A 72089-nucleotide genomic window follows, 5' to 3' on the forward strand; every position below is an offset into this window, starting at 1 on the left:
ATCACTATAGTGAGTATTGAAAGTATATGAGCAAGCTTCGGACCAACAGTTGAATCAGGCTAAGACATCCTTATTTTTTAGCAGCACCACCTCCAAAGAAGTTCAAGAAGAGATTAAATGGAGATTTGGCGCCCAAGTTATAAAGCAACATGAGAAGTACTCGGGTCTACCTTCACTAGTGGGAAGAAACAAAAGAAATACCTTTAATGACATCAAGGAGAAGCTTGGGAAGAAATTGGCAGGGTGGAAGGAGAAGATGTTCTTTAATGCTGGTAAAGAAGTGTTAATAAAAGTGGTAGCCAAAGTTATACCTATTTACACCATTAGTTGCTTCAAAATACCAGATTCTCTTTGTGAGGATTTGATGAGTATGATAAGGAATTTTTGGTGGGGGTAAAGAAAGGAAGAGAAGAAAATATCTTGGCTTAGTTGGGAGAAGATATGTGAGCCGAAGGCCTAAGGAGGAATGGGGTTTAAACAACTCAAATAGTTCAACTTGGCCTTGTTAGAAAAACAAGGATGACAGCTTGAAACAAGCCAAAATTCTTTGGTTTATCGTGTTCTCAAGGCTAAGTATCTTCCAAGATGCGAATTTGTTCAAGCATTTCTTGGCAATAACCCATCATTTACATGGCGTAGTATTATGACCACTCAAAATCTGGTTAAGGAGGGACTACGATGGAGGGTAGGCAATGGAGCCAATATTCGGGTGTGGGGTGACAAGTGGCTACCAACTTCATCCATGTACAAACTGGCTTCCCTTAGATAATTACTGCACCCAAATATTGTTGGGTATGTTTTAAAATTAAATTGGGTATGTTCAAAGTTTAAGCCCACAATATTTTGTTGGAAAGCCCAAGCCCATACTCTAGAATTTTCCTTGGCTAGCGTGGGAATTTTTGGCAGCAAGCAAAATCCTCAATCATCTCATATTTCCTTAGAAGAATAGTCAGTCGCACCTTCCCCTGTTTTGCAGAAAATACATAGCAACTTGTAGCATCAAATCCTTTATTTTTGCCTTTCCTTTTTCACTCTAATCATCTTTAGCTACTTCCTTTTTTTAGAGTTCTAAGACTATCAAAATTCTATATATATGGTATTAGTTAAAAAAGCAATAAAACACATATTACTTTGAAACTTTAGGCAGTGTTTGGATCCACTTTTTTAATCACTCAATTTTCGTTACTCAATTTTCGTCACTCATCACTTATCACTCAAAATACCCTACCTGTTTGACACCATCACTCACTTGTCATCACTCAATATTTTTCACGCTGTTTGTGGGCCCCAAACCTGTCATTTGATGTAGTTTTTTTTTTTAGTATCACCGAACCCAATTAAAAAAATAAAAACCCAAATCAGATCACCGAACCTAGTGAAAGAAGAAGAAGAAGAAGAAGAAACCCAGATCAGATCACCGAACACAGTGAAAAAAAAAAAAAAAAAAAAAGAAGAAGAAGAAACCTAGATCATAAGGAAGAAGAAGAAGCCACCTAGTGTGAAAGGAAAAAGAAAAAAAAGAAGATGAAGAAACGCACACACCAAACCCAGTGAAGAAAGAAAAAAAAAAAAGGTCAAAAGTTGCGGCTAAAGTTTGACAGTAGGTCCCTCCATATAGTGTTATTTACAGAAATGTCATTGAGTTATGAGTTATGGAAACTGAAAACATCTAAAATGTGTTTTCAGTTTTCATAACTCATAACTCAAAAATCAGAGAATTGAGTGATGGAAACAGAGTTATGGTGGTGCCAAACGGACTTCTAGTTATGGGTCCCACCATTTTTGAGTTATGAGTTATGAAAACAGAGATGAGTTATGGAAATTGATGAACCAAACACCCCCTTAGCTTCTCTGTTTTTCTTGAAAATTTTCTCTTAGGCATTTATAACGAGTTTGAAACTCTGTTTGTGAGTGCACATTAATAGAGTTGTCGTTGTATCCTTGAGAGTGACCGCCTGAGCCATTTGCACCAACGGATTCATTCCAGTGGGGGCGAAATCACTTCTTAAGATTGTTGGAAGTATAGTTTGGAAAATTGTCCAAATTGATTAACAAAGTTACAAAGCAATATCAATAATATATCAATAAAACAAGATATGCTCAAATTAACTTATAAGCAAAATAGATAAGTGTAAAAGTGTATAAAATTAAGGATTAAATAAAACTTATCACTTAGACATGGAACTAAATCCATTGTCTTAAGTTTTATGAACATGTTTTCAATTTCATCTTTACTACTTAAAAGGTATACTCTTGTATATCTAGAGTAGTGATCTATAAATGTCAAATAATATTTTTTACAAGGGTAAGTGAATTGATCGATCTTGAAACAGCAAGCTAGAGATCAGATATCCTTGACGCCTTGTTCCTTCCATATGATGTTTTTTTGAGAATCTTCCATATGAAGTTGATGTCATTAAAAGCATCCCAATCATTTCCCGATTACCTGCTAATAAGTTGATTTGGGCCGAGTCACCTAATGGGCATTATAGTGTGAGAAGTGCATATGCAGTAGCAGCAAGGCTATCTCGTCTTGGTAATTTTAGTGCCACCTCGGATAACAGTCAAAATCAGCATTTTTGGAAGCAGATTTGGAGCCTCCCCCTTCCACATAAAATACGGCATTTTGCATTGAGAGTGTGTCGAAACATCCTCCCCACAAAGGTCAACCTCATGAGAAGGAAGGTGGTTCAGGATGACATTTGTGATGAGTGCAGATTAGAGGCCGACTCTTCTGGGCATCTGTTTAGGACCTATCCAAAAGATCGGGAAGTATGGTCTTTTTCAAAACTGGTGGCATCCACGAGTTCAGTAATGTGCCAAAAGTTTCAGGATTTGTTATGGAACATGTTAATGGTGGATCGGATTCAGGTGGATAAGGTAACGAGGGTGGTCACCATAGCATGGGCTCCATGGCACAATAGGAATAAGATCAAACACGGGGATGTGAGAAAAACAGGGAATGCTCTTGTCAATTGAGCAACACATTTTACCTAGAGGAATATAAAGTTGCTGTTCAGGAGAATTGCACCACAATCCCAATGAGCAAAGGAAGGATCTCTTGGCATCCACCTTTGGTAAACCTGTTCAAAATAAATGTTGACGATGTTGTTTTCTCCACGCAAAAGGCAGTGGATGTGGGAGTGATCATCAGGGACAACAAGGGGAGAATTGAAGCCACAATGAGTAAGAAGATCCATGCTCTGCTGGGAGCAGTGGGGGCAGAGGCAAAAGCCTTTGAAGTTGGCATGCAATTTGCAGAGGACAATGGAATTCAAGATGTCCTCTTAGAGGGAGACTCTCTTATTATTCACTGTGCCCTGTGTGAGCTGTCCACCCTTCCTTCCTCAGTGGCTTCAATTGTTGTAGGCATCCAAGATCTATATAATGACTTTCGCCGTGTAGAGTTCTCCATCCTATGTTCGGAGATAGGGGAATAAGCCTGCCCCCACTTATTACCTAAACATGCGTCTAGCATTGTTGATTTCACTGCTTTGATTGAAGAAACTCCTTGCTTTATTGAGCAAACACTTATCTATGATGTAATTTCTTTTTCACATTATTAATAAAATTTCAGTCTTCCCATAAATTTAGAAAAGAAAAGAAAAAAGCTTCCACATATGGTGGGAAAGAGTCCTAAATCCATATAACATCATTAGTCAAAATCCTAGCAAATTTTGATAATGAATGGGCTAAAGAATCACTGGTTCACTCTTTTATTATATGTCTTTTTTTAATTTAATTGATTTTTTTATGGAAACTTTAATTAATTATTTGATTGTATTTTTTTAAGTAATATTTGATTATGGTTAAACATTAATCCTTTTAAAAAATTAAAAAAACCACGTGATACTTTAAATTTTTCATTTTCTTTATCAGAAATTATTTCATAAAAAATTTTCAAAGTCTTGAGAAAAATATTATTGCAATCAATCCAATAACTTTAATTGGAGAAATTATACAGTCCTTATGTTGAATCACATCACTAGTCCACTATTTCACTAAAAATATTCTCATCTATTTAAAATTAATGAGTCAGTTAATGATAAAAAATAAATAAATAAATAAACAGAAATTGACTTCATTGTTAAATTGACTCAGCAATTTTAAACTCCTTAAATTGAAATTAATTTATATTTTTATATAAAAATCAATGAAATTAAAAAATTTAAACCTATCTATAAAGGCAAAGACTCCAAATCATGTAATGGGCCTCGGGCTCCACCCGGGACGATTAGCAATGTCTGAGGAGAGGAAATGGTTGTTAAAGGGATTTCCAACTTAGCTCTCGTAGACAAGGGGGCATTTGGAGGACGGTCCAAGGAGGAATGCCTTATCGAACGTGATGAGTATGGCTCAAACATGCACTCTAACTACTAGAATGACCCCCCCAATAAGCATTAGCAGTAAGGATGCGCCCCACAGACCCACAGGAAAGAAGGAAACACAAAATATCCAAGGAGAGGCTGTTGCTACCGCATTAAATGCGTTGCAGCTACTTTTCTAGCCGCATTAATGTGGAGAGGACCTGTGAACAGTGCTGTCTTGGCCACCACAACTCACAAAAGGCTGAAAGGGGGTGTCCGATGAGACAAGCACTCAAGTAAGGATCCAGATGATCAACAAATGTAAGACTACGATGGTTTCAAGAAGACTATATAAGATGGGGAGTCCCCATGAGGAGGGGGACAAAGAAAAAAGAAGAGAGAATATTGTAGCAGTATAAACGACCATAATCTTCAAACAGTGATTGAAATATATTCATCTAACCTCCTTGGACTGAAGATCTATGGATGTTAACATGTTTTACTTGTGTTCAACTGTTGAATAACCCAATACTGACCGCTGTCCAACTCGCTAAAACCTAGTTCTACAACCTACACTCTACAAATTCATTATTTCTAGACTCCTTGGACCAAGACCCCATACCTCTTGGGCTTGAGCTCCAAATTGTAACCCTACAATTGGCGCTGTCTATGGGAAGAGCTTGTGCCTTAGCAAGTGCAACGATTAAATATAGTAGGATCAGGTCCGCATCGAAAGGAGCCTGCAGACTCCCAACGGCAGGACAACTTTCTTGACCTCAAACGGGAAAGAAATTAAGACAAGCGACGAAAGGGTAGTGTACATACCACCCATACAAACAGAAGCCGTTCAAGGGAGAAAGGTCATGTATCCCAAAAGCGGGACAATAATAGAGCTCTACAGCAAGAGATTGACGACTTGAAGAGGAAGTTGCGTTGAGCGTAGCGGAGGCGTCCCCCTTCCAACCCGAACACTAGCAATGAAAAGGACAACGAATACAAGCGAAGGTCCAGAACTCCACCAAGTGAAACTTCTCCTATGAGGAAGAGCAACATCACAAACGCAGTTACAGAAGTCCGTCCTACAATGGCCTAGTAAACGATGCCATGAGTAAAGCCCTGTATCGAATCTCCCAATCACCCTTCACACGCAAGATAGAGGGGGCTGAACTTCCTCAGTGATTCCATCAACCTACTTTCACCATATATAACGATCGAACGAACCCCGTAGAGCACGTAAGTCAGTTCAACCAGAGGATGTCCGTCCATTTCAAAGACGAAGCTTTGATGTGCAAAATATTTCCATCTAGTCTGGGACCGATGGCGATGAGATGGTTTGACGGTCTCAGGCCGAACTCCATAAATTCCTTTAAGCAGCTAACCCAGGCCTTCAGCTTTCACTTCATCATGAGCAGCAAGGTTCCTCGACCCTTGCATTCCTTTTTGTCTTTATCCATGCGAGAAAGGGAGACCCTAAAGGCCTACTCGGATAGGTACTGGGAGATGTACAATGAGATAGAGGGCAATTATGATGACGTCGCCATCAGTACCTTCAAGAAAGGCTTACCGATCAAGCACAGTTTAAGAAAATCTCTGACTGGGAAACCGATCACCAGCTTGCGCCAGCTCATAAACCGAATCGACAAGTACAAGAGGGTTGAAGAGGACCAACAGTTGGGTAAGAGTAAAGCGAAGGTTGTCCCTCAGGAGAGGAAGGACTTCAGGTCGGACCGATTTAGCAACAACAACCGACCGATGAGAGATTACACAGAGCAACCCGGATCAGCCAGTGCGCAGGCAGTCCACGCTGTGTTCCAAGATCCGATATATCAGGTTCTGGAGAAAATCAGGAATGAGTCGTTTTTCAAATGACCAAATAGGATGGCAAAAGACCCCATGAAACGCAACCAGAACCTATACTGTCAGTACTACCAAGAACCGGGGCACACCATTGAAGACTGCAGAAACCTGAAAAACCACTTGGACCAGCTGGTCCAAGAGGGAAAATTAAGTCATCTCCTATATCATTCCAGTGGCCGACAAGAACAAACGAATGTTAAGACATGGAGGGACACCTTGAGACTGCCTATAGGCACGATAAATGTCATTCTCGCCGTTCCAGGAAGGACTAGCTCTTATCCTTCCAGAGTAATGTCGGTAGCTCAACTTCCCACTAAGAGTGACGATCGGGAGTCTAAGAAGGCCAAGAGGATGGCCTCACCCATTCTAGGCTTCTCAGACGAGGATAAGGTCGGAACCATTGAGCCCCACGATGATGCTCTAGTCATCACGCTCAGGATTGGGGGATATGATGTGAAGAGAGTGTTAGTCGATCAGGGTAGCGCTATGGAAGTAATGTACCCCGACCTATACAAGGAGCTGAATCTGAAACCCGAAAATTTAATGGCATACGACTTCCCTCTGGTAAGCTTCGAAGGGAAGACCGTTACTCCAAGAGGCCAGATCAGACTGCCCATACAAATAGGCTCGGACATAGTGGAGGTGGACTTCATAGTGGTGGACGTATATTCACCTTACACAGCCATTGTAGCTAGGCCTTGGTTTCATGCCCTAGGGGTTGTTTCTTCTACCTTGCACCAAAAGGTGAAGTATCCGTCGGAGGGTCGGGTTAAAGAAGTTATAGGGGATCAGACCATGGCCCGACAGTGCATGGTGTCTGCCATCTCACGATGGCCAAGTGCCGAGCCCTCAACCTCTACCGAGAACGGCTTATAGCAATCAATAACCCCGGCAATGACCGGTGGGGGATCAGCCGAGGAGGCAAATTGCGAGGATCTGGAAAAGGTTCCTGTGGATATTGATCCAGAAAGGTTCTTCAAGTCGGCTCGGAACTACCTCCCCTAGAGAAAGAAAAGCTAATTGATTTTCTCAGGGAAAATGTGGACGTGTTTGTATGGGATGCTTACAAGGCCTCGGGGGTTGATCTGGACTTCATATGCCACCACCTTAACGTTAATTCATCCGTTACGCCTAAGAAGCAACCCCCTTGGCGTCCGTCGAAAGAGCATGTTAATGCAGTCAAGGAGGAGGTGATGAAACTCAAGAAAACAGGGACTATCAAAGAAGTTTTTTACCCTGAGTGGTTGGCCAATACTATAGTGGTGAAGAAGAAGAGCGAAAAATGGCGAGTCTATGTAGACTTCACGGACCTGAATAAGGCCTGCCCAAAAGATCCCTTCCTTATGCCTCGAATAGATCGATTGGTAGATGCAACCGCGGGACATTCTCGAATAAGCTTCTTAGATGCCTTTCAAGGATACCATCAAATACCCCTGGTTGTAGACGACCAAGAAAAGACAGCTTTTGTCACCCCCATTGGAAACTACCACTATAAGGTGATGCCTTTTGGTTTGAAGAACGCTGGTTCCACCTACCAGAAAATGATGACCAGGATGTTTGAGCTGCAGATGGATAAGAACATTGAAGTCTACATAGATGACATGGTGGTAAAAAGCAAATTGGTGTTCGAACATGTGAGAGACCTCGACGACATCTTTGAAATCCTGAGAAGACACAAATTGTGTCTCAATGCATCTAAGTGTTCATTCGGGGTGGGATCAGAAAAGTTCTTGGGCTATATAGTGACCCACAGAGGTATCGAAGTCAACCCAGACCAAATCAGAGCTATCCACAACATGTAGCCTCCTCGGAATCCCAAGGAGGTCCAAAAGCTTACCGACATGATTGCCGCTTTGAACCGCTTTATTTCTTGTTCGACGGATAGGTGTAGACATTTCTTTTTCTTATTGAATAAATGGAAAGGATTCGAATGGACCGAAGAATGCATCTCGGCCTTCCAACAGCTTAAAGAGTATCTGTCTCGGCCACCAATCATGTCTAGCCCCAAGGCCGATGAAGTTTTGTTCGCTTACATTGTTGTGGCCTATCATGCAGTAAGCTTAGTGTTGATACGAATGGACAACGGCGTACAACGACCGGTCTATTACGTGAGCAAGTCATTTCACGAGGCTGAGATTCACTAACTTTCGCTAGAAAATGCCATCCTGGCGGTTGTTCAAGCTACACGAAAGCTTCCCCATTATTTCCAGGCACACACAGTTATTGTTCTAACCCAACCCCCGTTTAGGTCCATACTCTGGAGCGCTAATTACACAGGGAAAATTGCTAAATGGGGCACAATTCTAGGCGCTTTTGACATTATGTACATGCCTCGCACCGCCATAAAAGGCCAAGTCCTCGCGGATTTGGTGGCTGAATTTGCTAAACCTTCACTAAAAGAAGAAGAAGTAATGCGAAGCATGGATGAAAAATCGATTGGCGCAATCTCTCTGCAAGGGCCCACCTGTTGGAAAGTATACGTCGATGGCACGGCAAATCAAAGGGGCTCTGGGGTGGGACTGGTCTTGATTTCCCCCGAAGGGATTACCATTGAAAAATCGCCAAGACTAGGCTTCTCAGCCACGAATAATGAAGCGAAATATGAAGCCTTACTGGAAGGAATGTCCATGGTCGAGAAATTGGGCGGGAAATCCGTAAACATGTTCTCGGACTCAAGACTTATTGTGGGTCAAATAAATGGGGAATTGGAGGCAAGAGATGAAAGAATACAAGAGTACTTAGACCAAGCTAAATGCATGTGGTCGCGTTTCGATTCTTTTAGCCTACTGCAATTATCTAAAAGTGGAAACACCTATGCCAATTCCCTGGCCACACTGGCCACCTCCTCAGCTCAACGTTTACCTCGAGTCATACTTGTGGAAGACTTACACAGGCCCTCGATGATGAAGATAGGAGTGATCCATGTCCATAACGTCAGAGTGAGGCCTAGCTGGATGGACCCTTTGGTACTGTTTCCAAAAGAGGACACCTTACCCGAAGAGAAGAGTGAAGCCAACAAGATTAGAAGAAAAGCCTCTTGGTTCTGGCTATCCGAGGACTTGAAACTGTATAAACGCTAATTTTCAGGACCGTACTTGCTCTGCGTGCACCCTGATGCCACGGAACTTATCCTGGAGGAATTGCATGAAGGAATTTGCGAAAGCCATACAGGAGGCAGGTCCTTATCCCATAGAGCCATAACCCAAGATTACTAGTGGCCAAATATGCAGAAAGAGGCGCACGAATACGTGAAGAAGTGTGACCAATACTAGAGGTTTGTGCCAAATATACATTAACCAGGGGGGATCCTCAATCCACTATCTAGCCCTTGGCTGTTTGCTTAGTGGGGCTTGGATATCATAAGGTCATTTCCTAAAGCAGCAGGGAACAAGAGATATCTGCTCGTCGGCATTGATTATTTCATTAAATGGGTCGAAACCGAACCTCTGGCAAATATCAGAGACGTGGATGCCAAGAAGTTCGTCTAGAGAAGCATTGTCACTAGGTTTGGAGTCCCTCATACCCTAATCTCAGACAATGGTCTTCAGTTCGATAGTAAGGTTTTTAGAAGGTACTGCGGCGAATTGGGAATTGCGAACAGATACTCCACACCAGCCTACCCCAGAGGAATGGGCAGGCCGAAGCCGTTAACAAGGTCATAGTAAACGGGCTGAAAAAAAGGTTAGACGACGCGAAGGGAAGATGGGTGGAAGAGCTGCCACATGTCCTGTGGACGTATCGAACCACACCCTGCAGATCAACAGGGGAGACCCCCTTTTCGATAACCTATGGGGCCGAGGCTGTCATTTCGCTAGAAACAAACTTTCCAACACTGAAAACTAGCTCATTCTGTCACAGTGGCAACAATGAGCTGTTGGAGAAGAGTTTAGACCTTACCGAGGAAAGAAGGGAAAGGGTAATGGTCTAACTCGCCTACTACCAACACAAACTTAAGCAAGGTTATGACGCCAAGGTAAAGCTAAGGCCATTAGCACCTAAGGACTTGGTATTAAGGAAGGTTCTGGGCACTGCAAAAAATCCCGCATGGGGAAAGCTCAGACCAAATCGGGAAGGGCCATATCGTATCACTTCAGTGGCCGGCATAAGGGCATACTTTTTAGAAGATTTTGATGAGCATGCAGTACCACGCCCTTGGAATGTAAACAACCTGAAAAGGTACTGTTATTAATGAAAATTTCCACTCTTGATATACCCTTCTATTGCGAAAAGCCTTTATGTTACTTATTTCTCATTTATCAATCCAAGTATTAAACAGAACTTAAGTCCTATGTGGCTCCTCGGACTACAGGCTTAGGGGAAATTAATCACTTCGTATTTTTACCCAAGTATTAAACAGAACCTAAGTCCTGCGTGGCTCCTCGGACTACAGGTTTAGGGGAAATTAATCACTTCATATTTTTACCCAAGTATTAAACAGAACCTAAGTCCTACGTGGCTCCTCGGACCACAAGCTTAGGGGAAATTAATCACTTCGTATTTTTACCCAAGTATTAAACAAAACCTAAGTCCTACGTGGCTCCTCGGACCACAGGCTCAGGGGAAATTAATTACTTCGTATTTTTATCCAAGTATTAAACAGAACCTAAGTTCTGCATGGCTCCTTGGACCACAGGCTTAGGGGAAATTAATTACTCAGAAAGAACACAAGACACCGGGGAAGAATCTTTTTCTCTTGTTCATATTTAGCTATATTACTTGAACTACAAATAATGAATTACCATTAGAAATCTAGCAACACAGTCCGAATTCATTCATGACGACAATAAAGTTAAAACAGTAAAAATAAAGACCAAAGAAGAAGAAATTATATCATTCATTCATTAAACTCAAAGAGAAGTTATCTTACAGGCATTGGCAAAAGCCAAGGAAATGAAAGATAGAACAAAACAATTACAAAAGAAAGCCCTACACCTAAAGTTCTAGGCTTTATCTTTGATTGGGCTTTTTGCGGGGCCATTAGTCTCGGGACGATCATCTCCTGCTTTGGATTTAGATTCGGCATCCTTGGCCCACGAGACAACATCTCTGATTGTGAAGGTGTCCTCAGATGACTTATCCTTGGCTGGTGGCTGAGCCTCCTTATCCACTCATTTCCCCTCGGGAACGATGGGATCAGGAACGGCGGCCGGGGTAGAAAGGAGCTTCTTAGGAGGATTCGAATCAGGAATCTCTCAAATATCCTTGGGGAAGAAGATATTCTCGATCCTCTTGAGCTCGGAGTCTGCAAGAACTCCCTCCCGATTCATTGCTACTCCTTAAAACTCGGTGCAGTAGTCCCTACAAACCACAACCACCTCCTTAGTCAGCCTGGCATCGGTGTCCTTCACCCCACGCTTGTAAGAGGCTGCCACCGTAGCCTCAACTACCTCCCTGGCCACCCGAGCCTCCTCCTTAACCTGTTGTAGCTGCGCCTTGAGGTCCAGGACTGTTTGCTTCTCGGTGGCTAGGTTTATTTCCGTTAAGTGTAGCTGCTAGCGCATGTCCTCGGCCTACCTCGTCGTGGTCTTAAGGCCCGCTTCAGCACTGTCCTAGGCCTTAATGGCCTCTTTGACCTTCTAATTTAGGCTATCTTTCTCCAGCCTAAGGGCACCGACAGCTTTCTCAACTATGAGGCGGGACTAAACCTCAGCGTTCACTTCCTCTCGAGAATTCTTCACCCACTCCTCAGCCACGTAGATTTGCTGGGTAACCTGCATAAAAGTAATGGAAGAATCATCAAAACGTAGACGACAAATAGATGAACATAGAATCAGGAACCTGAACAATGGAGAGTCTTCGTTTTACCATGGTGAGATCCCTCTTCAATGACATGAAGAGGTTCGGTTGCCTCGTAGTCCGGAGCCCGTCCATGTCACGAGGCAAAGAGGAGGGGCTGCTGCAGAGCCCCAACAAGATACGACGCCTGCCCCCGCTGGGACTCCCAAAGGGTCGCGTCCCAAGGGATGGGAGCGCTGTCCAATTCGAGCCGGGAAGACCAGGTGCACTGCCCCCTCCTATGTGCCGCCTCATCTCGACTATCTATGGACTTTGTCCTTTTGTCTTTAGGCTCTTTGTCTTTCTTCTGCTGTTTAGCCTTCTGAGGGCCGACCTCACCCTCCTCCAGTTCGTTGACTGGCCTTTTTCGCCTCAAGTTTGGAATGGGTTGTAGTGCGGGGTCAGTGGGAGGAGGAGGTGGAGGAGGAAAGCTGGCAGGAACTTGCTCCTTAGGGGCATCCTTGGAAGATTGCCCTTTGTTCCTGTTAGACATAAGACCCCTCAAACTAGATCTTGGCTTTAGATCCATGCCTTCCTCTTCAGCTTCTTGGCTTGTATCGATCCGAGCAACTATTAGTTTCGAGGAGTGAGTCGTCAAGAAGTGATCAAGATCCGAGCCGAAGTCTAAAAGCTCTACGGGCCTTGTTGACACCTCACCCTCTTCGTTAAAGCGGAAGTGATCGATTTCAGTTTCGAGGGACAAGTGCAAAAAGTCAATTCCCTCCCCTGGAACGGCTACCTCCTGGGGAACACGATGAGTGGGCGACTGGACTGGTGGCAAGTCTCTTCGAGCTAAAAATCCCGGTTTAGAAATGTCAATACGAGCTAATCGGGACTCCCGGCCCTTATCGCTTGGCCCACGTCCACGAATGCACGAGATAGAGGCTCATAGTCCAAAATGAGGTAAGCAGCCCGCAACTGCCCGTCCTCACTCACAAAGATCTCCGATCTTAAGAGGTAGTTGAGAGCTTCGATGTTGACCAAGCTGATCCTCGAAGTGTTGTGTACTTTGTCTGCAAAACATCCAAAGGAAAGGTTACGTTAGTCCAAGAGAACAAGCGACCAAAAACAAGACCAAAACAAATAAAAGGAAAGCTCAAAAGACTAAGATCCTTGCCGAGGGACCTGATCCTAGAGTGTCCCACCTGGTTCCTGCCATAACTGGGCAGCGAAGACCGTCGTGCTATTCCCCGGAGGCGACCAGATAATCGTCCTTCAAGCCTTTGTTGGACTTGGGAAGGCAAGATATCAGTCTCACCTCGTCGGACCTGGATTTCAAGTAATATGTCTTGGAAAGGCAGTGGCACTCGTACAAGTGAACAACATCGTGCCATTAGAGGCCGGGGTTCATCTGGTCATTCAAAGCATCTACGCACCCTAGAATCCGGAACATATTAGCGGCACACTGGTGGAGGGTCATCCTATGGTCACATAAGTAATCCCTAGTTATCCTACCCATAAGAATCGTCATCCCTCCTTCTATGAAAGCGATCATAGGAATGACGACCTGCCTCTTTTCTCTGTTGGTTAGGATTTTGTCCATAGGGAAATACTCCAAACCCACTCCTTGCGAGATATGGTACCCAGCCCTAAAACCCTCCATACCGGCCAGAGAATCTACTAGGCTCTTAAACTTACCCATCTAGGTAACCCTAAAGGGCACGGAGAAAGGTTTATAAATGAAAGAAGGCCGAGGAGAACAAAAAAAAAAAGGGCAAGGGAATATGGGGAAATGAAAACTTACGGGAGTACGAGTTCTAAATCTTCAAACTTTCAAAAGATCCGTAGGGAATCCTTACAGGAACAACTATGGAACTCAGGGACTTGGAGTATTTTGCGAGAGAAGATGCTGAAATGCTCTGGAACGCTTGAATGTCTTTTCTAAAAAATGGGAAAGTAATCTCCCTCAGGAGCCTTATATAGCGAGGGAAAATGAAGGGGACTACTCCCGCTCAAAGTTTAGAAGAATATCTGCCGTTGATTTAGCGCCCCCCCGTTGGATGCGGGGGGACATAGAGCCGCCTGGTGCAATTAATGGCACCTCGTGGGCTACGAAACATCAGTAGCAGTAATGAGGCGCGTGAGACGGTGCTCCCACACGTGTGAATCAAGAATTGGAGTGACTTATCCATTAAATATCAAAATTCCGCTTTTTTCTCTTCGGATAAGAGGGAAAAACTGGAATTTTGAGGGGCTATTGTAGGGGCAAAGACTCCAAATCATGTAATGGGCCTTAGGCCCCACCCGGGACGATTAGCAATGTCCGAGGAGAGGAAATGGTTGCTAAAGGGATTTCCAACTTAGCTCTCGTAGACAAGGGGGCATTTGGAGGACGGTCCGAAGAGGAATGCCTCCTCGAACGTGATGAGTATGGCTCAAACATGTATTCTGGCTACTAGAAGGACCCCACCAATAGGCATTAGCAGTAGGGATGCGCCCTACATACTCGCAGGAAAGAAGGAAACGCAAAATATCCAAGGAGAGGCTGCTGCTACTGCATTAAATGCGTTGCAGCTACTTTCTGACCGCATTAATGTGGAGAGGACCTGTGAACAGTACTGCCTTGGCCACCACAACTCACAGAAGGCTGAAAGGGGGTGTCCGATGGAACAAGCACTCAAGTAAGGATCCAAATAATCAACAAGTGTAAAACCACGGTGGCTTCAAGAAGACTATATAAGATGGGGAGTCCCTATGAGGAGGGGGACGGAGAAAAAAGAATAAAGAATACTGTAGCAGTATAAACGACCATAATCTTCAAATAGTGATCGACATATATTCATCTAACCTCCTCGGACTGAAGATCTATGGATGTTAACATCTTTTACTTGTGTTCAACTGTTGAATAGCCCAATACTGACCGCTGTCCAACTCGCTAAGACCTAGTTCTACAGCTCACTCTCTACAAATTCATTGTTTCTGGACTCCTTGGATCAAGACCCCATACCTCTTGGGCTTAGGCTCCAAATTGTGACCCTACACTATCCACCTATATTTTCCCCACCTTATTTTTTACATAAATTATAGTTTTTCATTTTTCTTATTTATAAATCTTAAACAATTATATAAAATTTAAAATAAAAGGTCGAAACAAACCACAGAATAAAAGTATGGGTACTTCCTTTAAAAAAAAAAAAAGGTATGGGTTTAAAGTTTAGAATTCTTTCAGGACTTATTGTGGCGATTATAACTTTTAACCACCTAAAATTGGATTTTTTTTTTTTTTTTGAGAAGAACGTGCTCTCTAGTTTCTGATACTTTTCTTGGTTCTAAAATTCAAAATGTTCACGCATTCTTTACTTGCATAAAGAGTAGAATGAGTAGTTGTTATAAATAAATAAAAAAGAGTAGAATGAATAGTTTAAGGAAGTTTCATGACAAATGTCTAGAATCTTCCACGAAACAGTATGTGATAAAACCTTTTTGACCCAAAGGAAACTTTTTTTTTTTTTGCTGAATGACCCAAAGGAAACTTCCACGGTATTGATACATCTTTGCAATAATCACTTGCCAAATTGCATATTTTTCATATAATAATGATTATTAAAAAATAATTAGTAATAATATACATTGTTGCTTCCTGGAAGTTTCTACCAAGAATTACAATGACCATCTCTCAATTCATTAATGAATGATAGCAAATCAAAATACAAAAGCTTCCACTTATGGTGGGTGAGAGTCCTGAACCCAGATAACATCATCGGTTAAAATCTTAGCAAATTTTGATAAAGAATGAGCTAAAAAATCACTAACCTCTCTTTGATTATGTATCTTTTTTACTTTAATTAATTATTTGATTGTAGGTTTTTTTTTTAAGTAATATTTGATTATGGTTCAACATAAATCCTTTAAGCATAACTTTTACTTGGTATTTTGAGTTCGTTTGGTTAGGCATTTTAGGGGCTCAAAAGTACATTTTCAAAACCCAAAACTTCGTTTTGCACCCTTTACTTAAAAGAAAAAAAAAAATCACATGATACTTTAAAATTTTTATTTTCTTTATCTGTATAAAAAAATTTTGATAAAAAAAATTCGAGTATTGAGAAAAATATTGCTGCAATCAATCCAATTACATAAATTGAAATTAATTTATATTTTTATATAAAAAATCATTGAAATTAAAAAATTAAATCTATCCACCTTCAATTTTGTGGGGTATCTAGTTAGCACACTAAGAATGAAGTAGTACGATCGGCGGGCATTGGAAAGAGAGCTTCTAATACAATGATCGCTGCTTAGCAAAGTGAGGTACAAAGCACCTTTCTGCTCTTTGCTTTGCATATGCTGGTTTGAAATCCACTTCTTTCGCTGACTTAATTGCAATTGGTTTGGTAAATGTCGTAATAGATATCATGAGATCCTCTCCGTCCCCCATTTTTACTTTAATTAAATATTTGATTGTAGGTTTTTTTTTAGTAATATTTGATTATGGTTTAACATAAATCCTTTAAGCATAACTTTCACTTGGTATTTTGGGTCCGTTTCGTTAGATATTTTAGGAGCCCAAAAGCACATTTTTAAAACCCAAAACTTCATTTTGCACCCTTTATTTAAAAGAAAAAAAAATCACCTAATACTTTAAAATTTTCATTTTCTTAATCTGATATTATTTGATAAAAAAAATTTGATAAAAAAAATTTCAAGTCTTGAGAAAAATATTACTGCAATCAATCCAATTACTTAAATTGAAATTAATTTATATTTTTATATTAAAAAATCATTGAAATTAAAAAATTAAACCTATCCACCTACATTTTCCTCATCTTAGTTTCTATATAAAGTATAGTTTTTCATTTTTCTTATTTATAAATATTAAACAATTATATAAATTTTAAAATAAAAGGTCGAAACACAAAATAAAAGTATGGGCTTAGATTTTAGAATTCTTTCAGGATTTATTGTGGCGATTATAAGTTATAACCACCAAAAATTGGAAGTTTTTTATTTAGTAAATAGTAAATACCTTAGTTAACGAATTACGAGCTTCTGCACAAAACAATTTGTTGCGGCGACAATAAGGCCTAAAAACAAACTTATACAGGACTACAATAACGGTACTATTTTTCATATTTTGAATAGACAAAAAGAGAACTGCGCATCTTTTTCTCTCAAAGTTTTGCAAAACCAATTTGCACGTAAACTTCCCTACAAATTTTGTGACGAATTGCTTTGATATAATAGCTATCAAAACAAAGCTCTTTTGTGAGAGTAAGAAAGAGATGCTATGTAAAACAGTCACCAAGACCTGTCACAGAACCGAACTGTACCGTTTCCAAGACATTTGCTTGCGGGTTGTTTCACTATGCAACTCCAAGTCTTTGAAAGAGGGTGTGTGTGTTCACAGCCCAATAATCAAAATGGGTCTTCAAGATGACATGTATTTGAACAACAACTTGTTGTCTCTCTATGCAAAATGCTTTGGAGTGGACCATGCACACCACTTCTTTGATGAAATGCCTTGCAAGGATGTTGTGTCTTGGACTGGGATTCTGTCTTCTTATGTTATAAACGAAAACCATGAGCAGGCACTTAGGTTGTTTGATTCAATGTTGAATTCCAGTCAATACCCAAATGAGTTCACATTGTCTAGTGTCTTAAGGTCATGTTCTGCTTTGGGAGAGTTTGACTATGGAACTCTTATTCAGGCTTATATGATAAAAAATGGGTTCCATTCGAATCCCATTTTGGCAAGTGCTTTGATTGACTTGTACTCCAAGTGCAATTGTACTAAAGAAGCATACAAAGTTTTTGAGTGTGTGGATGGTGGTGATACTGTTTCTTGGACAACGATGATCTCTTCATTGGTCCAAGCACAGAAATGGAGTCAGGCTTTACAGCTTTATATCCGGATGATTGAGAAAAAGGTGCCTCCGAATGAGTTCACTTTCGTGAAGCTTCTTGCTGCATCCGGTTCTCTTGGTTCAAGTTATGGAAAATTAGTTCATGCCCATATGATATTGCTAGGAATTGAGCTGAATGTGATTTTGAAGACAGCTCTTGTTGATATGTACTCAAAGTGCCATAGAATGGAAGATGCTGTCAAGGTCTCAAATCAGACACCTGAACGTGATGTGTTCTTATGGACTGCTATTATATCTGGTTTCATTCAAAACATGAAGGTCAAGGAGGCCATTGCTGCATTAAGTGAGATGGTGATGTCTGGTATTGTACCAAACAATTTTTCGTATTCAACTATACTAAATGCTTCTTCGTCAATTTTATCACTGGAATTAGGGGAACAGGTCCACTCGAGGGTGATTAAGGCTGGGTTAGAGGATGATATTTCTGTTGGAAATGCACTAATTGATATGTATATGAAATGTTCCAACCTCATAGACAATGCTTTGAGAGTGTTTAGAGGAGTGACCTCACCAAATGTCATCACTTGGACTTCTCTGATTGCTGGTTTTGCCAAACATGGTTTTGAAGAAGATTCTTTTCGGTCTTTTGAGGAGATGCGAGCGCTGGGATTGGCTCCAAATTCATTTACTCTCTCCAGCATCCTTGGTGCTTGCAGCACAATGAAATCTCATAGTCAAACAATGAAGCTCCATGGATACATAATTAAAATTAAAGCAGACTGTGATATAGTTGTGGGGAATGCTCTCGTGGATGCTTATGCTGGATTAGGGATGGTGGATGAAGCTAGATGCGTGATTAGAAAAATGGATCACAGAGATGCCATCACATACACGAGTTTGGCCACAAGAATAAATCAGATGGGTTATCATGACAGGGCGTTAGAAATCATCAAGTACATGAACAAGGATGATGTCAAGATGGATGGATTTAGCATGTCCAGCTTCTTATCTGCAGCAGCTGGCTTGGGCTCAATGAAAGCTGGGATGCAATTACACTGTTTTTCAGTGAAGTCTGGCTTACGCTGCTGGCTTTCAGTCTCAAATGGGGTAGTTGACTTGTATGGAAAATGTGGCTGCATACATGATGCGCATAGAGCTTTTGGGGAAATAACTGAGCCAGATGTTGCATCATGGAATGGATGGATATCTGGATTGGCATCAAATGGTTATATCTCCTCTGCTCTCTCTGCCTTTGAAGATATGAGGTTAGTGGGAGTCAAACCTGATTTGGTTACATTCTTGTTAGTGCTTTTTGCTTGCAGTCATGGTGGTTTAGTGGACTTGGGTCTTGAGTATTTTCATTCTATGAGAGAAACACATGGCATAGCACCACAACTAGATCACTATGTTTGTTTAATTGATCTCCTCGGTCGAGCTGGCCAGCTAGAGGAGGCAATGGGAGTGATTAAGACTATGCCTTTCAGGCCAGATGCTTTGATATATAAAACATTATTGAGTGCCTCCAAATTACATGGGAATGTACCTCTTGGGGAAGATATGGCAAGACAAGGTATCGATCTTGACCCATCTGATCCAGCTTTCTACATACTCCTTGCAAACTTATATGATAGATCAGGCCGGTCAGACTTGAGTGAGAAAGCTCGTGGGCTGATGAGAGAAAGAGGTTTGACGAAAAATCCTTGTCAAAGTTGGATGGAGATAAGAAACCAGATTCATCATTTCACTGCAGAAGATAGATCACATCCACAGATAAATCAGATTCATGAGAAAATAGAATCACTTATGACTGAGTTTAAGTATCGGGGATATTTATATCGAGACAATAGAGATAAATCTTATCATAGTGAGAAGCTAGCTGTTGCGTTTGGTCTTCTTAGTACACCATCAAAGGCTCCAATACTTATAATCAAGGACATGCGTATTTGCATGGATTGCCATTATTTTGTAATGCTCGTAACTGAATTGGTTGATAGGGAAATAATTTTAAGGGAAGGGAACCGAGTCCATTCCTTTAAGAAGGGTAACTGTTCATGCAGAGGCTACTAATAGTTATGATTAGAGGAAGAAAAGTTTCACAACTCTCTTTTGTATGTTGTGATCATGAATTTCTTTGAGGTTAAGATTAAGGTTCTGCAGGGAAAGATGCCACAGTTTTACTTGCTTTTGCCAGTAGGACTACTTGGTGACGAGCTTGTCATTCATTCCTGACATTTTACCCCTGCTTATGACATTCTGCTGAGGACGCTTGAGCCTGATTATCACATTTTGTTGAAAGTGGTTAGCGTTTCAGTTGGTGAAAGAAATGGATATGAAGAGACCAAAAGACTTGAAACACATTAAACAGATGGACCTGTTGCATTTTATATCACAGCCATCACAGAGAACCCAATTTATTAGCTATTGGCAGTAGTGAATTTTTGGAAAGATTAGTAGGAAGCTGAACTTAATGAGATTACTCATGGTGCACTTTGCAAAAGCCAACAGGACATAACGCCATGGCCGTTTTCAAACTAACTTGTGATTGGAATGCACTTCTGTGAGGATTGATCAATGTACTCACCCAACCAAAAAAGGGTCATTGTATCCAGAGGCTACTGCCAATTCAGACTTGTCACACAGCAGTGCCCACCAAAGTCTTGAAATCTATTCCGTACCGACTGAATGGCTTAAATCGGTGCGTAAACCAGTACAGCCAATCTTTTTTTTTTCCATCTTCGTCAAATTTTCTAAGTGTGGTATTTCTTTTGCATCCTTTTTGATGTTACAAACCTTTTATGAATTTATATTGGTTAATGATTGAACATGATCTATGAATTCTTATAAAATTATCAATTTATATTTATAAATAATTGTGTGTATACATCTATGAATTATTCCATTTCAGTAGTCAAATCGAAATCATCCCCAAAACAATATATAAAACATTGGTAGTATCTAGCATATAGCCCATCTGATTCTCTTCTCTCTTTTTTTCTCCTTTTCTTCGAGGGATTTTGCAGACTAGCATAGTAAGGGAGGAAAAAATAGTAAGTTAATACATGTTTTAAAGGATTCAACAAACTAGCATCTCGAGTTTTAGAAACTCGAGTTGTATATAAAACTTGAGTCTCATAGACTCGCTTTATAGTTGCTGACTTGACAGGAAAATGCCATATAGATCTCGAGTCTTTGAGACTCGAGTTCTACCAAATCAAAATCAAGTCTTAGAGACTCGATTTTCTAAGTGAAAAATAGAGAACGACAAAGAAGAAACCCAACAGAACGTTGAAGGTCTAGCAAAACAAAAAGAAGAAACCCACATGAAATTTTTTTCAAAAACCAAAAAAAACAAGAAAAGCATCTCCCAAAAAAGAAAACCCAACCTTAACAATGAAGAAACCTAGAACGTTGAAGGTCCAGCAAAACAAAAAGAAGAAACCCACATGAAATTTTTTTCAAAAACCAAAAAAAATAAGAAAAGCATCTCCCAAAAAAGAAAACCCAACCTTAACAATGAAGATAACAATGAAGAAACCCAGAACGAAGAAAGATTTGATGACAGGAAGAACAATCTGAAGACAAAGGAGGAATGATCTAACGACGAAGAACAGAGACGAAGAACTAAGGAAGAAACCCAGAACGAAGAACGATTTGACGACAAAGGAGGAACGATCTAACGACGATTGAACGTTAAGTGGGCGATTGAACGCTGGGTCTGACTTAGAAGTACGCGAGGAAGAAGAATAAAATAGTGAAACTCGAGTCTTAAAAGTAAAACTCGAGTCTTAGAAACTCGAGTTCCATGTGGATTTTTCCTCCACAAAAGCTTCCACCACCTACAAATCGAGACTTAAAAACTCGAGTTTTATCTTGAAACTCGAGTTTTAGACACTCGAGATGCTAGTTTCTAACATTGTTTTGAAACATAACAACTAACTAAATTTTTTGATATTTAATGTTATTTGGAAAAAAAATTCCCTTTTCTTCTTTTGCTTTTATTGCTCTTCTTTTTACTTACTGCATTTGGTAAGGCTGGCAAGTTGGACACCAAAACAAATCCTTCAATCAAATCTTACCATATGCTAAGCAACTGAAATGCAAACATATTTCATTTTTTATTTGCATTAAGGCCAACATGACATTGGTGGAACGAATAAACAATGGTCTGTTAACCATCCTTTTCATTCCCAAGGATTAAGCAAAATTTACTTTCAACCGCTTTCCACTTTCAAGCATCAACAAATCTTGCACATCTCTTGCCCCATTCTGAGAAGGCATGCATATGATCATTGATGGAAAACCACCTTTTGACCTAGCTGCGTGTTCCAATTTATAAAAGCCACACACACAATACTTTAACATAACTAGTTTTATTTCCACAGATGCAAGAACGATGAGAGAAATAACAGATGCTCTTATACTTCAATTCAAGTACAGATTATTAGGATACAAAACCTTTGTACCATAAATTAACTCTATTCAATCTAACAAACAGTTCCACTCTATGAGCACAGAATCAGGAAAACACAGAAAAAGACAGATGCAGCTCTGGAATCCAAATTCACCAAAACACATGCCAGCAGCATATCACTCCTTTAACTTCGCATCACCGGAGGTGACGGCAGCTTTTGGTTGTGAAGTAACAGCATCAAGCGTCTTGTAGAACTCCTCTGGAAGAGGACCAGGTCGGTGCAGAGGGACATGCTTAGGAACTGGAGCATTATTCTCGATGATCTCACATTCATAGTCATCAGGAACACCCCATGGATCCCACTCTGCAATCCAACACAAAGCAGAAAATAAATCATTACAAATTAAATCTAATCGCTCATCATGAATAACAAATGCAAATTAGAGGCAATTGGCTCAATCATTTTAAGAAAAGGTTAATCAAATATTTTTATAAATAAACTCACAAATAAGTTGGCTCCAATAGGACACTTGACAAGCATGGCTAAAGTACCCTTAGATGGTCTAATTTGACTAGACCCAGAAGTAAACAGATAGATGCTAATGATCCACACTTTAAAACAACATACTATTAGCGATTTGGTATACTACAAGGAATAAGCCAATTTATGAACACACAGTTATCATAGGTAAGTACATTGATCAGTAACAATATATTGTCACCTATTCAAGCAGAACCTCTGCAGAAAACTAATCTAACACTATGTGACTAAGTCTAAAAATTTGGATTTATCCAAGTCCTTGTGTTAATTACAATGCCACAAACCCTCAGGGTTTAAGATTTTGTTCCAAATAAAACGTGACTTCAATTTCTAGCTAAATCTCAGTCATTCATTAAATGGAATTGAATAGGATACCTGAGTGATGAGTCAATCACTAGTTTCCAACTAGGAGGTTAATAAAGACTCTAGCAATGAATAATTGAGATTGTAGAGAAGCTTTTCCACTTAATTCAATCTAACTTCAAAACAAGATAATCACAAAGCAACAAAGAGGAGCTTCTCCACTTAATGCACTTAAAGTGTATCATCAGCAAATTAAAAGTAAGATAAAATAAACAAAACTCAAAATGCCCCCCTAAGTCCTAGGAACAGATGCTATAAATTTTGGATTTCCCCTTAACTTCGAGATTCTTCCAAAACCTTGCATGAATCTTCTCATCAAGAACATAGATTCCTGATAAGACCATCTGAAGACGAAGCCAGAGCCCCATCCCAATTTGCTTTACAATCATCAACACGTTTACATAGAAAACAGCAGATTGTTTGAGATGAACACCAAACTAGGCCATCAAACCAAATCCATTCACCAGGGGCCAAGATAAAACTTAGAAACTCTCTTAAGAGATTCTATCCAAATCAGCCATCAACTTTCATTGAATTTACAATCCGAAGAAAGAAAATGATATTGCTCTTTCTCCTCTCAACTACCTTAGCTTAGTTGTGCATTTAACTTTAAATTATTGTCCCAAACTAGCACTTCTTCTATTCACTATAATTTGTAGAAACTGTTATATCAGGACAGGTAGGTTATGGAATTATTCTACAATCAAAATGCATTCAACTCAAACATTCTTACAATTCTACGGTGCTTAACTTAATTTCTGAGAAAATACCAAAAATCCTTCATCCATTGCTTCACATTCTAGAACGAGGAAATAACTCACTTAAAGGCACATTTCCAATTCTTAAGTTGCAAATGACCTTACTTTATAAACGAAAAATTCTACCCAGTTGCACACTTTTTGTATAACTGACTTAAACGGTACTTGCTCCTTCCACAAGAATGGGTGGAGGTGAGATCATAGGTTCATAACCCATTAGGTGCGTATGTAACTTGCCAATCAAAAAATAATCCTTCCTCCCCTCAATTATCTCTTCATTGTCTTCAACCTAGTCATTACTCATGACCAAAGTGGAAAATTTTAGGAAAATTAAGGACCAACATATTCTTTATGAACCTAATGTAACCATCTGGCTTAGCCTCTACACTCTTTTTCATTGATATAATAAAAAATAAAAATAAATAAACAAAATACATAAAGCTCACATTTTTCATTTACTTTCCCTCATTTTCTACCATCCTCTAAATAACTGAACAGAAAATGAAAAAGAACCAATACAAATCAGAATAGACCAATAATTTCCAGCTTAAGTTTTAGCTCTAAAAGTCCAATGTCCCACATTGCAAGACAATCTAAAAAACACCTTCCCACAATTAATCTCCAATTTATGTTCTTCTCTCACTCCCATTTTCTCAGAAACCAAACAATTCACAAACTAATTTTCATCCTCTTTTTTTCCTTTCTCAGCCCTCAAAGTCCCAATGTCCCACATTACAAAACAATCTAAAAACCCCATCACTCCAAATACCCATTTTTCTCTTCTTTTCTTCCCCCCATTTTCCCAGCACCCAAACACAACACAAACTAATCTTCATCCTCATCAACTAACCATTCTTTTTCCTCAATAACTTCAACAAACCACACACCAAAACAATAAACAAACAAAAATCCATGAAATTCAACACAAACAAAAGAAGGTAGTAGTACGGACCGATCATCTTGCCAATGAGAGTGAGTTCATCTTGAGCCTCCTCGATGAGCTCCTCGACCTGGCCACAACCGAGCTTCCTCTCGATGAGCTCCCAGTCCTTCTCTTCCTGGCAAACCTTGAGCCTGTGGCTGGTGAAGCTCTCCACGGCTTTTCTGTAACCCTCGTCCTCCGGCACCGCCTTGATCTCCTTCAGAGTCTTGGTGTACAAATCGATCAGAACCTCCCGCGCGTTCGGAACCACCTCCAGGCCCACGATCCCAGTCGTCTCTTTCACCTTCGCCAATAATGGCCGTGCGATCGCCCGCAGGAACATCCTCTCGTTTGTAAACTTTTGTGTTAAGTACCTAAAGGATCCACCAACTGTCTCAGGTGGTAGTGTGTGTTTGGTTTTTGATGTGAGGGAGGGAGAGAGAGAAATTGGGCGAGTGAGAGAGAGTTGGGAGGTAGTGGACTGGTTCGGTTCGGTTCGGTTGGATTTTTACTGTGACTGCACTACAAGCTCCCACTCTTTGCCACCTCATATTGGCCTCTTAAAAATAGAAAAAATAAAAACTTTAAAATTTTTTTTAAAAATAAATTAAAAAAAAAAAACCCCACATTTTACCAAATTAATCCCAAAAGAAATTGTGCAAAAATCCATTTTGCTATGATAAGTCAATAACCATGTAAATTAGCTTTACAAATGCATATTTTAGATATGATTTGAGATAATGATAAAAAAAATTGGTGAGCAAATTGTATTTTAATGAAATTTAGTGTAAAATAGATAATCTGATATGAAGTGTGTAAAGACTTGATTCGTGACGAAGCGTAGCGGTGTTGGGCTCGTACGTAAAAAGGTCCAAACAATATCATTTGTAGAGCGTGGGTTTGAAAGGCTAGGCCTTGGTCACCAGACGGTAGGTTTTCCGTGGTGTTCATACATGGTTAAATTTTCTTCACCCCTGAAATCTTTTTCCTGGAGGTGGGCTGGGAGGCTCTTCTTTCTGGCTATTTTTCTCAGCCTCTTTTTTGGCGCACCTACCTTTTTATTATATAGTCCGTCTTGGTTGATCCTAGCCCTCCACTTGTTGATCAGGCATGTGCTTATTTTCTGTGTTCATCCCATCAACCGTCCCCTCTTACTTTCTATTAGTTGCTAGGATCGAAGTTTACACCGTCCAAACGTCTTTTCTCATTAATCGGCTCTGGGCACTGGCAGGTGCATTTACTGAGGATGGGACGCATTTTCCTTGGTCCAATTTTACACCCTGCTTCCCTGTGGGCCCCATTCCACTCACATCCCCTTCAGGGAGCTGTTTGGGGATAGCCTTCACTAACACATTGATTTTCCCATCGAAGTTCTGGAGTGCCGAGGACAGGGTAGCTTCTCAGCCGTTCCCCTTAACACCCCGGCCATCGATCATTCGTCCTCGGCAAGAGGCCTCCTCGGCACAGGCCCTGGGCCTAGATAGAGTCTGGACCGGATTGTAAACTTCTCGAACCCACAAAGTGTTTTTTAAAAAAATAAAAAAATATATATTTATGATAAAATAAACAAAAAAATTTCATGAATTGATAAATGTTTTTTTAGGATTGTAATTTTTTGAATAATTTTTGTGCCACAAGTTCTATACGGAGTCTCTCCTTAATACTTAGTGCTTAGTATTAACCATCAATAGTAGGGTTTGTGGCCCATCACATAAATTTCTAAATCAACCAGGAATTTTACATAGTTTAACAATTTGAAGGTTCAACCATCAATATTGAATTATCTAGGAAACAATAAGTTAACAAGGTTAGTGACATGAGAAATTCCACATTTATTTATCATAATTGTTAAAGGTGGTATGTTTTGATTAAAGTTCAATAAAAGTGATATAAATAGTAGATGTTTGTCAAATTATATTGTACAAATCACAACCTATCATCTTAATAAATTATAAATGTATATATTTTTTAGTAACTCTAACATTGTTCCTCTAGAGGAAGCATCCTCTCATACGGTTAGGAAATTAGTTGTGACTCTAAACTTATTGATCAATGGTTAAATGAAAATTTTACTGAGTGTTGACTATTGAACCACCAACAGTAGAGTTTGTGGCCCTATTACTCAAATCTCTAATTTATTTTATTTTTTTTCCAAATCCATATTTCTTTCGTACCAAGCCAAAGGTTTACATACTTTAATATTTGAATGTTTTAATACTATTTTGGAAAAAATAAGTTAACAAGTTTAGCGATAAAAACAAATTACATTTTTTACCACAACTTTTAAGGTGGTATGTTGTGATTAAAGTTCTATAAAAGTGATATCAATAGTAGATATTTGTCAAATTATAATTGTACTAATCACAACTTTTTACCTTAACATATTATGAAAAAAAAATTTAATCTTAAAATAATTCCAGCATTGTTGCTCCTCCAGATAAAGCATCCCCTCGTAGTAATAAAATGAATATTAGTATTTTATAAAGGTAAAATATGAAGTCTTTATAATAAAAAAAATTAACAATTACTATCTATCAGTCTTTTAAGTCACATTATTGTATGAATGGTTAAACAGTAATAAACACATAAATCTAAATAACATCACCCAATATTAATTTGGACTTGAAAGTGAATATTGGGTCCATTCACCATTGGGTTCATCCAATGACTGAGGCCCAATGTTTTGAAAGATTCAGTTTGTAGAGTATTTAAAATGATGTAATTTTAGCATGGGTTAATTTGACCCACTATGGCCGATGGCCCAACCACTGGAGAGAAAGCCCAATTTTACTTTCTTTCTTTTTTTTAATGAAAATGGCCCAGAAGAGTTTTGAACTACAAAAATGCTATTACCTAAACCCCCAGGGGGCCCACCCCTTTTTTAAAAATATTTATACATATATAATGCATTTGTTAGACACAAAAAAAAAAAAAAAATGTCAAAATTATTATTATTATTAATTAATACTAGTATATAAAGTATAAATATCTTAAATTTTCTTTTGTAATATACAGAACATCATACTCTTGGCAAAACACGAAATACATAACCTAAAAAAGATGCTAATGCGGAGAGCGAGGCACAATATATTTACATGTATGCACTATGCAGTAAGTTTTATGTTGTGGACAAGATATAATGGGTAAAGTTTATATTATTTGAAGAAAAAAGAAATATTACACTCATTGTTATTTTTGTCATTTTTTTTAATACAAGATAGAAATTATATTCTAACCTAATCTAATCTAAGTATATATGTGTGTGAAGTTTCCCCCTGGAGATTTAAACCTTAGTTCTTATCTCGCACACCCTACAAATACTTATACTATGAAGTGACCATCAAGCCAAGGGTACAGAGTGGTCACCAAATATTTCTGTCATTAAATTACATAAGTACTAACAAAACCAAATTTTATTAACTCCATGATTGAAACTTGAAAGCACACTAAACTGACCTACGTTATTCAATACAGTGACCATCAAGCCAAGGGTACAGAGTGGTCACCAAATATTTCTGTCATTAAATTACATAAGTACTAACAAAACCAAATTTTATTAACTCCATGATTGAAACTTGAAAGCACACTAAACTGACCTACGTTATTCAATACAGTGGGAGAGGTGTTAGGAAAATTGATTTGTTTAAGAAAACGTCGACCTCATTTTCTGTATCTAACAGCTGATAATCACAACGTATGCCTGATATATTTATATCATCATATATGGTTGAGAGAGGTCTTAAGAATTTGGATGCATTTTATGGTGTTTAAAACCCCACTCTATGCCTTCCATTTCCATATCCCAACAAACAAAAACTAATTAAACAGCACTGAGATAACAGCGGTAGGAAAAGGTGACATAGTTGCAGCAGCTGAAGAACATTAAAAAAAAAAAAAAAAAATCCGAACAGGTAAAGATCCAGATCCCTGGTATGGTGAAATTTATTTTTGTTTTATTTGAAATTTCTCTTCATGAATTGTTAGTTTCTTCCCCTAATAATCTTTTGAAAGTTTAAATCAACTTTCTTGATTTTTTTTTTTTTTTTTAAATCAAGAGTATAAAAGACTCAGGCATAATGTTCACGAAGCCTAGGCCTAATAAGAAAGTTGGTCAGGCATACTAAATTGGCCATATGAGTATTTCTATTTCTATTCAATGGTTACAACGAAAAAGAGGAGATTTAACTCTAAATGTTTGATATTTCTATTAAAAACACTAAAAAATGTCAATTAATGAAGCTACAAAGCTTTTGACATGCCATCATATGAGTTTAATTTATCAGGGAACACTTTTTCTCTCTTGCATTTTAGAAGGGCCTATAAGGCTCGCCTCCTTTCCTATAGCAAGTGATTCATTGAAATAAAATCTCGTACTTCTTACTTCTTACTTCTTATAATCTTTTTATATATTATATTATATAATATATAAGCAAATGTCCGATCATAATTCAAAAAATAATGTTTATTTTCTCTAAAAAAAAAACTTAAAAACCTATATTTCATTTTCTATTCATGTCATATATAACAATTTCCTTTAAAAATCTTGATGCTAATTATATTAAAAATAAGGGAACTAGCTTGGGTCCAATACTTTTATTATATTGGACTTGTTAGAAAGCCAACATGTGTAAAACTTTTTTCACTTGTTCACATCCTAATGGGTCTCCTGCACAAGTTCACTAAACCCAATCCTTATCCTTAAATGAGTAACTTGCATTTAAAGCAAGAGACAAACCATATGGGTCTTGTAGTATCAATCAATTTTATTCCTCCAAACAATAAAAATAACAAACAGAATATCAATGTCGATATTTCTAAAGTTGGATCAAGCCCTTATTGAGAAAAATAACTCAAAACACTTTTCCCTTGTTTTTAATTTGATCTGCTAATTATTAATTGTGTAAATTTAGCATTGATTTAATTCAACTACCAAAATCAAGCTAATATGATCTCATCTTTCTTTTATGTTTCAGTAAACTTTAAAAAAAAAAAAAAAATCTTAAACTTGGGGTTAAAAATGTTAGGAGCTTTATAGTTTAATTGATTGGAAATTTCTTGTATTTTCAAGACATCCAAAATTCAAGTCCCCCCTTCATTATAAATGCTGAATTAAAAAAAATATATAAATAAAAACTTGGGGCCGGTTAAATAAAAACTGACCCTCAATATTTTGATTCAACATTAAAAGCCCCTAAGGGCTTTGCTTCTCCTTGTTCTTCTTCATACTCTTAACAGTTTCAGAAAGAGGGTTCAGATTGTGAATGGTTGGGTGGTTGCCCCTCTCTGAACCCAATGATTTCATCAACTTGCCCTTCAAATCAACCACCCATGACCCTTCTCTTCTAAACCCTACACCCAAAGATCAATATCAAAAACATTAAAAGCCCCTGAACTTTGATTATTCTTTTATTGAAATTCCTATCTCCCTTCATTGAGAAAAAGCACGAGGAAGAAAAGAAAAGAAAAGAAAAGAAAGAAAGAAATATTTAATTAAATTTTAATTTAAACAATTCTTAAGTAAAATATATTCTAAAATTATTATTTTTTGTTTAAATGCAGGGAGATGAAAATGGAATTGATGGAATAATAAACAATATAAATTAATTAACTATCTTATCTCTTTATTGTTTGGATATTTCAAAAGAAATGAATAAAATGAACAATAATCTTATTTGGGAGTTGAATGAAAATGAATCTTGTTCTGTCACTTTTTTAATAAGATTAGACAATGAAAAATAAAAGGTGCTTATTCAAAAAATAGACACAAAAAAAAAAAATTATGAGAATTAGTAAAAATATTAAAACAGATTCTTATGGTATGCAATTTTTTTTCTCTCATATTAAACTCCTAAACGTGGGAATAAAAGTAGAATTCTTTTCTTTCCATGTTATTGAATGTCTCTTCGTTCAAACAAGCTATTAAGTAAAAAAAAAAAAAAAAAAAAAACGGTTTGGTTGGCTTGATTTCATAGTTTTCCAGACACTCCATATACATAATCATTCATCCGTTTCTCAACCAAAAAAAAAAAATCATTCACCCATATTATTTTAAGGTTAATACTTGTTACCCAACACATTATAATTGAAAATATGACTTTAAGTCACAGTTTTAATTAATACTTGTTACATACACTACGCATTATAATTTAAAATATGACTTTAAGTCACGTTTTAAGTTATAATGGACAATGTGTACAACAAAAGCTATTCTTTAGGGTTTGTTTGGATAGAACTTATTTTGCTAAAACTGAAAACTTAAAACTGAAAATACTGTAGCAAAATAATTTTTAAATGTGTGAATAGTGCTGTGGGACCCATTTTTAATGAAAAAATTGATAAAAAAATGAAATTTGTGGGTTCATGAATAGTGCACGGACCCACTGATTGACAGAAAAGCCAAAAAAAAGGGCCAAACAGTACTCTACTGTTCGCTTGTCCCCTGAAAGTCTGAAACGCGTGTAGAAAAGAAAAGAAAAGAAAAGAAAAGAAAAAAAAAAAAAAAAGCAAAACGCAAAACGCAAAAGTAACGTGGATCCAAACGCAAAAGTATCAATTTGGGAAGTGTATTTTGCGTGTTTCTCAATGGGTGCGTTCTTTTTAGTGGGATCCATAAGTACTTTTTTCAGCATAAACAACTTTAAAATCGGGTCTTACAGCACTGTTCACATATTTAAAAATTATTTTACTACAGTGTTTTCAGTTTTCAGGAATAAATGATATCCAAATAGACCCTTATTTTAAATACTTACTTAAATTTTTTATTTTTTTTTTATTTTTATTTTTTTGCTTGGTAAATACTTACTTAATTAAGGAACATATAATAATGCATATATAATTGAAACTATTGGCTTTTTGTTGACTTATTCTAGCGTTGACACGTAACAACTTTTGAAAGCTCATATCTTTTAGTATTCTTATACCCCATCATAATATTGTCATTAATAAATAATTTCATATAAAAATAATAATAAATAAAAACATATTAATAACTATTACAATTATCAAATTATATATATTCTAAAAAATAAAATAGAGACAATCGTATTGACCAAAAAAATTACTTTGCATTGTACATATTACTTGTTTTTTTTTGGTGATAAGTAGATTACTTACTAGTTACTATATATATATATATATATATATATATATATATTGCATTTTATAATTTATTTATTCATTTATTTTAGGTTTGCAATGGGAAAAGTAACTGTGGTGTCAATTTTAATGCTTTGTTTGGTGGTTGGAATGCTTGTGGGTCAGTCTGCCGCGGATAGTTTGAAGCATTGCTTTGACGAATGCGTCCGAAACTGTTTAAATGGTGCATTATTTCCTCGTATTGGTAATTCTAGTCCGTGCTACCCCAATTGCTCTAACGGTTGCCGCATGTATACCAAAGTTTGTATCTTCGGTTTTTGCTTTAAAATAAAATCTAGATATCTATATTGATCCCAAATCTGGTGAATTCACAAAATGATGAAACATGTATTTTTGCCAAAACCTATAACAATTAATAAAACATGGGTAATCTTTTAGAGTAATGTAAACATACAATACTATATGGCAAACAGAGATTTTGTACATGTTATAAATATTGGACACGTCATAATGAATTCCATCAAATACTTCTTTAAAATGATGCTTCCTGAATAATGCAAACATACAATGTCATATGACAAATAACAATTTATACGCGACATAAATGTTCCCATTTGCCCTCATAAGACATCTTTTTTTTGTTTAGTACTTATGGATCCACCACTATGTTAGTAAAAGTGTGTTCGGTTTTGCTTTGAGAGAAATTGGGCGAGTGAGTGTTGGAGGTTCTGGACTGGTGCAGTTCAGTTGGATTCTTACTGTGAGTGCAGTACAAGCTCTTACACAATCCAATGGTTTGAACATTCAACCATTGGTTTAGTATAGTTTTGATAACTATGAATCCTACTACTATTTAGAAAATATGAAGTTAACAAATTTAGTGACACAACAAAGTTCACATTTTTTTACCACAAATATTAAGGTGGTATGTTTTGATTAAAGCGGTGTCAATAGTGAATGTTTGTCAAATTAATATTTTACTAATCACAACTTATCATTTCAACAAATTATGAAAAAAAAAATTGGCTAAGGTTGTGTTTGAAAACTTAAATTTGGATTTTAAATCAATAGATTTCAAATACCTTAATTTCAAATCCATTAATTTTGAAGGTTTAAAGTCCTTGGTAAATTTGGTCGATCCAAATATTTGATATTTTAAAACTATTCAAATAAAGTATTTGAATTTTAATCACTTAAATCCAAATCCTACTATCCAAACGCACCTTTAAGAGAATTGATAAATGCAAAAAGAGTTAGCAGAAAGATGTGTGTAACTTGCAAGAAGGAAACCACTTACTTCTTTAACTTCATATCATCCAATGAGTTGACCAGAGGCACACCAAATTAGCATAGGGATTCCTAGAAATCTTAATAAAAAAAAAATGAAGCAATTGTGATGAAGAGTCAATATCTTTAGTGATGGTTTGATGAGGGTATATATAAAGTGTTGATGATGGGGATTAGTGATCACTTCCTAATAAAGTCAAAGATGTCATTATAATGCACAATCCCCTTAAGTTAGTTACGGGGACATACTACTCCTCAATGTTTCAAAGTGATGATTTATGTCTTATAGCATTTGATGCAAAAATGGGGACAATTAATGTTGACATGATAGGAAAACTAAAATTCTTCAAAGGTTCCTTTTAATAGAAAATTATACTATGTATCGGCTACATGGTATACTTTCTCCCTTTTAAAGTGGGTGTGCTTTGTCATTGAGTTTCAAGTGTCTTTGACAAGAATCTAATTGAGATTTTCGTCTACTAGATATTTGACCACTCCCTTTTAAGGATGTTACTCTGTAGGGCACCATAGGGTCACCTTGTGGGTGTGGCCTTGGCCCAATGGGTTTGTTTTGCGGTCCATTTGTCTTGGGCCTGCAAGTTTTTCCTCACTCAATTCTTTTTTTTTTTTTTTTTTACAAGATATAAATTCTACTTTAGCCTATCTAAGTGTATATGTGTGTGAAGCTCCCTCTTGGAGACTTGAACCCCGGCCCTTGCCCCCAGCATTTCATAAGCACTTATACTTGTGGAGTGACTATCGCACCAAGGGTATGCGGTGGTAATTCTCATTTTTATATCTTATCCTTTTAATATGTATTTTGAGAAGTTATGTTGTCAAAATGAAGTTAAATTAATGTTTTTGTTAAATGTATTCAATTCTTAGTTGATTTCTACCAATTATTTATAATAAATCAAAAATAAAATAATAAAGCTATATAACATTTCCGAAAATAAATAAAAAGGTTACAATCAAAAGGTAAGCTTATTAACTTTTTTTTGTGAGGGGGAAAACATGGAAATTGCTTTTATTTAGATAAGCCTAATAAATCGGCTTGAAGTACATTGTGAAACTGTGGAGGAACATCCTCCATCCAAACTAAAAAATTTGAAATGCCAACGGCATATCTAGCCAGACTATGAGCTAAAGTTTTACATTCCCTCTTTGTATGAGAGTTAAGTAATTCATCGAAGCGTTGAGACAACTGTTTAGCATCCTCAATGAACAAACCTAGTGGTACCAGCAACCTTTCTTCCTCCATTAACCCTTTAATGATAGTTAATGAGTCTCCCTCCAATACAGCCCGTTTCACTCCCACTTCCAGTGCAAAAGAAAGAGCCCAACCTGCAACTATCGCCACAATATCAGCATTGCATAATTCCTAGTGTACCGGCTTTGAGCATGATGCAATCACTAAGCCTTTGTGATCTCTAATAACTACGCCTATGCCTAGTTTTTTTATCATGTGGGAAGACAACACCATCAAAGTTTATTTTGAAGAGCTCTGATGGTGGTGGCCTCCAATGATTTCTGGGATAGTGAGGTTGCTGCATTGGTATAGTTGGAATCACTTGCCTAGCTTGGTAATCAACTAGCCAAGTCTTTGAGAGGTGAGGAAGCTGATGAAGTGAATTCGCGAGCTGATTAAGGCGTATCCAATTCCGCTGGTTCCAGATTGTCCAAGCCGTGATTGCGAAGAGCTTGAGCTAGTGGTTGTTTTTTATTAACCATGATAATAGCTCTTTGAAGATCATGAATTGAATTGAAACATGCAAACTCCACAGCTCCATATCTGACCACACTGAATCCAATTCAAGGCATAACCACAAGGCATGCAAGGAGTTTTCTGAGGAGGCATGGAATCTAACACAAAATGGATCCGCTGAGATGGAACGGCGGAATAGCGCACTCTTCGTAAGCATAGCCTTATGGCAAGCACGCCAAGGCAGCATTTTCACCTTGGGAGGAACACGCATGGATCACACTCTTTTCCACATCTGCTTCTCATCATTTGTAGTCACCCGTGGTTCACCATTTAGCTCATCTTCCATTTTTAAGAACCTGTATCCGGTCTTGCAACTATACTGTCCGTTGCTTGAGTGAGGTCAGAACAGTATGTCCTCTGATGCTTTACAGCTTAATGGAATTGACTTGATCAGCTTTGCTTCCTCTATGTTGAACAGCCTGTCTATCATATCTACAATCCACTGCCTCCTACTTGGGTCGATAAGGATATCCACTGTAGAATTCTCAAATTCTGCCAATGGATAGGATGACACATGTGGAGGATGCTTTGGCAGCCAATGATCTTGCCAAATTTTGATTTTTTTCCCATCACCAACTCTCCAACTAGCCCCCCTTTGAATAACATTCCTCCCTATAAGAATACTCCTCCAAGCATAAGATCCCATTCTTGAATCCTTGGCCCCCATAATAGTTGTATTTGGAAAAAACCAAGCATTGAAAACTTTGTAGAATATGGAGTTTTGATTATGCAAAAGGCGCCACACTTGCTTTGCTTGTAATGAGTCATTGAACTTTGCTAAATCTCTAAAGCCCATGCCACCCACTCCTTTGGCCTTGGTCAAATCATCCCATTTAACCCAATGGATCTTCCTTCGATCACCTCACTACCCCCACCAAAACTTTTTAATCATAGCCTCAATCTCATTACATAGACCCATTGGAATTTTGAAACATCCCATAGTATATGTGGGGATGGCTTGGATGACTGATTTTATCAACACCTCCCTTCTTGCTTGTGAGAGTAATTTCCCTTTCCATCCTAGAATTTTTCGCCACACCCACTCCTTAATGTAGTTAAAGCTTGCTTTTTTTCCTTTCCCCACAAAGGATGGTTGACCCAAGTATTTCTCATATTGCATAATTTCTGGTACACCCCAAGCTTCTTTGATGTGGTCCTTCATAGCACCATCAGTTGCTTTGCTGAAGAATAGTGCTGTCTTGCTCCTGTTTATTTTTTGGCTGGAAGCATCTTCATAGCCATTCAAAATATCCAACACCTTGCCACCCTCCTCCATTTTTGCCCTGTAAAAAAGGAAACTATCATCTGCAAAAAGGAAATGTGTTAGTTTTGGGCCTCTTCTACATAGGGAGAAGCCATGGACATCCCCATTCCTTTCTGCTTTTTTGATCAACCCATTCAACCCTTCGGTATAAAGCAAAAATAGGAAAGGGGAAATAGGATCACCTTGCCTAATACCCCTTGTTGGGTGAATCATACCACAAGGTTCTCCATTCACCAACACTAAATAAGTAACAGTTTTTACACACAACATGATCAGATTTATCCATCCTTCATTGAACCCTATCCTCCTCATAATTCCTTCCAAAAAAGGCCATTCCACCCTATCATATGTCTTACTCATATCAAGTTTTACTGCCATGGGAACCAGATTTATATCTTTGCAAATAGTGTAAAGTCTCAAATGCCACCATTATATTATCAGAAATAAGTCTATCTTTGGTAAAGGCAAATTGGTGTTCTGTAATGATGGAAGGTAAAACTTTTTTTAAACGGTTGGCTAAAACTTTTGAGAAAATTTTATACAACACATTACACAATCTAATAGGGTGAAATTGGTGGGCATGCTCAGGGGAGCTAATTTTAGGGATCAATGTGATAAAAGTATGATTAAGAGATTAGGGCAATGTACCTGAGTTTAGCCACATGAGGATGGAGGAAGTAACATCATGGCTAACTGTACCCCAAAAGTGTTGGTAGAATAATGGTGGCATTTTGTCCGGACCAAGGGCTTTAAGGGGAGCCATTTGTTGCAAGGCCACTTCCACTTCATGTGCTTCAAATTTTTGGCTTAATAGGGCATTCATCTCATCAATAATCACTCTTGGCACACACTCCCACACCCTTGAAGCATTCATTTGACCCGTAGAAGTGAAGAGTGATTGATAGTAGTTTACAAGAATTTCTGTAATGTCTTCCGGGTTGGTTTTCCATGAGCCCTCTTCATCTCTCATACCCTCTATCAAATTTTTCCGATATCTTATCGTAGCACAGCTATGAAAGTACTTCGAATTTTTATCCCCCTGCCTTGCCCATAATAGTCTTGACATCTGTACCCACATTGTAGCCTCCTTATCATGCCACTCTTCAATTTCTTTTTTTAATTGTCTAACCTTAGTATTGTCATCCCTTAGGATAGCTTCCTCTTTGGCCTTAAGGAGTAGTTTTCTCAATTTTTCCAACACCCTTCGCACATTTCCAAACACATTCTTATTCCACTAACTCAAATCTCTACCACACTTTTCTACTTCACACAAAATCCCTTCCACAGGTTCGGTTTCACACCTATTCCACACGGCTTGGACAATTTCAAAACAACCAGGATTCAACAACCACATTTCTTCAAACCAAAACAATTTCTTCCTTTTAGGAGGGTCCAGACCCAAAAACACAATGAGGATTGGGATGTGATCTGAAGAATCACACCGTAAATGGTGAACCCTCGTGCTAGGAAATTTTAAAAACCAATTATTTGTGGCTAAACCTCAATCTAATCTCTCCCATATTGAGTTGCCATTATCAAAATGTCTAGCCCATGTGAATTTAGGTCCTACATAACCCAAATCCATAAATCCACACTCATATAAAACTTCTCCGAACAATTGCATTTGATTATGGGGCCTTAGTGCTCCTCCCACCTTTTCATCTTGTCTAATTATCTCATTAAAATCCCCAAAACATAACCATGGAATTTCAGATTGGGAATTGAGATACCTGAGCTTCTCCCATGCTTCTAACCTTCTTGTTGTTTCAGGCTCACCATAGAATCCGATTAAACACCATTCGTTTTCTGAACCCCTATCTATGATTGCATCAATGTAATACTTGCATGATCCTATTACCATCAGATTTATCAAAGACTTCCAAAACAGAGCCAAACCACCACCTCTACCTTCCCTTGGAACCACCCATCGATGGTTATGTTCAATGCTTCTTTGTATAATCTCCAGCCTTGCATCATCTGTAAGTGTCTCAGCCACAAACACTACACAAACACTACAGAGGGATCTTTTGCTTGTGTGATTTCCACAAGCTCTCTCATTGTACGTAAGTTCCCAAGCCCATGACAATTCTAAGCTAGACAACTCATTACTCTTAGTGGGGCTGATGATCAGCCTCCGCCAATATAATAGATGCCGCCTCAACATTTTGAGAAATCTGAAGGTGCTTTGAAAGCAACTCCGTATAGTCACTTGAATTCACATGCTCTCTTTTCTTCCCTGTGATTTTTGTTGTAGGTGTTTTCTGATTTTGGGTTGCTGGCCTACACCTGCATATCCAAGAAGGTAGGACACGTTTTGCATGAGTTGAAACCCTAGCAGGCACGTGGGTATTTTTTTATGTTATTCCCCTGAATTGGACTCCCACAATTAACTCCCTTACGTGACACAGACTTCACATTAGACTTTTGTTCCTTTCTTAACACCTCAGACGTGTAAACTTCCTCAAATAGCACCGTTTCAACATTATTAGACTCTTTACATTATTGGACTCTTTTGGAAAGTCATTAACCACAGAATTATGTGTTTGTGTGATAGTCGAGATTGCGGCCTTAATGGGGTTTAAATTGCTGTGACTATTGCGCATTGATTGTGGATTAATTCTCGGCTTGTAACGATTCTCAACCTGTGGTTCTTTCTCTAGCACGATGGTCGGCTTTGAGTGGTGGGGCTAAGCTGGTCTATCTTCCTCCATCAGATTTCCATCTTTGCCGAGGTGAGTTTTCTTCATGGTCAAGTAAAAACCTGGCATAGAAACTGTATGTTTTTTCGATACCACAAATGGTTGTGCTTGTAGGCTAGGCCCGAACTCCCTTTGATCACTCTTAAGGGTCCCTTCACTTTCGATTCAAAGCTCACAGTCTCGATCGTCATGTGTGAGGTGGCCACACCAGTTGCAAAGATTGGGTAATCTTTCACACTTAAAAGAAATCCACACTTGCTTCTCATCGTTCAAGGAAACAAGACGACCCCGGTATAATGGTAGTGTTATGTCCACTGCTACTTTAACCCAAATAAAGTTACCCCCATCGTAAAGCTTCGGCTCCAATTGACTGATAACCTCTCTCATGACTCCACATATTTTTTCCGTTTCTGCAATAGTCATATACTTAATTAGGAGTCCATGGACTTGCACGCAGAAGGTAGTCCTTTCAAACTTGATATCCTGAAATGGTAAATCATGATCATAGCGTTGCATGACCACCAAGTGCTTGTCGAAGCTCCATGGTTCGCTACTTAGGATTCTGTCAACCTCCTCTTTAGTGTCAAAGGAAAAGAGCATCTCATGATCTCCAATCTTTTGAATCTTGAAGCCCTTCTTTGCTCACCACAAGGGAGTGAAGGTCCTTGCTATTGAGTCAACATTAATAGCTCTCTTTGTTGTGAATCTTGCAACTATGGAGAATTAATTGACACTCTCTTCTGCCATGAGACAGCAACCTGACCCTTCCCTTTCTGATAGAGAAAGGCGCTTCCAAGATTGTGCTAGATCCTCCATAGACTTTGTTTGAGCTTCCAAACTCACCACTAGAACAATTGTTTCCCAAACCCCTTGAAAAAAACCCAACAAGCCGAGGAGTACATGTGGAACTCTAAGGAACCTAACAGCACCTTCACAAGAAGGGACAAACTATTCTACAGTGCAAGAAAGTTAGAGCTCCGACCCTACACTCTCAAGCAATTGAGAAACGAGAACTATTGTCACATAATGTTTCATATAATTTCGTTAATTTAGAATGTTTAAGCTTATTAACTTACAAATTAAAAAGTGCATAACAAGTGCTAGTACATTATTATCAAAAGGTAACATAGATATTGATTATTATAGCATAACAATATGATCGGTCCATACCCTCTAAATTTATGTAAAGGGGAAAAAAAGTTAGATATGGATCGATCATATTGCCAATGAGAGTGAGTTCATCAGGAGCCTCCTCGACTTGGCCATAATCGAGCTTCTTCTCATTGAGCTCCCAATCCTGCCCTTCCGGACACACCTTGAGTCTATGGCTTGTGAAGTTCTTGATGGCCTTTTTATAACCCCCGTCCTTTGGCATCGCCTTGATCTCCTTCATGTAAAAATCAATCAGAACATCCTCTTTTGTAATTCATATTTAGCACTGAGGAGCTGTGGATGGATCCACCAATTGTATCAGGTAGTTTTTATTTTTATTTTATTTTATTATTATACAGGATAGAATTTATACTCTAGCTTAATCTAAGTGTATATATGTGTGAAATTCCCTTCTGAAGACTTGAATCCCTCTCCATACCCCATTACTCCAGAAGGTTCAACTACTGGGCTAGTACGGTTCTAATAACTATAAAACGTACTATTTTTGGGAACAAAAAATTAAGAAGTTTAGTGATTATATATATATATATATACACACACATTTTTTACCACAACTTTTAAAGTGATATATATATATATATATATGTATTGATTAAAGTTCAATAAAAGTGGTATATATTAACAATGTTGTTTGTCCAATTATTAGTGACTTATGATTTGTTTAGATTGAGGGGAAATAGAGTAGAGCAGAGTAGAATTAACTCAAAATTAGTCTATTTTTAGCAAAGTCTACTCTACTCCTCTCCCTCCCCCTCAATCCAAGCAAGTCCTTAATGTACCAATCATAGATTTTCATCTCAATATATTATGAAAAAAAAAAAAATTCAAACTTTTAATAACTCTAGTCTCTAGCATTGCTCCTCCACATAAAGCATCCCTGACAGTGAAAGAATAAAATTAGTATTTTATAAAGGTAAAATATGAAGTTCTATATATTAATCAAAACTGTTTATTTAAATAATTAATCTCTATCGGACTTTTATTCACATTAATGTATGAATGGTTAAACAATAAACGCATAAAAATGGGGTTGAGTGATAGGCGAATGATATTGACAAATATTTTTCTCTTTGTGGCAGTGTTTGATGTCTTGAATTTTAACTCTACATTCTTACTAATATAAACATAAAAATGTATTGTTGTGATCATAGCAGCCATTATACCTCCAAGAAAGAAAATTGTATAAAGCTAGACATGTATTTTCTTGTAAATATGAGATATTACTTTGTTAAAAAATTATAAACCACCTTTCTTATTTCAAAAGATGAGATTTTATATATGATGATATTGTGAGCATTAGCATTGGGAGTGTAAAAATTCCGCTATTTTACCACCTAGGCTCTTAAAATTATGCAACATCCAAGTATGTAAACCCAAATTGTTTTCCATAAAAGTGATTATTTTAATCACTTTCTCTCCTCATAAATTAATTAGACTCTCTCTTGTCTTTATTCTCTCTCCTCATAAAAGTGATTATTTTATTTGTTGGTATAATTTATATTATTTTAATAAGCTGTATATATAAATAGAAACTTGAATGTTAGGTGAGTTGTGAAATGTGTTGGTAAAATAGATTGAGTAGTGTTTGAGAATGTAAAATAAGTTTTTTTTTTGGCATCTCCAATGCTAGTGCTCTATGAACATGTAAGAGCATTCCCATCAAAGTTTCTAAAAGATTTAGCATTTGCCATCTCAAAAACCAACTTTATAACATATAACATATCACTTTACAATATTCCTTACATCAAAATTTCTATTTTTAACACTTTATTTAAATATTCTTTCTTTATTATTTTTTATTCATTTTTTTTTATTATTTCTCACTTTCCTTCTGTCTCTCTCTCCCACTGTCTCTTCATCTTTCTCAACCCGGTCTAGAAGTTTCTCCCTCTTTGATATTCTGCTTTAAAACCTTCATGGCCTAAGCTTTTCAAGCTCATCACCTCTAACCACGGTCACAGCCACAACCACCACCACCAACCACAACATCAACCCCCAACCACAAAAAGAAAAAAAACCCACGACACAAATCATAGCCAAAACCCACCACAAAATCGCAGCCAAAAACCCACCCCAACCTCTTTAATGACCACCACCCCAGCAACCCAACCATCACAAACCCACAACCAACGACCTCAACCCACCGGCACAACCAACCTCAACCCACGGCCTCAACCAACCCCAACCACCGTCGGACCCACCACTGTCAGACCCATGACCCACTTGCAGTCATCGAGACCCATCAGACCCACGAGAGGGAGAATCTGAGCAAGAGAGATGAGAGAGAATGAGAATGAGAGAGTGAGAGTGATACTGATACTGATAGTCTGAAGAGAGAGAAACAAAAATATTTGAAAAATGATAACACCTTGCTGCAGTGTGCTCTCAAAAATGAGAGCGCACTGTAGCAAGATGCCAAATTTTTTAGGATATAGCATGTTTGATGGAGCATCATTTTGTGGTTTCAGATGCTAAAAATAGCATTTTAGCACTTATAGAAGCTTTGATGGGAATGCTCTAAAGAGGATTCTTCAATCATGAAACAAACCCCATATCACGTGCTGAGAGTGATCACTAATGCAAATATCATTATTTTTAAATTTCAACCCATAAATCGCTAAAAAAAAACAATAAATCAATCGATAGAATTAGAAACTAAAATCTAAATAACATTACCCTATATTAATGCAAATGGCCTGGGAGAGTTTTGAATTCCGAAAAAACTATTACCCACCCCCCTCCCCACCCTTTTTTTAATATATATAATGCATTTGTTAGACATAAAATTTTTCAAAATTATTATTATTATTATTTATTTAAAAGTGTAAGTGTAAACATCTTAACTTATCTAAGTACAAAGTAGAAATCTTTTTTAACAGAATGCACATTTTCACAAAGTTGCATTAATTGTTATGATAACTTAAGGGAGGTACCATTAAATAAAACACTATTCCATTTTGACATCAATTTAACAATGTCTCAGATTTTATTGTGTAGATGAAGGATACTCCACCACATATCTACGATGTAGCAGGCGGATTTCGCCAACTTTGATTAATAATATTAACGTCTTCTTCCTCAAAAAAAAAATTCAACAATGTCTATACCATTCAAATCCCAAACAAAACCAAATTTTATTAACTCCACGATTGAATGCACACTAAAACTGATCCATGTTATAAAATACAGTCGGAGAGGTGTTTATGAAAACGTCAACCCCATTTTCTGCATGTAACATCAGATAGTCAAAACGCATGTCTGAGATATTTATATCATCATTTATAGTTGAGAGAGGTCTTAAGAATTTTGATGCATCTTATGGTGTTTAAAACCCACACTACGAACATATCCCAACAAGAAAAAACTAATAAAACAACACTGATATAACAACAATAGGAAAGGGTGACAGAGTTGCAGCAGCTGAAGAATATTAAAAAAAAAAATCCGAAAAGGCAAAGATCAGATCCCTGGTACGGTGAAATTTATTTTTCTTTTATTTGAAAGTTTTGTTTCTGAGTTGTTAGTTTCTTCCCCTAATAATCTTTTGAAACTTGAAATCAACTTTTTGGATTTAATATTTTTTTTTAAAATGATATTGCAAATGATATATATTTTTTAAAATGAGAATATAAAAAACTCAGGTTTTTGTTCACAAAGCCCAGGCCTAATAAGAAAGTTGAACAGTCTTAGGTTCAATGGCTGAGCCAGAAATTTTGAATTGGGGTGGCTGAACTATTGTGTCAAGATAATTTCAAATCAAAATCATAGTGTCACAGTTGAAGTCTCATATGAGCTTCTTTTTTTTTTTTTTTTTTTTTTTTTTTTTGATAAAATCTTGAGAATAGAAAATTTCAACCAAATTGCATATATTATCAATGTTGAATGATTTGAACGCATTAATAGAATTTGAAATTAAGCTAAAAATTAGGAGTTCCACTATTAAAAAACTTAATAAATTAATTAATTTTATTGCAATTGTATATCAACTCAACTCTAAACTCTTTTTTCTTTTTCCTTTTTTCTTTTTTGAGAAGGATTACTAGATTAGTTGATCAATGTTTTCTTTTTTTTGGGGGGGGGGGGGACTCCAATTTTTTTCATATTACCTTTAAATATTTATAAAATATACCTATTTTTTTATAAAAAAATTAAAATTTTGGAGGGGTCAAGGCCCCCCAAGCAGGTATGCGGCTCTGCCACTGCCTACATTGGCCATCATATGAGAGTTTTTATTTTTATTCGTTTTTACAAAAGGATGAGGGAATTAAACACTAAATAATATTTAATTAGAAATGCCAAAAAATGCCGATCAGTGAAGCTACAAATCTCTTGGCAGGCATTCGTATGAGTTTGATTTATCAATGAACACTTTTTCTCTCTCACATTTTAGAACGACCAATTAAGTTCACCTTCTTTCCTATAGCAAGCAATTTATTGAAACAAAATCTCATCCATCCTGGTTCCTATTATCCCTTAACTTTGATTACCTAAATGGATTCCTTTATTAAATTTTTTATCTCCCTTTGTTGAGAAAAACCAAAAAAGCACAAGAAGGAAAAAAAGAGAGGAAATATTTAATTAAATATTTCCTCTTTGAAGGTGGGATGTTGACAGCACATTAGCAATCACTTTTCAATAATTTCCTTAAGGCCTTACTCTTTGACAAATTATAGGTTTTTGATTGGCTTGATTATTTTAAGGTTAATACTTGGTGTGCACACATTATGAGCAAACATTTTTGGTTATAATTATGGGTAGTGTGCAACAAATATTGTCCTTATATTAAATATATACTTGATTAAGGAACATATAATCCATATAAATTGAAGTCATTGATTTTTTGTTGATTTATTCTAATGTTGAAACATAAACCCACATTTTTTTTCGTATTATTATCCCCCATCATAATATTGTCATTAATAAACAATCTCATACAAAAACAAAACATATTAATAACTATCACAAATATCAAATTATATGTATTTTAAAAAATAAAATAGAGACAACAGTTTTTACAAAAAAAATTATATTACTTATTAGTTTTTTTTTTTTTGTTAAGCAGTATTACTTTATAGTTACTATATATATTGCCTTTTATATTTTATTTATTTTAGGTTTGCAATGGGAAAAAGAACAGTGGACTTAGTTTTGATCCTTTGTTTGGTGGTTGGAGTGTTTGTGAGTCAGTCTACAGCAGACAATAGTTGACGTTGCTTTGACAATTGCGTCCGGGATTGTTTACGTGGTTCTTCTCATCGTGGTGCTGGTGCTGGTGCTGGTGCTGGTGTGTGCTACACCAAATGCTCTAACTTTTGCCACATGAATACCAGTGTTCTCTTTTGGTGCTGGAAATAAAAGTTAAATGTCTATATTAAAAGATGGATCCCAAAGTTGGTGAATTCACAAAAAAAATTTTGTTGCCAAAACCTGTAATAAGACACTTGTCATTTTAGAGTAATGTAAACATATAATGCTATGTGAAAAAAAATGTACGCATTTTAAATATTTTACACGTTCTAATGAATTCCTTTAAATACTTCTTTAAAATAATGTTCTTGAGTGAGGTAAACCTACACCGACATATAACAAATAATGATTGTACACATCATAAATGTTCCCGATCGCTCTTGGAACATATATATATATATATATATATATATATATAAAAGTATCATACCCGTGTGATGCACGGTTTAATAAAAAATATTTTAATAATATAATTAAATTTAATAACAAATAAAATGAAAAAAGAATTAATTCAAAATTTAAGATTAAAAAATAAATTATACTTGTACACTTAAAAGAAATTTAATTTTTATTTCTTATTTTGATATTTAAATCATTTGTATTAGTGTTGATTTCATTCAAATGGTTATAAGTTATATCAACCCTAAATCAGCATATGTATGCATATGTGACATTCTAAATTAATATTAAATAAAAATATAATACTCTAACTTAATGTAACATTCTAACTTACTAATAAATAAATATAACACCCTAACTTAAAGTAATGTTTGTAATTTTGTTGTGTTTTAGCCTTTACAAACACACACACACACACACACACACACACACATATATATATATATATATATTTTTTTTTTATCATAAAAAGAACACAGATATTAATATTCACATGAAAAAAATAATGAATTCAATAATTGAAATGGTTGAAAACAAAATTAAGCCAAAACCTCAATTTATTAATGAAAAAATATCCAAATTTTTTAACTCAAAAAAAAAAAAAAAAAAAAAAAAAAAAAAAACAAAGTTAAGTAAAGATAGACTTACATAAAAATTTGGACGGGTGGATTCTCTTGTATCCAATTTCATGTTTCACAGCAAATTTTGCTTTTAATTAAAGAATATAGATTACATGGAACAAAGTACCAAACAAAAGTCATAACAAATTAAATCCATTATAAAGTATTGATGTCAACAACAAATAATCATGTAATAAGAAATTAAAAAATTACCTGTAAGGTTGTAGCTAGAGCAAAGAGGAGAAATGAAGAATATAACAAATAATTGTAAAGTACATAGTAGAAATAATGAAACACCAAAAAATTGTGTGTAGATATAGTGAGAATTTTAGGTTGTGAAGAAGATGATATGAACAAAAAGAAATAGTTTAGGTGAAACCCAAATACTTTTTCTTTTTAACTTTATTTTTAGGAAAAAGATGACATAAGTTGCAAATATATGCACCAAAAAATAAAAATTGGGGTCTATTGCCGCGTTTCTGAAAACGCAGCTATAGGACTGAACCCATAGCCACGGTCAGAAAATACAGTTATAGGTCAGACCTTTAGCCGCGGTTACAGAAACGCGACTATAGGCTTATTGCTGCACTGTTTAGTTTGTAAACGTGGCTATAGGAAAGGCAACTATAGATCCTTTTTTTTGTAGTGTACGTTTTTTAAAGAAACATAGGAAATAAATGCAAATTCGATCTTTTTTTTTCTTTTACGTTTTTTTATCTCTCTTTTTTATTTAAATTCTATTCTATTGATTTTAGGCTTTGTTGATAACATTTTAGATAAACACAATTGTTATAGTTGTAAATCAAATACTACTTTCTTTCATTACTTAATTTGTTATATTTATCCAAAAAATATGTATATATCTATTCTTAAAATCTAAAAATTTATTAAAATTTCTGTAATTTGGTGCTGCCATATGGTGTAACCACGACATCTAAGTCTAACTTTTATTATATATAATAATATGATAGACAATCCATAACAATTCTCTAAATTGGATTAAACTTAAAGAAATCAACCTAAACAAATACACAAAATATATTCAATTTGATGGGGGAAAAAAAAGTCGAGTAAACAAATACGTACTTGTAAGGTTGTAGGTAGAAGAAGAGAATAATAGCACAAAAGAAATGCATGATGGGTATTAATTATGAATTATTTGATATATATATACACACACTCCACATTGACGAATTTTATATGAACAAAAACTCAAAGGCTAATTAAAGTCTAAAGTCTAGAGAATATATATATACACACACGTGACCCAACTATTGCTGGGTCTTTATTAAACCTTCAGTATTCTTCTTCTATTTATTTATTAATTATTATTATATTATTATTTAAAAACTTAGCTAGGAACCGTAATCTCCATATAAATAGAAAATAAAGATGTGGACCGATAATATTCCAAGCTGGGTGCCAAGGTAGCAAACGGCTTTTAATTGTTATGATTTTTGTTTTTATCCACTTAGAAACACAACAAGTGTAATTCAACTTGAATCAAATTAAGATTTTTATCCACTTGGAAATTATAGTTGAAGAAAACTTATATATATATATATATATATATATTTTTTTTTTTTAAATCTAAAAATTTAATAAAATTAATGTAATTTGGTGCCATCACTTAGCGCAAGCACGACGTTTAAGTCTAACTTTTATTATATATAATATAATATGATATATATATAATACTTATGGTCCATGGATCCACCACTATATCAGCAAAAGAGTGTTCGGTTTTTATTTGAGAGAATGGGGCAAGTGAGTGTTAGAGGTTTTGGACTGGTGTGGTTTGGTTGGATTCTTACTTTGAGTGCAGTATACACACTTACACAATTCAATGGTTTGAAATTTCATTCAACCATTGGTTTAGTATGGCTTTAATAACTATGCACTCTATTATTCAGTTAAATTAAAAAGTTTAGGGGCACAACAAAGTTCACATTTTTTTTTATACAAAATAGAAATTTTATTTTAACCTAATCTAAAGTGTAAATGTGTGTGAAAAAATACTTGAACTCCGGCCCTTACCTCTCACACCTTACAAGTATTTATACTTGTGGAGTGACCATCACACCAATTAAGGGTGTGCGGTGGTCACATTTTTTTTCTTTTTTTTTTTTTTACCACAACTATATCAATAGTAAATGTTTGTCAAATTAATATTGTAGCAATCATAATTTATTATTTCAACAAATTATGAAAAAAAAAAATTTATAGTAACTCTAACATTAGGAGAAAATTCGGCTACAAACTTGGTTGTAACCAAGGACTACAACTCCCACTAAAGAAAATTAACATTACTACATATTTTGAAAATCTAACCGTTAAATTACATGTTTTCCCTTATTCTTAACACACATGTCAAATTTCATATTAATCAAATTGTATTTATTATTCGATCCATAAATTATTCTTGTGGGGGCCGGTTGGTCACTAAAATTATTAAAGTAAAGTTAATTGGGCTTGTGGCCCATCTGAGGACGTAAATCTGTCCGAGGAGGCCCGTATCAGGTTGTAGGGGTAAACAAACGAAAGAAAGGGTAAAACATCTTTTAAGGCAAGTTCAATATTCGTCCGAGGACAAAATCCTTCTCGGCAACATGAGTCTGAGGACGACCAGAACACCACCTTGTTACAAACGTACTTCGGAGTTACGTCACCACTAAAAGTGGGATAAGGGACTAAGGGTAAGAAAGAGAAGGCAAACAAATATCTATAACAATACCTGCCTCCGCATTAATTGCCTCTCAACCAACTCTCTAGCCGCATTAATGTGAAGGTGATACTTGAGCAGTGATGAAGCAGCCTTACAGCTGCTAGTTGGAGGTTCCAGAAGGTGTTAGATGGGACAGAAAGAGATCCCCTGAACCCAACCTACACGTGTGTGGTGAAGATGGTACGAAGAGGGCAGTATATAACATGAAAGAAAGCATTAAGCAAAGGGGATCGGAACATCAGAAAAGAAAGAGTACGAAGAAGAAAGCCTTAAGAACAAAAGAACTGAACTTGTTTCAAAAGAAAAGATTAATTGTCATAACTTTGTTAACCCATCTATAAGCGTGTGGTTTAATCGTTTTTCTTTTAAAGTTAACCTAGTTCTTGAACACCCACGTTCTACAAATTTTATTATTTGGACCTTTAACGTACGAACCCAATACCAGTTTGGTGTCGTTACGAATTGAGTCCTTACAATTCTTTATGCATAATTTTAGACTACAAAAATTTGAAATTTAAAACATTTGATTAATGACATAGCTATTGATATTTGATTTTCTAGAAAATTTGCAATCAAGGAAGATGTGGGGCCCGGCCCAGAAATAATGGGCTATTCCAAATTCAGGCCCGTCCGAGGAGCGTCCTGTCCGAAGAGAAACCACGTATGAAGCATTACTCAATCCCATAAACGCCAAGGAAACCCGTCCGAGGAATAACTCCTCCTCGGACATCACGAAGCCTAGACGAGGAACTCTCCCCAGCCACTTTAGTTCATCCTCCCAACATATAAAATGAATAAAATCCAAAATATCCCATGGAGAGCTACCACCACATTAATTGCGCCCCAACCACCCTCTTGGCTGCATTAATGAGGAAATGACCCCTGAACAGTACCGCCTTGGTCTCTGCAACTCACATGGGGAGAGATGAAGGCGTCTGATGGGACAGCCACTCAAGTAGGTGCTTAGATAGTCAACAAGTGTAAGGTTGAGATGAGAGAAGGGGACTATATAATGTAGTGGAGTCCCTTAGAGAAGGGGACGAAAAATTCTGTATGAGGAACTGAAGAAATAAACTTATATGGGAGAGATCCATTTTCGTGTCTTTATTTTTCTGCAACCATATTGCCCATGCATCAGACTGAATAGACTCGCTGAGGCCAAGTTCTTTGACCCATCCTCTACAAATATTTATTGTGGGTTGCGCTTTGGGCCAGGGCCTGATCAATCGAATTTGGGCCAGGAAAATCGTGCAACTACAATTGGCGCCGTCTGTGGGAAGAACTAGAGCATCAGCTAGCACAACGGTCAAGCATGGCAGAACTAGGTCCGCACCAGGAGAATCCTCACCAGGCTAACTCCCAACAGACACAACCCGCCGAGTCCCAGAGGCAAAATAACCCCGTCAACCCAGGCCACAGGGGAAATCGTGAGGGAAGTGTGCATACTATCCGGACAAGCCAGAGTCACACTCAGATAGGTAGTCACGTGTCCCAGAAGCGAAATAGTCACCAGGCCATGCAACGAGAGATAGATGATCTGAAGAGGAAGCTACGACGAGCACAGCGAAGGCGATCTCCTTCAGACTCAGACAAGTCCTCTAATGCGGAGGATGTGAGTTACCGACGGAGGTCAAGGACCCCCCCAAGTGAAACCTTTACCTACGAAAAGGAACCACGCCCTGTGCGGAAGTATGAGAGCACATCTAGTAAGGGTTCGGGAAACGACGCCATGAAGAAGGCGTTGGATCAGGTTTCAAGGTCCCCCTTCACGTATAGAATTGAAAGGGCTGAGCTCCCTCGACGGTTCAATCAACCAGCATTCGCCATCTACAGCGGTCGATCAGACCCGGTAGAGCATGTGAGTCAATTTAACCAAAAGATGGCGATCTACTCGCAAAATGAGGCCCTTATGTGTAAAATCTTCCCGTCCAGTTTGGGATCAATGGCGATGAGGTGGTTCAACGGCCTCAAGACAAATTCCATAAGCTCTTACAAGCAGCTCACTCGGGATTTCTGCTCTCGCTTTATCACCAACACCAGAGTTCCCAGGCCCCTCGGTTCGTTATTGTCCTTGTCCATGCACGAGGGAGAGACTCTGAAAGCATACTCCGATAGATACTGGGAAGTATATAATGACCTGGATGATAACCACGATGCTGTCGCTATCAGCACATTCAAAGGCGGCCTCCCCACCGACCATGGCTTAAGGAAATCCCTCACTGGTAAACCGGTTGCCAACGTTGATCAGTTGAGGGATAGGATAGATAAGTACAAAAGAGTGGAGGAAGATCAGCTGTAAGGGAGGGGGAAGGAGAAGGTTATCCACCCCAAAGCAAATGATTTCAGGTCGGAACGGCACAATCATGGTCAGCCGAGGAGAGATTTTTTGCGACAGGCTGGGCAGAGTAACCCGCAAACAGTGAATGCCATATTCAGAGAGCCCGTACAACAAGTACTGGAAAAAGTAAGAGATGAACCCTATTTCAGGTGGCCGGGAAAGATGGCTGGAGAACCTTCCAAACGTAACCAGAACCTATACTGCCACTATCATCAAGACCATGGGCACACTACTGAGGACTGCAGGAATCTGTGGAATCATCTGGATCAGTTGGTCTGAGAAGGAAAGTTACGTCACCTGCTGCACCCGTCGAGTGGCCACACCGGCCAAGCAACACAAGAGCCTCGAAAGGACGTGACCTTAAGACCACCCACCGGGACGATACATGTCATCTTCGCTGCACTAGGAAGAACGGGGCCACCCATCCCCAGGGTGTTAGCTGTTGATCGGCTCCCCTCCGGGAGCAGGCAGAGGGAACACAAAAGGTTAAAAAGGGGAAGCTCTTTGATATTGGGGTTCTCGGATGAGGATAAGAGAGGAACTATTCAACCTCACGATGATGCCTTGGTGGTCACTCTGAGGATTGGGGGCTTTGACGTGAAAAAGGGTGTTGGTGGATTCGGGAAGTGCAGTAGAGATAATGTACCCTGATCTATACAAGGGGCTGAACCTGAAGCCAGAAGATTTGGCAGATTATGACTCCCCCCTTCTTAGCTTCGAGGGAAGAATGGTTACGTCAAAAGGACAAATCCGACTACCCGTACAGACTGGGACGGAGGTGGTGGAAGTGAATTTTATCGTCGTCGACGTTTACTCACCCTACACCGCGAAGGCGATCATAGTTTTAAACAGAACCCAAGTCCTGCATGGCTCCTCGGACCACAGACTTGGGGAAAATTATTACTAATATAAGTTTTAAACAGAACCTAGTCCTGCATGGCTCCACAGACCACAGACTAAGGGGAAATTAATACTTAAGGCAACTATTCATAGTTTTAAACAGAACCCAAGTCCTGCATGGCTCCTCGGACCACAGACTTGGGGAAATTATTACTAATATAAGTTTTAAACAGAACCTAGTCCTGCATGGCTCCACGGACCACAGACTAAGGGGAAATTAATACTTAAGGCAACTATTCATAGTTTTAAACAGAACCCAAGTCCTGCATGGCTCCTCGGACCACAGACTTGGGGAAAATTATTACTAATATAAGTTTTAAACAGAACCTAGTCCTGCATGGCTCCACGGACCACAGACTAAGGGGAAATTAATACTTAAGGCAACTATTCATAGTTTTAAACAGAACCCAAGTCCTGCATGGCTCCTCAGACCACAGACTTGGGGAAAATTATTACTCATATAAGTTTTAAACAGAACCTAGTCCTGCATGGCTCCACGGACCACAGACTAAGGGGAAATTAATACTTAAGACAACTATTCATAGCTTTAAACAGAACCTAAGTCCTGCATGGCTCCTCGGGCCACAGACTTGGGGGAAATTATTGCTTATGGTAGATTGGGAGATCATTACTTAAAGGAAACCATTTTAATACGTGCGCGCAGTCTGGCACCATCGCAACCCTCAGATGCGCAGCCCAAAAACCCATTTTTATCTTGACCGTTTATCTGTATCTACATAGTTGCAAATGTTCAAAGAAGAGCGCTACTGACGTGCATCCATAGTAAGCAAAACGAATATTTTATATTAATATTCCGAGTACATTAGAAGGAGAAGTCCTTACAAAAAAGTGGAAAAATTGGACGACTCTCGGTCAAAAAAGGAAAGAGTACAAAGATCAAAAGCCTAGAAGGCTAAGCCTCAACAAGAGGATCTCGTTTCTGCTCGGGTTGAGGAGGCGGAACCTCGATGGTAGAGTCTACGACGGGATCATTCGCCATATCGGGCACAAGTACAGCATCAGGCGTCGCCAGATCCTGCTCAGAGGCAGCTTGGACACCATCAGGATGCGCTCGGATCTCTTTAGGATAGAAAATGCTCTCGGGCAGTCTCAGCGCCGAGTCAGCAGGAACTCCTGCAGCGTCGAGAGCACGAGACCATGAGATATCGCGATACTCCCGGCATACCTCGGGGATCTCCTCGGATAGCCTGGCCTCCGTCTCTTCGGCCTTGAGCTGGCGTGCGACACTCTTCTCAGCCTCTGTGGCCTCTCGGATCAGTTGGGCCTCCTCTTTGGCCCATCGCAGCTCATCCTCGACCCTCTACAGAGCGGTCTTGAGATCCTGCACTGCCTGTTTCTCGGTGGCAAGGTTAATCTGGGTCGAGAACAGTTCCTTGCACTGGTCCTCCGCCTGGGCCTCAGCACTTTTCAGACCAGCCTCTGCAGACTTGCGCCGGTTCTCCGACTCCTTGAACTTGTCCATGAGTTCAGTGTAATCGTGCTGGAGGGACCCCAAGGTTTTCTCCACCTCCGCTCGCGCTTGGTTCTCGACCTCAGCCCGACTACTGTTACCACGACAAAATTCCTCAGCCACGAATACCTGCTGGGTAATCTACAAACGAAACAAGATTGCTGTAATCTAAGGTCAAATAAATTAATGAAACAGTAAAAGGATTACTTACCATCGCGAGATCCCTTTTAAGGGATAGGAAGATCTCGGGCTGAGAGAACCGCCTATAAGCCTCCATATCCCGAGGAAGGAGTAGGGGCTGCTCTAAAGCCTCGGCCACGTAGCCCGCCCGGCCCCGATTATACTCTCGGATCGAAGCATTGTAGGGAATGACCACCCCATCCAGCTCCAATCTGGGGCCCCATACACGCGGGATAGCACGTACATCCGCAAGAGTCTCCTCGTCCCGACTCTCCGAGGAGTTGCCCCTTCTGCTCCTTGGCGCGCGAGTGGTTTTTTGCTGCTTGGTCGGCTGGGCAACCACCTCGCCCTCCTCAGGAGTGTCGGTCGGCCTTTTCTTCTTTAAGTCCGGATTAACCTTAAGGCCAAGGTCTGAGGTGTCCGTGGGAGCCACAAGAAGGAGGGTCTTGCCCTGTGGTGGAGTTGGCGCCTTCGAGGACTGTCCTTTTGGCAACCGGCCTTTCCCTCGGGAGGCCATCAGCTCCTTTAGAGTTTTTCCTTTTTCTGCCATGGGCTCTATCTCCTCGTCCGAAGTATCGTCCGAGCAGAGAACGATGGAAGGAACACCAACTGCAGAATGTCGGTCCCGCTCTCCTTCGGGATCAGAAAATTCCACCAGAGGGGTCTGTTGAACTTCCTCCTCAAAATAAAACTCGTCTATTTCTGCCTCAAGGGAAAGACGAGATGATTCAACTTCCTCTTCGACCTGAGCGGCAGCACCAGGCTCGTTTGGCGGAGGTAGCCGCTCTGCCAAGTAGGGATCTCTAACACCGGGCAACACAACTGGTGGCAGATCGTGTTCAGCTAGGAGCCCGTCCCTGGACACGTCAATCCGAGCCAACCTCGGACTACCAGCCCTTATGGCGTGACCGATAGCCTGGAAAGAGCTGCTCAGGGGTTGATAGCCCAGAACCAGATGGGCAGCACGCAACTGCCCGTCCTCGGAAACGTAGATCTCCGACCTAAGAAGGTAGTTCAGCGCTGGCACGTTCACAAAGTTTAGCCGAGGGGCGACGTGAATTTTATCTGCAAACAATCAAGGAAAAGGGGATTAGTCCACGAAATCTTCCAATTATAAAGAAAGCAAAAAGTGTAACCCCTCAATGCTAAATCCTATCCCAAAAGGGACCGATCCTAGAGACGCCGCACCTGGGTTTCCTGCCCGAGTTGGACAATGAATACCGTCGAACCACTCCCCAGAAGCAATAAGGAAATCATTCTTCACTGTCTTATTGGATATTGGGAGACAAGAGATCAACCTAACGTCCTCGTTCCGGGATTTAAGATAATACCCCTCATCCCCGAGGCGATGACATTCGTACAGATAAGCCACATCGTGCCAAGTAAGGCCTAGATTCATCCGCTCGTTTAAGACATCTACACAGCCTAGTATCTTGAACATATTCGGGGCACACTGGTACGGCGTCAACCTATGGTTGAACAAGTACTCCCTTGTAATCCTACACATGGGAAGTGTCATCCCTCCCTCTATGAAGGCAATCATGGGGATAACGACTTCTCCTGCACGCCTATCTGTCAATATTCCTTCAAGAGGACAGTACCGCAGCCCAACCCCCGGGAGAATGTGATATTTAGCCCTAAAGGCCTCCATAGCGGCGGGGGTGTTAACTAATTTCTCAAATCTACCCATCTGGACTGAACCGAGGAACAAAAGTAAAGACTCAGAAAAAAAAAGTAGAGTCCGAGGAGGAAATTGAAACAGCAAGATGAACGAAATGTACTGGTACCTTCACAAAACGTTCAATGAGGCGCCTGGGAATCTCTCGTGGACGAAACGCTTCACAAAAACGGCTACGATGGCGTAACGGTCGCAAGTGTTTGTGTATCTCTGGGGTTCGATGGAGTTCTCTGGAAGCCTCTAAGGTTTGTGAAATGCAGATAAAAGAAGAAACTAAACCCCTATGACGTCTTATATAGCCAGGAGGAGAGAGAAAAGATCGCTCCTGCCTAAAAATACGGGAAAAAACGATAGCCGTTCGATCTACGCCACACCGTTGGATGAGGGAACATAACGCCTCCAAAAGTTAATGGCCGTGCCTCGTAAATTGCAACGCGTCAGAAGTAACGGTCCGCACGCGCGCCACACGCTCTCCTTATTTCCACCCTCTCCCAAAATATCAAAACCCCGTCTTTTCCTCCTCGGAGGGAGATAGAAACCGGAGTTTTGAGGGGCTAATGTGGGGCCCGGCCCAGAAATAATGGGCTATTCCAAATTCAGGCCCGTCCGAGGAGCGTCCTGTCCGAAGAGAAACCACGTATGAAGCATTACTCAATCCCATAAACGCCAAGGAAACCCGTCCGAGGAATAACTCCTCCTCGGACATCACGAAGCCCAGACGAGGAACTCTCCCCAGCCACTTCAGTTCATCCTCCCAACATATAAAATGAATAAAATCCAAAATATCCCATGGAGAGCTACCACCACATTAATTGCGCCCCAACCACCCTCTTGGCCGCATTAATGAGGAAATGACCCCTGAACAGTACCGCCTTGGTCTCTGCAACTCACATGGGGAGAGATGAAGGCGTCTGATGGGACAGCCACTCAAGTAGGTGCTTAGATAGTCAACAAGTGTAAGGTTGAGATGAGAGAAGGGAACTACATAATGTAGTGGAGTCCCTTAGAGAAGGGGACGAAAAATTCTGTATGAGGAACTGAAGAAATAAACTTATATGGGAGAGATCCATTTTCGTGTCTTTATTTTTCTGCAACCATATTGCCCATGCATCAGACTGAATAGACTCGCTGAGGCCAAGTTCTTTGACCCATCCTCTACAAATATTTATTGTGGGTTGCGCTTTGGGCCAGGGCCTGATCAATAGAATTTGGGCCAGGAAAATCGTGCAACTACAGAAGATATAAAAACAAAATGTTATGTGGATTTGCCAAAATTCATATCTAACAAAAAGATATTGAGTAGAGTTGTAGTCAAACTTTATCTCTTATTGTTCCTTTACAGAAAGCATACCCTCATAGTGGCAAATTAAAATTAAAATTTTAGAAAAGGTAAAATATGAAATTCTTCTATAGTAATAAAAATGTTTTTTATTTAAACCATTAATCTCTATTAGTTTTTTTTTTTTCTTTTTTCAAACTAATGTATGGATGGTTACATTATAAACACATAGAATTGGGAGTTGAGTGATAAGCCAATGATATTGGTAAAAATCTCTCTCTCTTTATTTATTTATTTTTTCTTCTTCTTTTTTTTAAGTATTCAATGTCTTGGGTTCAAACATGCCCTACCAAATAAAAACGAAAAAAAACCATAAAAAGTGAACTTTTATACTCCCCCCCCCCCCCCAATAAAAAGCTAAACATATTTTATCTTGTAAATATGATATCACATTGTTTAAAAAAATTAACTATCATTTTTTTTATAAGATGAGATATTAAATGAAGTGACATTATTAGATTGATTAAAAGCATGTAAATATTTATTATGAAATGGCTATGTTTAAAGAGAACTGGATTAAAAAAGAGAAAAGAAAAAAGAAGAGGAATCTTCAATCATAATTCCTATGTCACGTGGAGAGAGGGATCATTAATGAAAAATCATTATTTTCAAATTTCCAATCCATAAATCCTATATTAAAAAAATCAAATCCATAGAAACTGAAATCTAAATAACATTATCTTGTATTAATTTGGACTTGAAAGTTGAAACTGAAGATTGCGTTCATAGGCCACATCGAATAATGGGGGCCCAATGTTTTGAAAAATTTAAGGACTATTTGGTAACATTGTTTGTATTTTTTAAAAATACATACATGTGAAAAAATGCATAAAAATACATATAATATTATTTAAAATCTGAAAAATGTTACTTAAAATTACGTACCAAACGCCCCTCAGTTTGTAGACTAATTATTTTGGAGGATGTAATCTTAGCATGACTTAATTGACCCACTATGGCCCATGGCCCATCAACTGTAGAGAGAGCCCGTATTAATGGCTCAAAAGTTGGGTTTTTTTTTTTTTTTTGGGTGATAAAAAATTGGCCTAAAAGAGTTTTGAACTACGAAAAAGTAAAAACAGCTAAAGCTTTATTTTTTTTTCAAACTTCAAACATCAGTGGGCTAAGTTTTTGTATTATTGTCCTAAATGATGATTCAAATGATTGTACAAACTGACTTAAATTTGGATTTTGAATCCATAGATTTGAAATGTCTTGATTTCAAGTCCATTAATTTTATATATCATTTCAAATTCATTGATTGTAGAAGATTAAAATTCTTGATGGATTTGGTTGAATTCAAATATTTTATATTTTAAGATTATTCAAATAAGATATTTGAATTTTAGTGAGCGTTTGGTTTCAGCTGAAACAGCTGAAACCTGCGTTCACGTTTCCTTCCTCTCTTTTTTTTTTTTTTTTTTTTTTTTTTTTTTTTTTTCAGCGCATGAACAGTAAATTTATTGTGCAGAGACAAAAATTACTGTAATAATACTGTTCACATACTGTAATAGTACTGTTCATGCATTTAAAAATATTAAAAATGGATCTCACGGTACTTTTCACACATTTAAAAATTATTTTGCTACAGTATTTTCAGTTTTCAATTTTCAGTTTCAACAATAATAAGTTCAATCCAAACGGACCCTTAATCACTTAAATCCAAATTCTGCTATCTGAACGCACCATTAAGAGAATTGATAAATGCAAAAAGAACCAGTAGAAAGACACATGTGTGACTTACAAGAAGGAAACAACTTACTTCTTAAACTTCATACCATGCAATGAGATGGCTGGAAGCACACCAAATTAGCATAGGGATTCCTATAAAATCTTAAGAGAAAAAAAATGAAGTGTGATCTAGAGTCAATACTTTTAGTGATGGTTTGATAATGGTATATATAAAGTATTGGTGGTGGAGATTAGTGATCACTTCCTCATATAGCGGGAGATGTCATGATAACACATCATTTCCTCAGGTTATTTAAGGAGACATACTGCCCCTCAATGTTCCAGAGTGATGGCTTATGTCTTGTTGTATTTAATGCAAAAAGGGTCACGATTAATGTTGACATGATGGGAAAACTAACGTCTTCATAGGCTCCTTTTAAGGGAAAATTATACCATGTATTTGCTATATGATATACTTTCTCCTTAAAAATATGGAGGTGCTTTGTCATTGAGTTTCAAGTGTCCCTAACAAGGATCTAACCGAGTTTTTGGTCATCTAGATGTTCGACTAGTCCCCTTTACGGATGTTTCTCTATAGGGTGCCACGGGTCACCTTCTAGACATGACCTTAGCCCAATGGGTTTGTTTCTGTTTGGCTTGAACTTGGAAGCTTTTCCTCACTCCAATTCTCATTTTTATATCTTTATCATTTTACAATGTATTTTGAGAAGTTATGTCAAAATGATGTTAAATTAGTGTTTTTGTTAAATGTATTCAATTCTTAGTTGATTTCTACCAATTATTTATAATAGATTCAAGATAAAATAACAAAACTAAGTAACATTTTCGAAAATAAATAAAAAGGATTCAATCAAAAGGTAACCTTACCAATTTACAAAATAAAAAGTGCATAACAAGTGCTTGTACATTATTATCAAAAGGTAGCGTAGGATTGATTATTATAGCAAATTTATGGTGAAAATTTTCCCCCAGCATAATTTTTTTAAAAATAAAATAAAAATTTTTCCTTGAAACTTCCGAAAAAGTGATTATAAGAGGTTCGTCCCAAGAGGGAAAAAGAAGAAGTGAGAGTCATGAGATTGTGTGGTGAGATCGATCTTTGATTAATCTTGACAAAGTTATATGGCAATGAAATTTCTGACACATTATTGGTAATGTGAAATTTACATAAAAGTTTAATCACATTTTCCCTCTAGCATGTGTGAGCCTAATTTAGAATATTTGGATAGCAGTAACAGCTATCTTGTTTCAAGCTATAAATTGACAAAGTAATACGAAAATCATCATAGTTTGCCTCTAACCTGATATTGTATTTCTCTTCTTGCATGTTATAATTGCCTACCTTCTTGAAGACCTAATTTGGAATTTCAATATTTCAAGGATATACAAATCAAAAAAATTAATCATGTATATATATTTTAAATCATTATTGATCTAATAGTGAATGGTCCCTAGAAATGTTAATTTAATGAAAATCCATACTTTTAAACTTTTTTAATTTGCTTTATCTCTAGAGTAAATAATGTTAGGGACATATTTTATATAATTAGCTAATCCTTTGACAAAATGCATTTTACTTGTAATTTGATAGATCTAGGATGGGTTTAGTATTTCAAGAAACAAGAGTTCAAGTCAAGTGTTAAAACCATGAAGATTTGACTAAGAAACAAGTGATAAAAGAGCTGATTACTAAAGCTCGACAGACGTCTCAACAAAATCCTTCTATCGAGAATTAATGTTGAAGCTCGACACAAACTGTTTCTATCGAGAATTATGAAACCAGACTTTTCAGATCTGATTGCATGCAGATTCTTGTATATTTGTATAGGGTTTCTTTTCTCACAACCCTAGACATATATAATGATTATTTTAAAGGCCGTCGCACATGCATTGAGTGAAATCTCTATAATGTCATCTTGCTTCTCTAAAAATCCAACTTAGTTCAACCTCACATATATAATTACTAAAAGTAATGTTACAGATACAAATTATTTTATAAATTATTATTGTGACAAATTTTTACTGGTTCTTATTTGGATCCACTATTGACATTAATTTTCTATTTACCAATAACTACGCATCACATTAATAGTTTATAAAAAAAATTGTAAATAGTTTATTGCTCTAGTAGTGCTCAATTATTAATATTACCCAAAAATGCATCTCTCTCTCTCTCTCTCTCTCTCTCTCTCTCTCTCTCTCTCTCTCTATATATATATATGTATATATGTGTGTGTGTGAATTTGTGTGTACGCATGCAACCTTCGGTTTGCTTTCAAGCTAGACTTTAGGCAAGTTCTAAGGTTAGGTGGGGTTTGGACGAATTATCAAGGTTGTGAAGGACTTGAGAATTGATTTGGAAAATGTAGCTGGAGGAGCAATTTGCATGAGATGCACTAGATTGTAGATGGTATAGACACATCTTTATACAGGTTAAAATGGCGGTAAAAATTGTTTTTTTTTTTTAGAGAAATACTATGTCCACAATATTTTTGCAACACTTTCACAACAAATTCTAAGTCACAGGTTTTTATTAGTTGTTATGTGTGGGAAAAAAGTAATTTAAGTTATGAATTCAAATTAGAACTAAAAGTAATTTAAGTTGTAAAAATATTGTGGACGTAGCACTGTTTTTCTTTTTATTAGTGCGTAGTTTTTTTTTTTTTCTTCCTTTTCTGCAACACATTTACATCATTCATCTTAATAAAATAAGATATATAATTTTGTATTATTAAATTAAAAAAAAATCATATATCATAATAAATTCCCCTTCCCTTTGTATTTTTATAATTAGATAGTTACAATAATGGGGTGGGGGATATGAACCATGAACATTTTTTATTGGAAACATTAAAAAATATTAGTTGAATTTGGCAAAATTTTCCCAATCTTATTGCAACAAAAACTAAATTACATATTTATGATGAAAGCGAAAAAATCTAAGAAGGTTTATATATAATATGAATATCTTGACACTAGACGAGGTATAAGGTTTCATTCTGCTTACTTTTTCTTAAAAATAAATATGATTAATAAACATGTGAACTATTTGAAGTAAAATTTTGTAGTTTCTTTAAATTTTTCTTTTTGTAGTACCCCGACATGAGTGTGAAAGAGATTTAGGGTCCGTTTGGTTGAAATTGAAATAGGGAGGATAGAAAATAAGGGAGAGAAAAGTAGAGAGAAAACTAATTTTATGAGTGTTTGGTTGAAGAGAAAGGGAGGATGGAAAACTGGTAGGGCCTAAATGTTTTCTTCCCTTACCCACCAAAATTCCGTCTCCCTAATTAATGGAGAAAATAGAGGTGAGAGAGTAGTTGCATTAATGCATATGACTGAACTGTCGTCTCCTTTTTATTTTGCTTTCTTAGGCGAGGGACTTGCTTGTCATTCTTTTTCCACTTTTTTTCTTGGGTGTGGATATGCTGGTTTTTTTTTTTTTTTTGGGTGTATGAGCGTGATACAAGTTTTGCTCTTCTTATTTATTTATTTATTTTTTGGATTTAACTAAATGTGGATTTTTTTTTACATGATTTTTTTAAATAAATTTAGATGATTGCTCTTTTTTCTTTCTTTTTTTGGTTGTTTGTCACTATTTTGTTTTAATTGGAAATTATTTTTTAATAAGGGCATATGAGTAAATTAATATAAACTCTTTTTTTTTTTCAATCTCTCAACTTCTCCACCTCCAACCAAACACAAATAAGAGAAACTAAAATATCTTCTATCCTTTAATTTTTTTTTTTTTTTTTTATTTCTTCTCCATTTTCTATCATCTTACTTTTCTACCCCTCCAACCAAATGGACCCTTAAAAATTAGTTTCCTTTCTAAAAGGAATAAAATCAATCAATAATATATATTTGGCTTCATGTTTTCTTATTGTAAACATCTTAACTTTTTTTTTTTTTTTTTTTTATATACAGAACATTCTACTCTTGGCTGAAGGTGAAATTCAAAACCAAAAAAAATAAAGTGGAGACTGGAGAGTGATATACAATTTTCATTTTTTTTTTACTACATCGGTTCTTCTATTAATTTCCACATTGACGAATAATTCACATATTTACATGTATGCATGCAGTGAGTTTTATGTTGTGGACAGAATATTCTGGGTAAAAATTGTATTATTTGAAGAAAAAAGATATATATTACACTCATTGTTATTTCTGTCATTAACTTATGTAAGTACTCAATAGTAAGTAGTAATCTTTTTTAACAGAATGCACATTTTCACAAAGTTGCGTTAATTGTTATAATAACTTAAGGGAGGTACCATTAAACAAAACACTATTCCATTTTGACATCAATTCAACAATGTCTATACCCTTCGGAACCCAAACAAAACCAAAATTTATAAATTTCAAGAAGAATGCACACTAAAACTGATGATAAAGAGCTATCATCTGTCATTAACTTATGTAAGTACTAAATAGTAAGTAGTAATCTTTTTTAACAGAATGCACATTTTCACAAAGTTGCGTTAATTGTTATAATAACTTAAGGGAGGTACCATTAAACAAAACACTGTTCCATTTTGACATCAATTCAACAATGTCTATACCCTTCGAATCCCAAACAAAACCAAAATTTATAAACTCCAGGAAGAATGCACACTAAAACTGATGATAAAGAGCTATTATCAAAAGCGAATGTCATTAGGGGTGTCAATGTTCGACCCAACCCGCGAACACGACACGAACCCAACATGGTTTTTTCCGGGTTAGGGTTGGGCCTTAATAGGTTTGGGTCATAAACGGGTCGACCCGAAAGCGACATGATAAGAAACGTGTCATAAGCGGGTCAACTCGCGTAACCCGCAATAGACACGTTTGACACGCCAATTTATTTGTGTCAAACCCGAAATGACCCACTTAACACAACCCGTTCAACTCGTATAACAAATAAATAATTATTTTATTTTATATTTGTCAAATACCTTTTATATCCAACATATATTTTAAATTTAAAAAGAAAAGTAAGTAATTACAAAAATTTACAAGGGATGTAATTGAAAATTAAAACTTCACAAACCCTAAATCTCTAAACCCTACAAACCCTAAACCTCTTAACCTTCTTATAAATATCTAAATTTTTTTTTATTCCAGCCGTATTATTCTTCTCACGCCAATTCTCAACAGTACTCTCAACAGCTACTGGAAAACGTGGTGGAAAGGTTGTTAATGTGAGTCCAATTCAATCTTTTAGCAAAGAGACTAGAGCAGTTATGCAGGTAAAAAATTATTTTAATTTAATATGTTATTTTTTATTGCTATTTTTATTTTAATTTAATAAGTTATTTGCTATTTTGTAAGAGTGATATTTAATATTTATTGATATTGTTGTTTATTTAGGAATTTGATTCATTTGAAATTGATGAAGAGTCTGCCCATTCACAAAAAAGTCAATTAGAGCTCTATTGGATGAGCCAAGAGTAGACAGGAGTGCAAACTTAGATATTCTCTCATTTTGGAAAGGAAATCAATTTCGATTCCCTGAATTAGCTTCCATGGCTCGTGATGTTTTGAGTGTTCCTATTTCTACTGTTGCCTCAGAGTCTACTTTTAGTGTTGGTGGGAGAGTGATTGATCAATTTAGGAGTTCATTAAGGCCGGACACTGTTGAGGCATTGGTTTGCACTAGAGATTGGTTGTATGGAGAGAAAGGTAATCTTATTTGTTTCATTAGTTATTATTACTCTTACATTATTATTATTTAGTTATTGTAAAACTGTTGAGGCATGATCATATTTTGTAACTACTAATACTTTTTTTTTTTTGGCATAGAACTTGCACAAATGAAATTGGATGAGCTTGTGGAGGATGTTATGAACTCGGACATCAACAAAGAATCTATGGATGATAATCGTGATCATAGTCAAGATTAGTCTACTATTTGCTCAAATTATTTCAATATTGATACTTAGCATTTGGCGAGTTCCAAGGATATTATATTTTTGTTGAACTATGTTATTTTATTTTATTAAACTATGTTATTTTGAATTTGGGTTGAAGTGTTGCACTTCTTTTGGAGTATAAAGAACTTATTTCTAGATGAATGTTATATTTCTATTGAACTATATTATTTTGAATGTGGGTCGAAGACTTAAAGTGTATGCACTGGTTTTTGGGATGTAAAAAAATAATAATTTATAGATGGATGTTATATTTAATATTATGCAGGTTGAAATGGGTTGTGTTACATTCGTGTCAACCCAACACGACTCGTTTATTAAACATGTCAAATGGGTTGAGTCAGGTCAACCCGCCTTATTAACAGGTCGGGTTAGGGTTGAAGGATCCTAACACGATTATTAAATGGGTCGGGTTAGGGTTGAGTCATTTAGTCTAATACCCCTACCTCGACACGACACGAACCCGACACGCTAACCCGAATTGACACCCCTAAATGTCATAGGTTAAAACTTTCTTAAAAAAAAAAAGAAAAAAAAACCTGATCCAGTTAATAAATACAATCGGAGAGGTGTTGGGAAAATTGATTTGTTTATGAAAACGTCAAGCCCATTTTCTCTATGTAACATCTGATAGTCACAACGTATGTCTGATATATTTATATCATCATTTATAGTCGAGAGAGGTCTTAAGAAGTTGGATGCATTTTATGGTGTTTAAAACCCATACTACGAACATATCCCAACAAATAAAAACTAATAAAACAGGACTGAGATAACAACAATAGGAAAAGGTGACAGTTGCAGCAGCTGAAGAACATTATAAACAAAATTCCTAAAAGGCAAAAATCAGATCTCAGGTACGGTGAGATTTATTTTTCCTTTATTTGAAAGCTTTGTTTCTGAATTGTTAGGTTCTTCCCCTACTAATCTTTTGAAACTTGAAATCAACTTTTTGGATTTAATATTAAAAAAATTCATATTGCAAATGAGATATTTTTTAAGAAATGAAAAAACTCAGGTTTTTGTTCACCAAGCCCAGGCCTAATAAGAAAGTTGGTCAGTCCTACATCGGCCATCATATGAGAGTTTTTATTGTTACTCGTTTTTACAAAAGTGAGGAGAATTTGAACACTAAATATTTTTATTAGAAACATGAAAAATTGTTGATCAATGAAGCTATAAATCTCTTGGGGAACACGTTTTCTCTCTCACATTTTGGAAAGACCAATTAGGTTCACCTTCTTTCCTATAGCAAGTGATTTATTGAAACGGAATCTCATACATCCTACTTCCTATTATCCCTCAATTTTGATTATTACCCAAGTGGATTCTTCTATTAAAATTTTTATCTTCCTTTGTTGAGAAAAACCAAAAAGCACAAGGAGGAAAAAAAGAAATATTTAATTAAATTTTAATTTAAACATATTTTTTATTAAAAAATATTTTAAAATGATTTTTTGTTAAAAATAAAATGTAGGGAGACAGAAAATTGAATTGGTGGAATAAAAAAGAATAGAATTTAATTAACTACTTTATCTCTTTCTTGTTTGGATGTTTCAAAAGAAACGAATGTAATGAACATTAATAGAATCAAAAAAAAAAAAAAAAATGTAATGAACAATTAATAATCTTATTTAGGAATTTTTTTTACTGTAAAAAGATTATGAATCCTATTTTGTCACTTCTTTAATAAGACAAGACATTGAAAAATAAAAGGTGATTATTGAAAAAAAATAAAGAAAAATAAAACGAGCATTATGAGCAGATTCTTATGGCATTCAATATCTTTCTCTCATATTAAACTCTTAAAGGAGGGAATTAAAAAAAAAAATTATTTTCTTTTCATTCCATTTTATTTAATGTGTCTTCACTCTTCATTCAAAGTTTCAAACAATCTACTAAGGAGAAGAATGTAAGTAAGAATCTCCATTTGAAGATGGGAAGTTGACAGCACATTTAACAATTACTTTTCAATAATTTCATTTAGGCCTTACTCTTAGACAAACTATTGGTTTGATTGGCTTGATTTCATAGTTTGCCGAACCCTCCACATACAAAATCATTCACCCATATTATTTAAGGTTAATACTTGCTACACACATTGTGAGCAAACGTTTTCAATTATAATGGACAGTATGTGCAAGAAATAGTACCCTTATTTTAAATCCATACTTGATTAAGGAATATATAATCCATGTAAATTGAAGTTATTGAATTTGACTCATTCTAATGTTGACACAAACTTTTGAAAGATCACATTGTTTACGTATTATTATTCCCCATCATAATATTGTCATTAATAAACAATCTCATATAAAAATAAAAACATATAAAGAACTATCACAAATATTAAATTATATGTATTTAAAAAAATTAAATTAAGACAATTGTATTTACTAAAAATTTTATTACTTACTAGTTTTTTTTTGGTAAGCAGTATTACTTAACTATATATATTGCCTTATATTTTATTTATTTTAGGTTTGCAATGGGAAAAAGAACGGTCGCGTTGGTTTTGATGCTTTGTTTGGTGGTCGGAATTGTTGTGGGTCAGTTACCAGCAGATAATAGGAAAAGTTGCGTTAGCAATTGCGTCCGGGATTGTTTACGTGGTAAATTCGATTCTAGTCGTGCTGCTGCTAGAGTGTGCTACACAAAATGCTCTAAGTCTAACACTTGCCGCATGGATTCCAAACCCTGTATTTTCTTTTGGTGCTGGAAATAAAGTTAGATATCTATATTAAAAGATGGATCCCAAATTTGGTGAATTCACAAAATGAAGACAACTTTTTTTTTGCGAAAACCTTAATAAGACACGTCATCTTTTAGAGTAATGTAATATAGCAAACAATGTACACGTTTTAATTATTTTACACGTCTTAATAAATTCCTTTAAATTTTCCTTTAAAATAATGTTCCAGAGTGATATAAACGTACAATGCCATAATAACAAATAATGACTTGTAAACATCATAAATGTTCCCAATCGTCCTTGGGAGCATCTTTTTTATTTTATTTTTTATTATGCTTGGTACTCATGGTCCATGGATCCACCACTATGTCAGCAAAAGTGTGTTCAGTTTTGATTTGAGAGAAGTGGGGCGGAGTGAGTGTTGGAGGTTCTGGACTGGTGGGGTTTGGTTGGATTCCTACGGTAAGTGCCTTTTTTTTTTTTCTTTTTTTTTAATTTTTCTTTTTTTTATGGTTTCCCACCGTGTATCTTCAAAACTTTCAATAAAAAATTAATCACTGTTTGCGTCGGATGGGTTCACGAAGGGGTAAAACGCTGGTCCAAGAAATTCTTTTCAAAGTGCAGGTAACAAGATTCGAACTGGGGAGCATATTCAGTCGAATCCAATACAAACACTTTAAGACCGAAAGCCCAACTAACTCGGCCAACCCCTGGGTTTAAGGAATAAAAATTATGAAAAAAAATTATAGTAACTCTAACATTAGGAGCAAGTTCGGCTACATTGTTGTAACCAAGGAATACAACTCCCACTAAAAAAAATTAACATTACTATATATTTTGAAAATCTATTTGTTGAATTGTATGTTTTTTCATATTCTTAACACATGTCAAATTTCATGTTAATCAAATCTTATTTACTATTTGATTCATAAAATTAATTTTATGCATACTTTTAGACTACAAAAACTTGAAATTTAAAAAATTTGATCAATGACATAGCTATTGATATTTGATTTTTTAGAAATTTTGCAAGCATGGAAGATATAAAATAAAATATTATATGGATTTTCCAAAATTCCATCTAATAAAAAGATATTGAGTAGAGTTGTAGCCAAACTTTGTCCCTCATTGATCCTTTAGAGAAAGCATTACCTCATAGTGACAAATAAAAATAAAAATTTTAGAAAAGGTAAAATATGAAATTCTTCTATATTGATAATTTTTTTTTTAAACCATTAATCTCTATTAGTTTTTTTTTTCTTTTTTTATTTTTTATATTCAAACTAATGTATGGATGGTCATAATAAACACATAGAATTGGGAGTTGAGTGACAAGCCAATGATATTGGTAAAAATCTCCTCTTCTTCTTCTTCTTTTTTATTTTTTATTTTTATTTTTTAAGTATTCAATGTCTTGGGTCAAACACTACATCCCCTACCAAATAAAATCGAAAAAAAAAAAAAAAAACCCATAAAAATGTATTGTTGTGACTTGTGAACTTTTATACTCCCCCCCCCCCCCCCCCCCCCCAAAAAAAAGTAAAAAGTTAAACATATTTCATCTTATAAATATGATATCACATTGTTTTAAAAAATTAACTATCATTTTTTTACAAGATGAGATTTTAAATGATGTGACATTATTAGATTGATTAAAAGCATGTGAATATTTATTACCAAATATGGCTATGTTTGCAGAAGACTGGATTAAAAAAGAAAAGAAAAGAAGAGGAATCTTTGATCATAATTCCTATGTCACGTGGAGAGAGGGATCACTAATGCAAAAATCATTATTTTCAAATTTCCAATCCATAAATACTATATTAAAAAAAAATAAATCCATAGAAACTAAAATCTAAATAACATTATCTTAACTGTCAAAAAAAAAAAAAAACATTATCTTATATTAATTTGGACTTGAAATTGAAGATTGCGTTCATAGGCTACATCCAATAACGGAGGCCCAATGTTTTGAAATATTCAGATTGTAGACTAATTATTTAGGTTGATGTAATCTGAAGTATGAGTTAAGACCCACCATGGCCCATCAACTGGAGAGAGCCCGTATTATTGGCTCAAAAGTTTTTCTTTTTCTTTTGTTTTTTGTTTTTGTGTGGTGATAAAAAATTGGCACTAAAGAGTTTTGAACTACGCAAAAGTAAAAACAGCTAAAGCTTTATTTTTTTCAAACTTCAAACATCATTGGGCTAAGTTTTGTATTATTGTCCTAAATGATGATTCAGATGATTGTACAAACTGGCTCAGATCATTAACAATAAAGTAGTCAAAATAACTAAAAAGCTAGTTTAGCACCAACACACTCAAAATACCCTCAACATCAAAAGTTGCCATATCTATACATTTTTAACTCTTAGCTACAGTGAGTTGCCATATATATTTTTAAATTGTGGCACGTTCATTGCTGTCTTTATTTTTTCTCTTTCTAGTTTTTTGCAGTTTTTATTGTGTAGAATATATTATTTTTAATGTGTTGTATGCTAAAACAAAATATTTAATGTTGGATGTATTGTAAAGTAGATTGTTAAAATAGATAAAGTAGCTTTTTGATTTGTTAAAAACTATATTTTTTAGATGTTTTACTGTGAATGCTCTAAGGCTGCATTTGGAAACTTAAATTTGGATTTTGAATCCATAGATTTGAAATGCCTTGATTTCAAGTCCATTAATTTTATATATCATTTCAATTTCATTGATTGTAAAGGATTAAAATTCTTGGTGGATTTGGTTGAATTCAAATATTTTATATTTTAAAATTATCCAAATATGGTATTCGAATTTTAATCACTCAAATCCAAATTCTACTATCCGAATGCACCATTAAGAGAATTGATAAATGCAAAAGAGAACTAGTAGAAAGACACGTGTGTGACTTACAAGAAGGAAACAACTTACTTCTTAAACTTCCTACCATCCAATAAGATGGCTGGAAGCACACCAAATTAGCATAGGGATTCCTATAAAATCTTAAGAGAAAAAAATTGAAGTGTGATCAAAAGTCAATACTTTTAGTGATGGTTTGACAATGGTATATATAAAGTGTTGATGGTGGGGATTAGTGATCACTTCCTCGTAAAGTGGTAGATGTCATGATAACACATCATCCGCTTAGGTTGGTTAAAGGGATATACTACCCCTTAATGTTCCAAAATTATAGTTTATGTCTTGTTGCATTTAACGCAAAAAGGGTGACGATTAATGTAGACATGATAGGAAAACTAACGTCTTCATAAGCTCTTTTTTAGGGAAAATTATACCATGTATCAGCTACATGATATATTTTCTCTTTAAAAATATGGAGGTGCTTTGTCATTGAGTTTAAGTGTCCCTAACAAGGATCTAACTGAGTTTTTGGTCATCTAGATGTTCGACCAGTCCTCTTTAAGGATGTTTCTCGATATGGTGCCATGGGGTCACCTTCTAGACATGACCCTAGCCCAACAGGTTTGTTTCCGTTTGGCTTGAACTTACAAGCTTTTCCTCACTCCAATTCTCATTTTTATATCTTGTCCTTTTACAATGTATTTTGAGAAGTTACGACAAAATGAAGTTAAATTAGTGTTTTTGTTAAATGTATTCGGTTCTCAGTTGATTTCTACCAATTATTTATAATAAATTCTAGATAAAATAACAAAGCCACGTAATATTTTCAAAAATAAATAAAAAGGATTCAATCAAAAAGGTAACCTTACCAATTTACAAATTAAAAAGTGCATAACAAGAGCTATTACATTATTATCAAGAGGTAACGTAGATATTGATTATTATAGCAAATTTGTGGTGACAATTTTCCCCCAGAATAATTTTTTAGAAATAAAATAAAAATCTTTCCTTGAAACTTCCGAAAAAGTGATTATAAGAGGTCAATCCCAAGGGAGCAAAAGAAGAAGAGATAATCATGAGATTGTATGGCGAGGTCAATCTTGGATTAATCTTGACAAAGTTATATCACAATGAAATTTCTGACACATATTATTGGTAATGTGAAATTTACATAATCGTTTTATCACATTTTCCCTCTAGCATGTGTGAGCCTAATTTAGAATATTAGGATAGCAGTAACAGCTATCTTGCTTCAAGCTATAATTTGACAAAGTAATTCGAAAATCATGATAGTTTGCCTCTAACCTGATATTCTATTTCTCTTCTTGCATGTATAATTGCCTACCTTCTTGAAGATCTAATTTGGAATCTCAATATTTCAAGGATATACAACTCTCAAAAATTCATCATGGATATATTTTTTAAATCATTATTGATCTAATAGTGAATGGTCACTAGATATGTTAATTTAATGAAAATCCATAGTTTTAAACTTTGTTAATTTGCTTCATCTCTAGAGTAAACAAGAGAAGGGAAATTTGACGAAATTCTCTAATTTTATAATGTTGGCTTTACGGTAGCATATATACAGAAAAGAATACAAAGTGCGTAGCAATTTTTTAAATACAATATTTTATCTCTTATTCCAATTAAGCTTAAATCATCATAAAAATATATAAGATTTGGAGATGCTACAAGTAGTAAAGTATTGGGACCACATCACAATGTGTAAAGGTGCAATTTGTACCATCTCATCTTTCTGGTTTAATTAGAGCTCGCCATCTCAATTAAAAATCCAACTTAGTTCAACATCATATAATTATTAAGAGTAATACTATAGATATAAACTATTTTATAACAATTTTATAAACTATTATAGTGATACATTTTTACTGGTTCTCATCTTGACTCATCACTAACATCAATTTTTCATTTAATAATAATTTCTCATCATATCAGTAGTATGTTAAAAAAATTGTAAAATAGTTTGTTGTTCTAACATTGCTCAATTATTAATTGAACCCCAAAAATGCATAT

The 72089-nt window shown here is 36.5% G+C and overlaps 5 protein-coding genes across 5 annotated transcripts; 4 read left to right on the forward strand and 1 right to left on the reverse strand.

Annotated features, from left to right (window-relative positions):
• Window positions 1-2774: 2774 nt before the first annotated feature.
• On the forward strand, window positions 2775-3440 carry LOC115961234. The gene is made up of 2 exons (XM_031080247.1): window positions 2775-2871; window positions 2998-3440. The coding sequence occupies exons 1-2, from the start codon at window positions 2775-2777 to the stop codon at window positions 3438-3440; spliced, it is 540 nt and encodes a 179-aa protein (XP_030936107.1).
• Window positions 3441-5624: 2184 nt separating this feature from the next.
• On the forward strand, window positions 5625-6176 carry LOC115961235. The gene has a single exon (XM_031080248.1). The coding sequence runs from the start codon at window positions 5625-5627 to the stop codon at window positions 6174-6176; it is 552 nt and encodes a 183-aa protein (XP_030936108.1).
• Window positions 6177-6185: 9 nt separating this feature from the next.
• LOC115961236 lies at window positions 6186-7040 on the forward strand. The gene has a single exon (XM_031080249.1). It carries the CDS (start codon window positions 6186-6188, stop codon window positions 7038-7040), a length of 855 nt encoding a protein of 284 aa, XP_030936109.1.
• Window positions 7041-17030: 9990 nt separating this feature from the next.
• LOC115959568 (pentatricopeptide repeat-containing protein At5g52850, chloroplastic) lies at window positions 17031-20546 on the forward strand. The gene has a single exon (XM_031078010.1). It carries the CDS (start codon window positions 17159-17161, stop codon window positions 19805-19807), a length of 2649 nt encoding a protein of 882 aa, XP_030933870.1. The 5' UTR covers window positions 17031-17158; the 3' UTR covers window positions 19808-20546.
• A 1545-nt stretch (window positions 20547-22091) lies between these two features.
• On the reverse strand, window positions 22092-25264 carry LOC115960956 (probable NADH dehydrogenase [ubiquinone] 1 alpha subcomplex subunit 5, mitochondrial). Its single transcript, XM_031079995.1, has 2 exons — window positions 24766-25264; window positions 22092-22515 (listed from the first exon to the last, which is right to left on the reverse strand). The coding sequence occupies exons 1-2, from the start codon at window positions 25076-25078 to the stop codon at window positions 22328-22330; spliced, it is 501 nt and encodes a 166-aa protein (XP_030935855.1). The 5' UTR covers window positions 25079-25264; the 3' UTR covers window positions 22092-22327.
• Between the last annotated feature and the right edge of the window lie 46825 nt (window positions 25265-72089).

The sequence above is a fragment of the Quercus lobata genome, chromosome 9 (genome assembly GCF_001633185.2).
Source record: "Quercus lobata isolate SW786 chromosome 9, ValleyOak3.0 Primary Assembly, whole genome shotgun sequence".
Lineage (NCBI taxonomy): Eukaryota > Viridiplantae > Streptophyta > Magnoliopsida > Fagales > Fagaceae > Quercus > Quercus lobata.

Bases quoted from the DNA above. Each gene is read 5' to 3' on its own strand.
- LOC115960956 (XM_031079995.1), bottom strand. From the start codon at position 25,078: ATGTTCCTGCGGGCGATCGCACGGCCATTATTGGCGAAGGTGAAAGAG. The intron at 22,516-24,765 runs GTCCGTACTACT...GTTGGATTGCAG, and splicing joins TCTCATTGGCAAGATGATCG to AGTGGGATCCATGGGGTGTT.
- LOC115961236 (XM_031080249.1), top strand. From the start codon at position 6,186: ATGGCAAAAGACCCCATGAAACGCAACCAGAACCTATACTGTCAGTAC.
- LOC115959568 (XM_031078010.1), top strand. From the start codon at position 17,159: ATGCTATGTAAAACAGTCACCAAGACCTGTCACAGAACCGAACTGTAC.
- LOC115961234 (XM_031080247.1), top strand. From the start codon at position 2,775: ATGGTCTTTTTCAAAACTGGTGGCATCCACGAGTTCAGTAATGTGCCA. The intron at 2,872-2,997 runs GTGGATAAGGTA...CATTTTACCTAG, and splicing joins TAATGGTGGATCGGATTCAG to AGGAATATAAAGTTGCTGTT.
- LOC115961235 (XM_031080248.1), top strand. From the start codon at position 5,625: ATGGCGATGAGATGGTTTGACGGTCTCAGGCCGAACTCCATAAATTCC.